This window comes from Saimiri boliviensis, chromosome 7, assembly GCF_048565385.1.
Source record: "Saimiri boliviensis isolate mSaiBol1 chromosome 7, mSaiBol1.pri, whole genome shotgun sequence".
Taxonomy (NCBI): Eukaryota; Metazoa; Chordata; class Mammalia; order Primates; family Cebidae; genus Saimiri; species Saimiri boliviensis.
Genome location: NC_133455.1, coordinates 113123503 through 113195591, shown reverse-complemented (window position 1 = coordinate 113195591; position 72089 = coordinate 113123503).

Genomic DNA, 72089 nt, shown 5'->3' with positions numbered 1-72089 from the left:
GAACCCAGTAAGTTCCAGTCAATTAGATTTAAACAGTAATAATGTACACAACTTCCAATTCATATTACCAAGTAGGAAATTTTACGCTCTCCACTACTTCTCATTTTCCTTTCTTACAGGCCAGAATAAGGATGGCATGCTGGCGAGTTTGTTTTGACCATGCAGAATAGAAAAACGTTCTAAGGATCTAGGTGCTGGATGATCTCACTGGAGAATCACTGCCTATTTGCCCTGTTTCTTTTCATCTGTCTCTTTCTCTGCTAAGCCATATGCCAGCCTCTTCTAAACTCAGGTGCCATTTACTGAAAGATGATGAAGGAAGGATGTAGAGAAATCTTGAAAAGCTGAGTATTTTCTCCAAGGAAACTACATTAAACTGGAAATGACCAGGTTTTATTGGATCTAAAATGGTAGTGTTATTCATCCACTTTCTACCAGAAATGGAGGTCCCTGATGAAATTATAGTCAGTACAAAAATATAGTTAGATAGAAGGAACAAGTTCTAATATTTGATAGTTCAGTAGGAAAATTATAACTAACAATAATCTCTGTATATTTCAAAATAGCTGGAAAAGAAGAATTATAATGTTCCTATCAACAAAAAGACAAATATTTGAATATCCCAATCACTCTGATATGATCATTACACAATATATACACGTATCAAAATATTACATTTGCCTTCCAAAATATGTACAACTATTATATCACAATGAAAACATTTAAAAATAAAGTTAGTTTGGTGAGGATTTCTGAACATCTGAAGTGGCTGTGGGCTCTAAACCATATTACCATACAATAGATAATTTACTGAATTTAAAGACTGATGTTCTAGCAATGTTTTGTTTGGTTTTGAGACAGGATCTTACTCTGCTGACTAGGCTGGAGTGCAGTGTGGTGCAATCATAGCTCATTGCAGTCTCAAAATCCTGTGCTCAAGTTATCTTCCTGCCACAGCCTCCTGAGAATCTGTGGCTATGGGGGCACACCACTGCACCTGGCTAGCTCTGTGTTTCAAACATGGGTATAGAAGACAAAGAGGCAAGACCTCTGCTCCAAAGGGAGTGCTAGTAAGAGAGAAAATAGAGCACAAATCTGTAATTGATATTCATTTTGGAAAACATTCGTAATAAAAATGTAAATTCTTATTATGGTTTAGGAGGTTTAGAAGGTTTAGGAGGCACACATAGGGAGAAATTAATTAAATTTAGAAGAATTAGAAATGTCTTTTGAATCTAATTACTTCAAGTATTTTCAACAACATTGCCATTAGTTGGGAAAATGGTGTTTAAATCCTATGTGCCATCCTTTTATTAGAGTGATGCTCAATGGGAGAAAGTTCAGAGCCTTCACTTTTGGTGGCCACCTTGGAGCTACCTGGAAGAAGTAATTTCTATGGTGACTTTGAGATTAACATGTAATTAACTGTGTTGTGTTTGTTAATGTTAAATAATTATGATTTAATAAAATACCCTAAGTATCACGTCAAATATAAATTTCCTTAGAAATGAGACTAAGCACATTTCCCTAAACAAGCTCCTCTAATTCCTGTATTTAGTGGCAGCTGTGTTAAAATGGAGGCTCCTTTGAAGGATGATCTTGACAGAGACCAGATTCTGGAATGTTAAAACATAGCATAGGAAAAAAAAAAAAAAAAAAACCAACCGAAAAACTCCCCTGCCTATCTGTGCCTGGAACTCTGATTGAGATTTTTAAGATCTTCCTGGGCGCAACAGAGGATACATCGCTTCAATGTCACGTGCCAAATTTAAACCAATAACAGCCATTCAAACATTACGGTCTCTTAGCTTTGTATAATGTTTATGAAGAATCTAGAGGTGATTATACCCACTTAATTTTTCCCCTGTTTATCTTAAATAGGAGATAGATAAAGGAGGAAAGGGAATCTGAGTGTTGCATAAATGTAACGATAAGGGAAATAACATGCACAGATTGTGACAATCCACTTGGAAAAAAATCCAAACTAATTTTGTTCTATTTCTTCTAAGCCATCTGAGAGCCTTTCTACATTTACCCATACAGACTAAATTACACTGTGATTGAGTTTATGGAAAGATAGCAGCACATATGTAGATGAAAGCACAGACAGATATTTATGAAAAACTGGGTTTCTCTAAAAAAAAAAAAAAAAAGGAAAGTTGGTGGTTATTTTGAGGTATATTAGTTAATGTTTAAAAATGGAAACTTTAAAGAATATGTCACTTATTCAAACATGCCACTTTTCCTCAAAAAGAGAGAAACAAGTTTGCCATTATAGGCCGTTGTTAAATGTTGGATTTGGCTGGTAGAGCCTTTTGTCTTCCCAGCTGTATGAATCACCTCTACAATATGTCCCTTTTGTTTGCATACTGGGATTCAGTGCCTGTCTGGGGGTGGGGGAAATGTGTGGAGAAAAACCTGTTACTTTGTTACCCTAGGACCAGATTGTTTCAAGTCTGTGTGTGCATATTTTATTTCAGAGTCTTTCCTTAAATCTTGGCTTTCTTTCTTTCTTTCTTGCATATTTCTGCCCATCCTAAAAGAATAAACCTAGTTTTGAACCAAAAATAAGTTGCATGATATTAATAAATCAAAATTTGTAAACCCCTTCTGTTTACTCTTAAAATTGTCAGCGAAAAACAGAAAATATACTGACCTTTTACGTTTCACTCGCAAGCATATCTAATCCTCTCTTTATAAAATGCACTTCCATTTGTTAGTATGTAATTATAAGTCTCCATTTTTATGGGCATGCAATCTGTGTCTATATTTACATATAGACAGTTTATGTTAATTACAATTTGTACATGTATGGTATATATACATTCACTAAGATGAATGTGTTCTAGGCATTTCTGTGAGCATTATTTTTGTTAAATTCTTTTGGGGTTGGCACTGATATCACCACTTCAGATATGGAAACTGAAACTTGGAAAAGTTAAAGGGAATTTATCCTTGCAGATAGCTATGTAACATTACTGTTCATCTGCATAAAAACAACCTGGTACATAGGGAGAGGCCAGACTGGGCTCTGGTGGGAAGTGGAGCCTTATTTGAATCAAGGACAATATGAGTCAAAATCATGATCTTTAAATTAAACCAAGACGCCAACACATTTTAAGTCTGAAATGTTCTTTTTTTGTTCACCCAAAATAGAAAAGAAATGCTTTAAAACATTATTTTATAGGACTAGTTTTGTGTCATAATAGAAATTATATTTCATTAACATTTTTTTTTTTGCCAGTTAGGAATCAAGCTATTTTCCCATTTAGATGTTACGTCTACCCATGACATGTTTTTGTTGCAAATATTGCAATTTAAACAGTCATATGTGTTTAGCAAATCTGCAAAATATCTAAATGTACAAATAACCCTGATATTAATATATAACCACTGTGAAATTCTTGCCTTATATACTTGCAATATTTTTGCAATGCATGTATGTCTGTGTGAACATTTTTTCTTTTAAAAATTATGCTCAGGAAGAGAAGGAATTTGGTTATTAACATATGAACTTCTAAAATATTATTATTGTAAAATAGTTTTCTTTGCAACACAGTATTGCATTGTAGGATTATACCTCTTTTTTTTTCTAGCCAAGCCTTTATTTTGTGAAACTATATGTTAAGTTCATTTTTTCCATTTTATGAATTTTTATCTGAATATTTCACACTCTTTCCAACACAGAAATGTTTGCAAGTGCCTGTTTGCATACTTTCAAAAGTGTTAGATGTTAGTAATTATAAAGAGTTTGGAAATTAGATAAGCAAAATATAACATTTAGTTTTAACATGTATTTCATTACCAGTATAAGTTTTTCATTTGATTCTTTTCGTCTCTTGGTGGATTCAGTCACCTACTTCCATTCACTTGGTTATGTTCATTCATTCTTTTAAAGTATGCAGATTTAGGATTTATTTGCAGACCAGGTTCTGTGCAGTGGGAAACATACTTTGTCCTAGTCCACGCAAATCTTAAAGCTTCACAAGCCTGATAAACAATGAACATAAACACAAATGTACTTTTTTAATTGCAATTTTTTTCAACGTACCTTTGAAGAAGTGAACATGGTGCTGCGATTGAAAAGAAAGGCATACTTCTTAAAACAATGTTATTTCTATTTGAATAGACAAAATATGTGTATGCACAAAATTTAATATATAAAAGCAAATTTACCCTGTTTATTTTACCCTATGAAAGTAACTCAACTCCTTTTCAAATCTTTTTTTCAAAGACAATCAATATTAAATTATTTTCTCTATATCTTTATAGAGATAACTATGTGCATCTGTGTGTTTCTCTGTATGTATGTATGATTTTTTGAAATGTGAAAATACTACTCCTGTTAATTTTTACTTGGAGACTATTCTGATCAGTATTTTTAGGGTTGCCTCGTTTTTTAAAATGGCTATATATATTCTATATATTTTTTACTATATGGATACAACTTAAATGAGGTAACTAATGCCCAATTAAAATATTTTCTTTTATTTGAGCAATGGGTTTGAATTCTGCAGTCATATCTTAAGTTATATTCTGTTTTTTTTTTTCTGTTACATTGTATCTTTTTTATTTTATTTTGTTTATTGGTAATTTATGCACCATATATTGTTTGGATAAATACATGTAAATATATAGCTAATTATATATGCTTAATATTCTATTTTTAGAATTGTATTATCTTACTAGTAAAGAGTAATGAAGTTAATATATTTTTACATAATTTCTTTTCTTTACAACTCAATTTTTACTTATTACAAGTTTTTTTAAGTGTTTACGTTTTTATAATGGAATGCATTTACACTCCTATTATTTTGTTATTCCTATATATGATTTTTTTGGCTTTAACTACAGAGTAAATTTCTTCTCAGTTATTGTTTATCATATACTTTCTTTATACTCAACTATTTTTTACCACATAATTTTTCTTGGAGTTTGTTTTTATTTTAAAATTTATTTTCAAATTGACAAGTAAAAATTGTATGTATTTATGGTAGAAAACCTAATGTTTTGATATATGTATACATTATAGAATGGCTAAATAGAGCTATTTAACATACACATTACTTCACAAACATATTTGTTTGTGTGTATGGTGAGAAAACTTAAAATCTACTCTTCTAGCAGTTTCCACGTATACAATGTATTAGCTGTATGCACCATGTTGTACAATAGATTTCTTGAACTTATTCTTCCTAATTCAAATGTTGTATTCTCTTACTAACATCTTATCAATCACCTCACCCAAGACTCTGGTAATCACCGTTTTATTGTCTGTTTCAATGAGTTACACTTTTAAGATTCCATATATAAGAGAGATCATGTGTTACAGTCATGCATTGCTTAACGATGGGCATATGTTCTGAGAAATGTGTTGTTAGGGAATTTCATCATTGTGCAAACACTATGGAGTGTATTTCCACAAGCTTAAGTTGTATAGCCTGCTTCGGAGTAAGCTATACGGTATAGCCTATTGTTCTTAAGCTACAAGTCTGTACACATTACTCTACTGAATATTGTATGCAATTGTAACATAATGGTGAGTTTTTGTGTATTTATAAACATATCTACACATAAAAAAGTTACAGTAACAATAACGTATTATAATCTTATGGGACCACCATAGTATATTTGGTTTGTCCTTGACTGAAACACCGTTATGTGGTACATGATTCTATTTGTCTTTCTATGCCTAGCTTACTTATTTCACTTAATGCCTCCAGGTTTATCCATATTGTCACAAATGACAGTACTTCCTTCTTTATATTTCTTAACACTGAACAGTGTTCCATTGTATATATATGCCACATTTCCCTCCAAATTTGGAAGTTTTCTGCTATTATTTCTTTAAACAAACTTTCTGCCTTTTGTCTTTCTCTTTTCTTACCTGAACTATCATTTGATATTTATGCTTTTGATGCTGTTCCATTAATCCCGTTACTTTTCTTCATTCATTTTCATTTTCTTTTTTTTCTTCTAACTGTATAGTTTCAAATGACTTTTTACTTCACAGATTTTTCTGCTTAATGCTGCTTTTGATATTTTCTACTTGATTTTTCATTTTATGTTACTGTATTTTTAGCTTGAGAATTTCTATTTTTTCTTTCATCTCTCTGTTACATTTTTCATTTTGGTTGGTTACTGTTTTTGAAAATCATTGAATTTTCTTTCCGTATTTGCTTGAAGGAGACTGAGCTTCCTTGAAACAATTACTACAAACTCCTTGTCAGGCAGAGTTTTTTTTTTTTCTTTTTCTTTTTCTCTCTCTCTCTTTTTTTTTTTTTTTTTTTTTTTTTTTTTGAGACAGGCTCTTGCTCTGTTGCCCTGTTTGGAGTGCAGTGAAATGATCCTGGATCACTGCAGCCTTAACCTTCTGGGCCCAAGCTATCCTCCCACCTCAGTCTCCCAAATAGCTGGGACCATGGGCACCTGCTACCACATCTGGCTAGCTTTTTAATTTTTTGTAGAGACAGAGTCTCCCTGTGTTATCCATGCTGTGTTTCCCTGTTTTTTTTTTCTTTTGTTTGTTTGTTTCCATGTTTCTTATTGCCTTATGTTGAGCAGCCTTCTCTTCCTGACTTTAGAAGCTAGTTTTGTTGTAGACATAGCCTGGTAAAGGATGTAGAAAGAGCCTTTTCTGTTGTAGAAAGAGGCTTTTCTCTAATATAATTCAAGAATTACAGAGAATAGAGCTGCCTCATTCTTTTTAATGGCTGCATATATTCTGTATATTTTTTACTATATGGATACAACTTGAATTAAATAACTAATACCCAATTACAAATATTTACTTTTATTTGACAAATGGGTTTGAATTCTGTAATCATACCTTAAGACTCTATTGTATTCAAGAATTACAATAGAGAAAGTAGTTCATACAGAGCCAGCTCTGTGGCTGATGGGGGCTTTATTAGTATTAACATCAGTCTTCCCAAAGCTTGTAGGTTAGGAGTTTTCAAAGACAGTTTGGGGTTGGTGGGGAGGAGGAATGGCAGTGGCCAGGTAACAGATGCTTGCTGTTGATTGGTTGGGGCAGAAATGAAATCATAGGAGGTCAAAACCGTCCTCCTGGGGCTGAATCACTTCTGACTGGGACCACAGGAGCAGGGTTGGCAGGTCCAGGTGGCGGCACCAGGTCCAGGTGGAGCTATGGTTGTCAAACATGCAAAAAAAAAAAAAAGATAAGAAAGAATGAAAATATATTTCAAAAGGCCAATCTGAGGTTCTTCAATAGTGATGTTATTTGCAGGAGCAATTAAAGAAGTTGCATATGGCTGGCAATGGTTTATGTCTGCACCTTAGCAGAGTTAGGGCTCCTCTGCTCCTTCTAGCCTGGCAACCTCACATTAGCTCTACACAGGTGGTTGGGTTTTGGGGAAAGGCTATTATCATTTAAACTGTGAACTACATGTCTCCCAAAGCTAGCTCAAGAGTAATCAAAAGCAGCTTGGGGGCTAAAGCCATGAGGACAGTTGCTAGATCAGGTCTTCCCCATTGTCATTACCTTCTTGCTGCTGATAATTTTGCAAAGGTGGTTTCAGCACCTATGTAGCGGACACTCATGGCATGGGTACTGGTGGCACAGGCATCCCCATTATTGCATTTGTAACAGTAAGCAAAATGTAGATGTTTGTGAAGCAGTCAGGAGCTGACAGTAGGAGAACAGATATGTGCAGAGAGACAATGACTCTGGGATTAGGGCAAAACTTAACTGTATAGTAGTTCAACAGGGGCTGCTTCTTGTAAGAGAGATGTACTGTCACATCTTTCTCTCTGGAGTTTCCTAGTGGGAATGGATGTTGATTACCTAAGTGGCAACATATGCCAGTGTTTTCTGTGAAGCCAGACACTGGGGACCACTGTGGTTTCTGCCTTGTGGCCGATAACTAGGAGCCTCTGTTTTTCTTCTTTGTTCCTAGCCATTTCCTGGCATCTCAGATGTGCTGATCTCACCAGTGATCATTTTCATTGTGGATATACTTAGTTTGTTTGTTTTTACTTTTCTGTATTGCTGTAGCTTCTTAAATTGGCCCTTGAGGTTTCTTGGGGATATTTTGTTTTTTGAGCAGCTGTCTGTCTTTTTTGTGGTGAAGACAAAGGCTGGTATCACCTATTCTGCTATCTTGATGATGCCACCATTTGACCTTTTCTTATGTAATTTTAACCATAGATTTAAATATAATCAGTAACTTCTACCAAGCTTTTATTTGTCTTTTCTCATTTTGAGCAACAAGAACAGCAACAAGACAAGAACAAAAATTTTCTTGAGATTTGAATTAAGCTTACCTTGAATCTACAGATTAGAGAATGAACAACTTAATGACATTGAGTCTTTCAGTCCATAAACACCATAATGCTCTGCATTTATTCACATAACCTTTACTTTCTTTCAGCATCATTTCATAGTTTTTAGTGTTCTAGTCTTACATATATATTATTAAATTTATCCATAAGCACTTTGTGCTTTTTACTTCAAATTTAATTTATACATAAAATTTTCAATTTCTATTTCTATTTCTTCTTTGCTAAAATGTAAAAATTTTATTTATTTATTTATTTATTTATTTATTTGAGACAGGGTCTCACTCTGTCATCAAGGGTAAAGTGCAGTGGCACTATCACGGCTCACTGCACCATTGGCCTCCTGGGCTCATTGATCCTCCTACCTCAGCCTCCCATAGATGGACAGCAGGCATATGCCACCACACTCAGCTAATTATTTGTAGAGATGAGGTTTTGCCATGTTGCCCAGGTTAGTCTTGAACACCTGGAATCAAGCAATCTGCCTGCCTTGGCCTCCCAAAGTGCTAGGATTACAGGTATGAGCCACCAGGCCTGCCCTGACTTTAAAATTGACTTGTTTCCTGTGGCCTTGATACACACAGTTATTTGTACTCATGTATTTCTTTTAATCTTTTGGAAGTGCCTGTTTAGATAATTGTGGTATGTACAAAAATAGACAATTGTATTTATTTTATTTTAATCTGTATGCTTTTCAGTTTTCTTTTCTTGTCTTATTTGTTAAGTTGGATATGATAGAAAAATTCCTTGAAAAACACACCCTATTAAACTCATTCAGAAAGAACTGGAAAATGGAAATAGTTTTATATCTATTTAAAAAAATAAACATATAGCTAAATATTTTGGCTAGGAACTCCAGGATAATGTTGATTAGAAGAAGTGAGAGCAAGCATCTTATCTTTCTTTCTGTTATTCAGAGTAATACATTGAGTCTCTTACTTTTAAATATATTAATGGTAGGTTTATTTCTGTTGTCTTTTATTAGGACAAGGGAGTTTCCTCTATTTCTTGTGCACTGAGAGATCTTCTTATCATGGGTAAATATTGAATTTTTTCAAATATGATTGCTGCATCTACCAAGGTAAGTTAAAAAAATATGTTCATATGGCTAATTGTATCAATGTATGTTTTAGTTAGTGTTTTCCAGGGTGACAGAATTGATAGAAGGTATATTTAGAGGGACACATGAGTATGGATTTATTAAGGGAATTGTCTCACTCAATTATGGAATCTGCACAATCCCATGCTAGCCCATCTGTGAGCAGGAGGACCAGGGAAGATAGTAGCATGGCTCAGTCCAAGTCTAAACCCATAGAGCCAAAGAAGCTAATAGTGCAACTCTCAGGCTGAGGCTGAAGGCCTGAGAGTCCAGGGGGCCACTGGTACAAGTCCTAGAGTCCACAGGTCAAAAAACTTAGAATGCTTTTATATAAGGACAAAAGTAGGAGGGTATCCTGGCTCCAGAAAAAATAAAAATAACAAGAAGTTGCCTTTCTCTGTCCTCTTCTTCCATTCAGGCTCCAAAGTGGAGAACTTATACTAGGTCTACTGACTCACATGCATGTTCTCCAAGAACACCCTCACAGACACACCTGGAGGAGCCCAATCATTCTGATTAAAATAAAAACCATATGGGATTCCCTTTCAGCAGAAAAAGAATGGGTTCAGTTCCTACTGAAGCATTGAGAATGAATGAGACTTTATCACCTACCTGAGTATTCCTTAATTCAGCCAAGTTTCACCCAAAATCAGTCATTACAACTTATTTTCAAATGTTGAACTAGTTTCACATTCTTTAGATTAGATCCTGTTTATTCATGATGTATTGTGTTTTTGTATAGAGCTAGATTTTATTTAAAATACTGTGAAGGTTATTTGAGCCCATGTTCGTTAGGGATATTGTTCTAATTTTTCATTCAATATCTTTGTCTGATTTGGTACCAAGTTAACACTGGCCTCATAAAATAAGGTGAGTGGCATATTCTTCTCTATATTTTGAAAAAGTTTTCGAAGGATGTATACTATTTCTTTCTTAAAGATTTGTTTAAGCTTCCCAGTTAAGCCATCTAGTTTAGAATTTTGTGTGTTTATGTGTGTTTAACACATTTTCACTATCCATTCAATGTTTTAAATAAAGAATTATTTGAATTATCTAGTACTTTTTAGGTGAATTTGGTGTACTGTGTCTCCTAGATTTTGTCTATTTCATTTAATATCAAACTTATTGGTATAAAACTTTTCATAATATATTTGTTGTTATTTGTTAATGTAATAAATCTGTGACGATGTCCCATCTTTAATTATAGACATTGGTAATTTATGTCTTTACTCTTCTTCATGACTATTCTGAAGAGAGATTTATCAACTTTATGATCTTTTAATAAAGCTAATATTTGTTTTACTAGTTTTTCTCCATTAGTTTTTTGATTTTTTTTTTTTTTACTAATTTCTGCTCTTTTTGTCCCTTTCCTTCGGTTCATTTAAAATTTAGTTTATTCCTTTTCTGACTTTCTTAAGTTGGAAGCTTTATTGCTTTGAGTCTGTGCTTATGTTTTTTTACTGATATAAATTTTTCTCTAAACATTAGTTTCACTTCACATTACAACTTTGAATTATTAAAGTTCTTTAAACATTAGCTTGCTGCATATTATAGCTTTGAATTTTAACTAACGTTATCTAATTTGTTTATTATATTTTCCTTGATTCATGGATTATATAGAAGAGTATGGTTTAATTTACAAATAAGGACTTCATATTAAATTAAAAAAAAATTCCACATCTAATTTATTTAGGTTCAGGAAATAAAGTTAGTGTTATTTAATTCTTTTAAATTCCTCATGATTTGTTTCTCAGCCCAGGATACAGTCTATAATGCTGAATGTTCATAAGCACTTGAAACGAATGTATCTTCTACTGTTGTTAGAATATAAATATCAGTTACAACAAATAGATTAAAAATATTCATCAAATTTGTTATGCACTTTCTGATTTTTATTTCTATTGTTATTTAAACTATTGAGAGAAGAGTGTTGAAATCTAACTTTTTTCAGTTCAAAGAGTTTTGCCATTTTGTATTTTGAAGCTATGATTAGATTGATACATTCATATGTTTTTATTGTTTTGATGAAATAGCTCTTTTATTATTATCTTATGTCTTCTTTTATCCCTTGTAATATGCCTTGTCTTCTTCCCCTTACATGAATATAGCCACTCAGCTATGACTAGTTTTTTTCATATTACTAATTTCATTCTTTTGTTTTATTCCTATTTATGTGTTTCCATATAAGTATTTTTTCTTGTACGTTTTTCCTTCTTTGGTAAGCGGCACATAGTTTGGTACTGCTTTTATATTTAATCTGATTATCTATTTTATATAATTTATATGTTTCATTCATTTACATTTAATGTAGTTGTTAATTGGTTGAACTATCTTGCTTTTGTTACATGTTTTTCTTTTCTTTGTTGACTTTCATTTTTTCTACTCTTCTGCCTATTTTTAGAAAAACATTTTTATGATTCTATTGTAGCCCACTATTAGTTAATCTATCATACCTCATTTATATTTTTATGTGGTTGCTTTAGGATTTACAGTATACATCTTAAAATTATTACAGTCTTTTTCAATATTATTACACTTCACATATATTATAAGAACCTTAAAACCATTTTATTGAATCTTTACCATATTCAGTGTTTTTGTTGTTATATATTCTACTGCTTGCTATATTTGTTATAAAACCAATAATCATTTTTAGAATTTTTGCTCTGTACAATTGTCTTTTAAGCAGAGAAGAAAGACTTAAATGTGCACTTTATTTATATCCTAGATTTTTAATACTTCTGGTATTCTTCACTTTTGTGTAACCATTTATTATTGTATGCCTTATTTATGAAAATCATTCTTTACTGTTCCTTGTGGTGTAGATGTTCTGGTCATTAATTCTTTGAGATCTTGCTCTTGTTGGCCTTAGAAAAAAGTTTTGTTTTGTTTTGTTTTGTTTTAATGTATCTTTGCTGGGTTCTGGGTTGATAGGGTTTTTTTCATTGTTTTTTCTTCTTCTTCTTCTTTTTTTTTTTTTTTTTTTGCCAATATTCCCAAGATATTACTATTGTCCTCTGGGCTCCATAGTTTCTGATAAGAAATTTACTGCAATTCTTATATTTTCCTTTCTGTATGTATTATTTCTTTTTAATTTGGAGGTCTTCAAGGTCTTTCCTTGCCTGTAGTTTCTATCAGTGTGACTAAAATGTCCCTTGGTGTGTTTTCTGTACATATATATTTTTTATTTTTTCTGATCTTCTTAAATTTAAGATTTGTTATATTTTAGAACTTACAGAAAATTCTCAACTAATGTATCTTTACCTTTGTTTTTGCTTGTCTTTTCTCTACTACTAAGCTTCCAGTTATATGAATGTTAGAGCATTTGACAGGTCTTTAGCTTTCGAATTTTCCTGGTTTTGTTTCTGCTATTACCTTTTATCTTTACATTTTAGTTTGTGTAGTTTTGGTTGATCTTCAAGTTCACCATTATTTTCTTACTGGGTTAATTCTGATGATTAGCCTATTAAGACATGTTTCTCTCTGATATTCTGTTTCTATATTTAAAATTTTTGGTATTTTCATTTTATACTGTATTATACTTTTCATATTTCTGCTGAAATTCTTTAAATTTATGCATGTTGTTCACTTATTCCATTGGATAGTTTAATTTATTTAAATTAAGTTTCTATGTGGTAGTCTCAGCTTCTGAGCCTTTTCTGAGCCTAATTCCATTGACTGCTTTTATCTTTTCAGAACAGATTTGGTTTCTTTCACTTGACTTTTTACTGGTCTTATAACTTTTTACTAATGCTAGATGCTTCATTGAAAGAAGAGGTAAATATAATTTATAACCAAATAATTTTATTATTTACAACACAAATGCCCATTTTTGTCAGCGTGTTCTTGCGGGGATTTGAGTCAATGCAGCCATTAGTTAAATTAGATTTTTGTGCTCTTTTACTTTTAGTGCACTCGAGACAAAATGTTCGTATTGTGGGCTAATGTTATCTTGTGTTTAGTATGAAACCTGGAATACTTGAATTTTTTTTCTTGGGGTTCCTCTTCCACCATCAGGTTTTACCAGGTGCTTCAAATCTGTGCCCTAGAATAGGGCATTCTTCAACCTTATCTCCTCCCTCAGAGAGCATCTGCTCTTGCTTGCTATTTGATTTGGGATTTTTTATCATTCGGAAAGCTGAGGATATTTTCTTGATTTTTGCTTCATTCTCTTAGGCAGATTTTGTTTACCTGTTTGGTGGGTGCAGCCTTTTCGGTTTTCCTGCCCCTTATCCATGAAAAACTGACTTTTTCTCATATTATCAGGGTAAAAATCTTTTAAAATAGTAAATTTCTTCTAACTCCGAAAATGGAAGGCATCTGCTTTGTATCAGTGCAGCATCCTTGGCTTGAGTGGTTTTCTGTCTTCCCCCTAACGTCAAGTGGGTTTGGGTTTTATCCCTCCCTGGTACAGCAGATTTTGACCTACTACCAGGACTGGCATGGTTTTCTGCTCCTCTTTCAGTTGCTTAAGGCTTTTTTTTTTTTTTTTTTTGAGGGTGATCTGGGAAGTTCATAAGGTCTTATTCCTCTGTGACACAAAAAGTGGTTCTCTCAGGTCTCCTGCTCTACCTACATTCTTTCTTGTGACCACCAGTAGAGGCTCCAAAGAACTGGTAAACACATTCAAAATTTTCTTGTGATGGGAACTCCCAGAGATTCACAACTGCCACTCTAGCATCCATTAAGATTTTCTAAACTTATTAATATTTGGGGGTTCTTAAACTTGTTTTTTATGACAATATCTCTTCCTCCTGCACTCTGAAAAACATGAAACTTCATTCTTAGGTTCTGCCTCTTCTTAGACGAACATGTTACTCTATTTATGTCAGTTTAGCTGGATTCATCTGCTGCCTCAACTCTAATGGAATCAAGAAAAATTATAACTTTGTAGATTATCTGGATTTTTTATTATGATTAGGCTAGAATCAATGTTACTGTAGCTTTGTATATTTTTTTAAAAGGTAGAAACTATAATTTACTTAATATTTATTTTCTAACTTTTATTCCTGAGCACCGCTAATTAAGGTTTTATCTCTTAATGCTGTTTTACTACTAGTGTCTCTGAAATATACCACGTTCTTGTTACATACAAATATTTGAATACTTCAGGGATTTGCATAGCCTTAATGATAAATAGTAGATAAAGTCTTCACTACTGACACATTTGTTTTCTTTCATGTCCATTTTTTTGTTTTTAAATTGTATTTTTGTATAAAGAATATATTAGTTCCTTTTTAGCATTTCTCTTATAAGGTGAAATATTCCTTGGTCATTCATGCTCATGGGAAGAACTAGGGCCATATTTTAGGCTAGACAGAATTCTGTCTATTCTTACCAAAGTTTCTTATGATGGAAGATTGTACTTATGTGAGTTAGTTTATCTTTTATTTCATCGTAATCCAGCAGAGATCAGCAACTCTTAGGCTATTCAGGACTTTCCAATTTTTTTCTTCATCTGTTATACCAAATTTAAGAGGTCAATGTGATGTATTATTTAAGCCTGGTTTTTCTAATTCTCCAGGTAGAAAAAAAAGATACCGTAGAATTTTAAATATCAGCCTGGGCAACTAGTTCTTATTGTTCAAGCTATGGGTTGTTGATTTTTTTCCCTGCTAAGTGTGTATGATGTAATTCTATGAATGACTACAAGCCTTCTGTCCTAGCCTATCTCTATGCTTTTTATTTCACTTCCGCTAAATTTGAAAGTTCTTTATAATGTGTGTTCTATACAGAACATATTAACTTTCTATTACCGTGTAACAAGTTACCATGATTTCAGCAACTTAAAGAAAAATCCATAAATCTATTATCTTACAGTTCTGTAGGTCAGAATACTAAGCACACCTACAGTGAGCTCTTAGCTAAGGTTATTATTGGGATTAAATCAAGGTACTAGCAGAGACTGTTATCTAAGACTCAGGGTTCTCCCCAAGCTTACTGGTTGTTGGTAGAATTGAGTTCCCTGCAGTTGTAAGGGAGTTCATCAGTTTGTAGGATCTATCCCCCATCCTTGTCATGTTTCTTTTCCCAAAACATGTTAGTTTTTTTTTGTTTTTGTTTTTGTTTTTTTTTAATTTTGGATTCTAGAAGGAGAATGTCTCTGATGTTTTACTCTTTTCTAAAGGCTCATCAGGTTGGCTCAAGCCCATTCAGGAAAATTTCCCTTTGACAAAGTCAGTTGATTAGTAACCTAATCATGGATGTGATGGTCTATCATATTCTCATAAGAGAATTAAAAAGAGTATATATACTGGGAGGCAAGAATTTGGCGAATGTCACAAAAGTCAGCCTGCAGTATAGATATTCCCATCTACTATAGAAGATAAAACTTAAGTTTTAGTTTCTCATTGATCAATTTATTTGGTATAATTTCTAAGTAAAGAAGCAGATAGCCTTTATTTTAAAACCAGAAATAAGAAGTACCTTTCAAACTTGAAGTTTATGAAGGATGTTTTCATAAAGTTTACATATAATTGGAGAAAGGAGAATAATAAACAGCCAGATTTTTGAAAAGAAATATATATAAAATTTAAGGAAGATTTTGCAGCACATGCTAAAAGCCTCAGATGTGAAAGAACAGAATATTTAAGCAAGGGCCAGAATTAAGTTAGGGAGTGAGTCATTTGCCATTGTGAAGGGAGAGCTTTTCGGAGACACTGAGTAAGCCTAAGATAGGAACAAGCTTGAATGTTCCATGAATGCACATAAGACTGATATTATTGGATCAGAACTTGCTCACTGGGAGAAAGGGGAGTGGCAGGGGAAGAAATCACAGTGGACTATTTAGAAACAACCTCTGTATTAGGGTTCTCTAGGGAAACAGAATTAGTAGAAGATTAGATACATGGATAGATGACAGGGCATTTATGTCATTATAGAGGCTGAGAATTCCAGTGCTATGCCATCTGTAAGCTGAAGAGTGAGGGAATCTGGTGGCATGGCTCAGCTCAAGTCTGAATGCCAGAGAAACAGCAGCCTATGGTGTAGCTCTCGGTCTGAGGTCAAAGGCTTGAGAATCTGGGCTGCTGGGGCAGGTCCTAACGTCCAAAGGCGGCAAAACCTGGAGTTCTGGTTTCCAAGGACAGGAGAACATGAATGTCCCAGCTTCAGAAGAGACAGATAAAGAGAGCAAGTCAGGGAGAGAAAGAGAATTTACGTCCTCTTTTTTTTTTTTTTTTTCATTTTATGTGTTCCCTCAGCTGATTGGATGGAGCCCACCCACAATAATTGGGGCAGACACTCCTTACTTATTCTATTGATTCAAATACCAATCTCTTCCAGAAACATTCTGATAGATATTTCCAGAAATGGGTATCTCTTAGTCCAGTCAAGTTGACAGGTAAGATTAACTATCACAACCTCATGAAGGATAAAGTAACTATTGATTGGAATTTTGAATTTGATCTAAAGGTAATGGTACACAATAAAAATTTTAAACTAGTAGAAAGAACACAATCAAATTAATGTGTTAAGATTATTTGGCTGATCCATGGATAATGAATTGATTAGAAAAGGCAAGGGTGAAGACTATTAGAAGACTGTTACAGGAGGCTATTTCATATTCTGAGAGAAAGAAAAATTACGATAATTAGAACTAAGGTAGAAACTGAGTGAAGTGGATAAATTTGATGTATGATTAAACTCTTTGGTTTTCTCTATTTTTACATTGAGTATTTTTTGATTCTTAGAATTTATTGGTTGGCTGCTTTGTGTATTAAAATGTATATATAATGTTATTGTAGCCGTTTTTGTCTGTTTGCTATTTGGCCTCATATTTTGTTCATGGTATTTTTTTAATGATGTCAAATCAAAGCTTCTTTTTTTGGTGTTAATTTTTTTATTGTTTAGAAATTGTACTACCATCTGTGCAATCTGTGATGTAAATTAAAATATGTCAAAACCCTTAAAGATACTATAATATGATTACATACCGACATAATTTACTCTGTATCTAAGTGAAATATAAACAACTAAAAATTATGCTATAGTATTATGCTGTTGTGTGGGTGTTTCAGTATAAGAAAAACAAAGAAACTTACGTTTTTCATCCTGGACATTTGACTGATACAAAATCTCACTTGAATGATTTGGGTTTTCTTTCCTTTACTTTTGTTCATAAGAATAGAAGTTAAAAATAGGGAGGATTAATTTTACTTAATTATGTACAACATACATACAGTTTCTCTGATTTAAAATACGTGTGTATTTGAAAACGTGAACTTTATTGATTAACACTAGATAACAAAATAAAGAAAAATCTCAGTTTATATTACATGGGTGTTTCTGGTGCCTTGGGACTCACAAATTAAAGGTTACTATGATCTTCAGCATGGTGACCTTTAGAAAGAACTGAAAAGACTCATCTTTTCATTTAGGGCTTCACTTTGCAAATCCGTAAAGAATGGTCTAAGGTCAGGCTGAGAATCCTCAGCCCAAGAAGGAGGCAAATATATTTCCAATATTAACTGCAGTATTCTTTAAAAAATGACAAAATAAGTCTAAGTATTATGAAAGTGACAAATGTGCCTGGATATTTTTCTCTTTTGAAAATTATTAACTTCAGATACTAACATTTGTGGCCATTATAACTAAAAAGATGCTCCTCCTTAGAGTTCTTTCTTTGAGTTCGTAGTTAAGAAGACCTCAGTTCTCTTAATTGGAGATTATTGATAGAAACATTTTCGATATCTCTGTCCTACTTCCACTTCACTGTTCTTCCTGAGGAAATAGCAGCTAATCTATTGATAGAAAGCTTTCCTTCCTTCAGAACACTGCATGTAATGGGCATAGTTATGAACCTGTCTCTGTCCTAGTATCTGTATCAATAACAGGATGAAAGGAATAGTTACCACTCACATTTATGGAGACGCTGCTTGTTGAAACAACCGTGGGAAAAAATACTCTTCTGTAGAGAGAGGGAGAAAAGTGCTCAATAGTTTTCATTTGTCCTTCCAGGTTAGTTTTTGACCCTTCCCTGTCCTGTTCACCATCCTAGATCATATTATGATTCTTGTATTCTCTAATTTTCTCACTTGGGTTTGGTGATAGGATATTCAAAGGAGTGAGGAGAGTGAAGTTAGGCATTTATAGTCCTGTTCTCCTCTCTGTTAGGTTGTATCCCCATCCTTACACTGAGCTGTACTGTTTCTCAAAGTTGCTTAACGTCTGTGATGTGTTCCTCTGGGTTTTAACAAGTTTCCCTCCTTTTGTCCTTTTGGACATGGACTGGTAATAGAAGATGCTACTGAGCCTTGGGATACTTTCCTTTTTTATATGGTACCCTTAAACCTATGTCTTACACACCTCTGCTAATAAATAATCTTTTTAAAATAAAACCTTTTTTAGTTATGTTTGAGAGTGCCACCTCATGCAGGATGGCTGCTATTTTATACAGCTTTCTAGAAGGCAAAGTAGGTGTTTGAATATAACCTCTGTCAGCATTCAGATTCTCTGTAGCTTACCAACTTGGGGAGTTTGGATTGTGTTTGATGGCAAGAGACAGCCTACTGATATGTTTAATTTAGAACAATATTTGCAATGAGGCCTCACCCTCCTGAGGCTGTCATTTAATGGTAAAGAAAGAGGGAAATGCCTTACAACTTGAGGCTCTATTTCTCAACTTTCTCCTCTTCTAATAATTCCTGCTCATCAAAGCAAGATTAAATGGACACTCTAGCACTAAAAGCCAGAAATGTAAGATTGGATACAAGTCTATACATGGTTAAGAAAACTGCTATCTCCTTAATAAAATACAACTCAGATCCTCTCTACTGGTAACTAAGAAAAATCTCCACATTCATGAGAAAGCCTGGAACTTAATCTCCTCACTCTGTTTCCCTAATGACTGGTTTTACCTTCTCACTGTCCTGGGCTTGGGACAAAGGATGCTTCTTTTGCTTAGGTCCGAGTTCATGGTCTTTCTCCTTTTTCCTAAAGTGCATTTGAGACTAGGTTAGTCTACTTTAGTTCTAAATAGTTTAAAGTTCTAGGACTATATAGATATAGATATAGATATAGATATAGATATAGGTATAAAGTAGCATGCAACTATATAAATATGACACAAAACATTTATCTCATCATTAGTTAGGGAAAATTTACAGGCGTATTTCTTGACTAATTATCAACATGTCTACACCTAGAAGAGACTTTATTTTGGAATGACTCTCAAGGATATTTAGAAATTTTAAAATTGATACACTACAGTGGAAATTTACTCTTGGACATTTCTTATCCCTAGTTTAAGGTCTATATTATGGCCAATTTAGAATCTCAAAAATAGAAACCTCTTTCCAGCTTAATTATCAGGCATTCCATTCATCACAATCCAAACAGACTTTTCTAAAACACACCAAGAATTCTATCAGTATGAGAACTTTATCTTTACTATTTCCTCAGCCCAGAAGTTTTTGTTAGAAAAGTTTCTTTGTGACCAACTCCACTTCAAAATATTGTTGATCAACTTTTGCATAATCTAATCAAGAAAACCTCCCCTGAGAAAACTTCTCCTTCTGTAAATAAACAGTCCCTTTTAGTTGTTCTTGAGTTCTTTCCTCTGCTATTTTTCCTTCATATCACTTTCTCCATATTGTTGATTGATTAATTATTTATCTTCTCCACTATGATGTATTTCTCCACATGACAGAGACTCATTTGTATTTCAAAACTAGAGTCTGGTACACAATAAATCTTTAATACATATTTGGAGAAGGTAGAGGTAATCCAAAGTTGAGATACAGGCTGTCAATAGAAAAATGGTCATTTCATAATGATAGTAAAGACTGAGAAGTAGCAGGATAGGTGTATTAATCAGAGTTCTCCAGAGAAACAGAACCAATGATGTGTGTGTGTGTGTGTGTGTGTGTGTGTGTGTGTGTGTGTATGTATGTATGTGTATTGGCTGACATGATTGTAGAGGCTTGAAAAATCTAAAATCTCACGGGGTTGGCTGGCAGGCTGAAGATTCAAGGAATGGTTGCAGTTCCAGTTCAAAGGCAGTCTGCTGGAAGAATTCCTTCCTACTAGGGGAAGCTCAGTCTTTGTTGTATTAAGGCCTTCAGGCAGCTGGATGGGGCCTCACCCACACTATGAAGGATAATCTGTTTGACTCAAAGTGCACTGATTGAAATGTTAATCTCGGCCGAAACACACCTTGACAGAAACATCCAGAATAATGTCTGACCGAATATCTGGGCATGGTGGCCCAGAAGAGTTGTCACGTAATATTTACCATCTCATTTGGCTTGGGGCATAGCCATGATTATAGAGCTGCTGAGGCAGAGCCAAGAATATGAAATCAAATTAGCTTTTAACACAGGTTTTGCAAAGCAGAAGTAGTAGGCAAATGTAGTCATCATAAGCTAAGCTGTAATAACAAAGATACTCTTAAAATATAGTGACTCAAATAAAATGAGAATGTCACTCTTTCCCATAACGTTTCAGAAAGGCTAAGCAGATTCTGCTCTAAAAGTTCATTCAGAAACCTAAGTTGGCAGGTTGAGGTTGGCATGACTCAAGTTCTGTTGTCAACATGCAGTTTCTATTTCTGTACTTAAGGTTGCTTATCTGATTATAGTCATCACAATGTGATATGATTTAGCTCTGTGTCCCCACCTAAATCTCATCTTGAATTGTAAGCCTCACAGAGGGAGATGATTGAATCGTAGGGGTGGTTTTCCTCATGCTGTTCTTATGATTTGAGTTCTCATGTGATCTGATGGCTTTGTAACTGTTTGACTGTTCCTCCGTCACATGCTGTCCCTCCTGCTGCCTTGTGAAGAAGGCAAGTGCCTCTCCTTCGCCTTCTGCCATGATTGTAAGTTTCCTGAGGCCTCCCCAGCCGTAAGGAAATGTAAGTCAATTAAACTTCTGTGGTTTATAAATTACCCAGTTCTGCTTACTATCTTTATAGCAGTGTGAAAGTGGACTAATACCTCATAATAAAAATAAGTTCACCAATGTCATGTTAATATTTCCAGCCCATGGGAAGGGAGAAAATCTAGAACAGTAAGCTTCATCTTTAAAATAAATGACCTGGAAATTGAGCATATAATTTCTATTGATATCCGTTTGTTCCTGAACTTAGTCACTTGACACCTAGCTTGACGGGAGGCTGGAAAACATTCTCTAGTTGAGTAGATGTGTGTTCAGCTAACACTAAGTGGGGACAAATAATTGAGAGAAAAATGCATCCTGAAGGGTGGTTGGCACTTTTCACATTCTGTTCCTTTTGGTGATAAAAGTGCCTTTGCTCACTCTTTTCCCATGAAATCACGTTCACCAAGGGAGAGCAGTATATGATAAATGCTAAAACAACTTTTCATCTGAGAAAGGGAAAAATGGAAGACATGACAGTTACAAGGTATTATCAATGTTGAAATCCTGCTGAACAAAAATTACAAAAATTATCCACTCTGACAATGAAATAAATTTCTTTATCAGGCACTAGTTTTGGTTTTTGGAAAGATATAATTTTGAGCATTGTTTTCTGTGACTTCTGACTTGATCCTTTAGGAAGTTCTTCCTTGTTCTGTGGCTGGGACTACAGGTGCACACCACCATACCCAGCTAATTTTTATATTTTTATAAAAGACGGGGTTTCATCATGTTGGTCAGGCAGGTCTCAAACTCCTAACCTCAGGTGATCCTCCCATCTCAACCTCCCAAAGTGCTGGAATTAAAGGCATGAGCCACTGTGCCCAGGTGACTGTAAATTTTTTTAAAAAACATACTTGCATTCATATGAATATAGTTCCATTAATTTTCATGTGGCATTAGCCTTACCACAGTTAATATTTGGACTTAATTATCTAAGCCTGTATTAAATACTGAATTCTGTTCTAGGATCCTTTCCTTTCTTCCTTGCTTTAACGGTTACTATTTGAAAAGATAGTAACCATTAATCTAATCTTTACCAGTAGGCTAGTTCCCATTTCTCTTTTTGAGAAGTCATCAAGAGAGATGCTGACAAATGTCTGGAGTTATTTTCTATTGTGTGAGTTACATAAGCAGATGAATTTCCATAACCTGCCTATTATTTATTGGACTATCCAACTGAGGCTAAAGACAGATAAAAATTTTCCTTATAGAATTCTAGTCTGTTCAATTTCTGGTATGCAATGTATCAATTTTTGGCTGGGCCCTTTCTTATAACACCTTTCCAAATGCATTAAGGAAACATCAAAACACTGCAACTTTCTGTTTTTATCTTTAAGCCTCAGGGTTGCATGTGGTCTACTTTCTTAGTTATTGCAGGGGACAGTTTAAAATATTTGGACATGATATTACAAGGCTCATAGCATTCAAGTCTGCAATATCTGTGTTCTTACTATTTCCTGAACCAATGCCTTATATTTTAGGTTGTTTTAAATGGAAATCTATTTTAATTTCCCATTTTGGTATTAGTTATTGGGTAGGCTATTGTAGCAACATGACTCCAAAATATTATGGCTTAAAAAAGTCAGATATCATATCTCTCTAAAAGTAGTCCACAATGAGTGGCTGAGATCTGGTTTAGAAGTCATCTAGGAACCTGGTTTTCCAGGGTAATTCTCCATCCTCAACATTTGATTTTCATCTCTGAATTTAAGTTCTAGTTTTTATTGTTTGCTTGGATGATGTCCTTCCCTAGAAGATCTTCTGAATTAAACCATCCTTTAATAATTCAAAAGTCCTTTAATATTGGCTGAAACTATACAAATTGATGAGTATAAATAGGACCCATTTTTCAAGAGTTGAGATTTCACTGAAGAAACACATTAAATTAAAAACCCGTATCTTGAAAATTTTTAAATATTGTTTTCCCAAAAAAGTATTTTTCTTTCCCTTCAATATGACCAATCACCAATTTCCTTTTCTTGTGCAATTGCCTCTTTATATATCCTACAACCTACAAAAAATTATCAAATGAGTGAATGGAAACTGCAAGTTATATTTCTTTTTCTACTTTCGGTTACAATTTCCTTGTTTCATATGAGCTATTCTGATGTTCTTTTCCAAGGAAAACTCTCCAAGTTGCTGTGGGATTCAGTGTAAAGAAAGGAGATCTGTAAGTGACAATATGACAAAGGAAGCAAGCAATTTATACTGAAAAATCAAACCATGATTAGCTTTGCTTTTTTGTGGCTTCCTCTCTCCCCAGGGCACCAACATATCACTTAGAAAATACTGTCATAATTACACTCAAATTACGTTAGAGCCACAAACACATCAGAGCAACATTTATCCTATCACATAGACTATTTTCAGTTCCTTTCTATTTTCCATTGACAAGAATTTTTACTTTCCATTACCTTGCAAAGGAACAAATTGCTTCCAGCTACACTGTATATAGAATCCGTGATTACTATTTATTACATGTTCTCTATAAAGTGAAAACAAAAGATGTGTGTTTTGATGTGTATGCGTGAAAAGGTTTGCAAATGCATTGAAAATATGTGACTCAGCTAAAGCAATGTTTAGAGGGAAATTTATAGCACTAAATGCCCATAGAAGAAAGCGGGAAAGGTCTAAAATTGACACTCTAACATCACAATTAAAAGAACTAGAGAAGCAAGAGGAAACAAATTAAAAAGCTAGCAGAAGATAGGAAATAACTAATATCAGAGCAGAACTGAAAAATATAGAGATATGAAAAACTCTCCAGAAAATCAGTGAATCTAGGAGCTGGGTTTGAAAAGTTTAACAAAATAGATAGACCAGTAGCCAGACTAATAAAGAATTTAAAAAGAGTCAAATAGATACCAAAAAAAAAAAAAAATGATAAAGAGGGTGTCACCACTGTTTCCACAGAAATACAAACTACTATCAGAGAATACTGTAAACACTTCTATGCAAATAAATTAGAAAATCTAGAAGAAATGGATAAATTTCTGGACACATCCACCCTCCAAAGACTAGAACAGGAAGGAGTCAAATACCTGAATAGACCAATAAAAAGTCCTGAAATTGAGGCAATAATCAATAGCTTACAAATAAAAAAAATCCCAGGACTAGATGGATTCACAGGCAAATTCTGCCAGAGGTACAAAGAGAAACTGGTGCTATTCCTTCTAAAACAGTTCCAAACAATAGAAAAAGAAAGACTGCTCCTTAACTCATTTTATGAGGCCAGAATCATCCTGATCCAAAACGTGGCAGAGGCACAACAACAAAAAAAGAAAATTTCAGGCTAATATTCCTGAAGAACATCAATGAAAAAATCCTCAATAAAATACTGGCAAACTGAATCCAGCAGCATATCAAAAAGCTTGTCCACCACAATCAAGTTGACTCCATCCCTGGGATGCAAATCTGGTTTGACATATGCAAATCAATAAACATAATCCATCACATAAACAGAACCAATGACAAAAACCACATGATAATTTCAATAGATGCGCAAAAGGCCCTCAATAGAATTCAACACCCCTTCATGCTAAAAGCTCTCACTAAACTAGGAACTGATAGAATGTGTCTCAAACTAATAAGAGCTTTTTTAGACAAACCCACAGCCAATATCATACTGAATGGGCAAATCTGGAAACATTCTCTTCAAAAACTGACAAAAGACAAGGATGCTTTCTATCACCACTCCTATTCAACAGAGTATTGGACGTTCTGGCCAGGGCAATCAGGCAAGAAAAAGAAATAAAGGGTATTCAAATAGAAAGAGAGAAAGTCAAATTGTCTGTGTTTGCAGATGACATGACTGAATATTTAGAAAATCCCATTGCCTCAGCCCAAATTCTCCTTAAGCTGTTAAGTAACTTCAGCAAAGTCTCAGCACTCAAAATCAATGTGCCAAAAATCACAAGCATCCCTACACACAAATAATATACAAACAGAGTACCAAATCATGAGTGAACCCCATTCACAAGTGCTACAAGGAGAATAAAATACCTAGGATTACAACCTACAAGGGATGTGAAAGACCTTTTCAAGGAGAACTACAAACCACTGCTCAAGGAAACAAGAGAGTAAACAAACAAATGGAAAAACATTCCATGCTCATGGATAAGAAGAATCAATATCATGAAAGCCATATTGCCCAAAGTAATTATACTAAATTCCTAACTGTCTGCTGAACTGAATTAGATTGAATGCTATCCTCATCAAACTACCATTGATTTTCTTCACAAAATTAAAAAAAAACACTACTTTAAATTTCATATGAAATCAAAAAGAGCCTGTACAGCAAAGACAAGACAATCCTAAGCAAAAAGAACAAAGTTGGAGGCATCACCCTACCTGACTTTAAACTATACTCCAAGGCTACAGTAATAAAAACAGCATGGTAATAGTACCAAAACAGAGATATAGACCAATGGAACAGAACAGAGGCCTCAGATATAAAACCACATATCTACAACCATCTGACCTTTAACAAACCTGACAAAAACAAGCAATAGGAAATGGATTTCCTATTTAATAAATGGTGTTAGGAAGACTGGCTAGCCATATGCAGAAAACTGAAACTGGATCCCTTCCTTACATCTTATACAGAAATAAATTAAAGATGGATTAAAGACTTAAATATAAGACTTAAGATCATAAAAACCCTAGAAGAAAACCTAGGCAATATCATTCAGGACATAGGCATAGACAAAGACTTCATGACTAAAACACCAAAAGCAATGGCAACAAAAGCCAAAATTGACAAATGGGATTTAATTAAACTAAAGAGCTTTTGCACAGCAAAAGAGGCTATCATCAGAGTGAACAAGCAACATAGAGAATGAGAGAAAATTTCTGAAATCTATCCATCTGACAAAGGGCTAATATCCAGAATCGACAAGGAACTTAAACAAATTTACAACAACAACAACAACAACAACAACAACAACAAAATCCATCAAAAAGTGGGTGAAGGATATGAACAGCCACATCTCAAAAGAAGAAAAAAAAAAAGAAGACATTTATGCAACCAACAAACATATGAAAAAAAGCTCATCATCACTGTTTATTAGAGAAATGTAAATCAAAACCACAATGAGAGAATATCTCATGCCATTGAGAATGGCCATCATTAAAAAGTCAGGCAACAACAGATACTGGAGAGGATGTTGAGAAACAGGAATGCTTTTACACTGTTAGTGGGAGTATAACTCAGTTCACATATTGTTGAATTGAAGACAGTGTGGTAATTCCTCAAGGTTCTAGAACTGGAAATACCATTTGACCCAGCAATCCCATTACTGGGTATATACTCAAAGGATTATAAATTATTCTACTATAGACACATACACACATATGTGTATTGCGGCTGCAGTATTCACAATAGCAAAGACTTGGAACCAACACAAATGCCTGTCAATGATCAACTGGATAAGGAAAATGTGCCACATATACACCATGGAATACTATGCAGCCATAAAAAGGATGAGTTCATGTCCTCTGCGGAGACAGATGAAGCTGGAAACCATCATTCTCAGCAAAGTAACGCAGGAGCAGAAAATCAAACACCACATGTTCTCACTCAAAAATGGGAGTCGAACAATGAGAACAAATAGACACAGGAAAGGGACCATCACACACTGGGGCTTGTTGGGAGTTGGAGGTCTAGAGGAGGCATAGCATTAGAAGAAATACCTAATATAGCTGACAGGTTTATGGGTGCAGCAAACCACCCTGGCACATGTATACCTATGTAACAAACTTGCACATTCTGCACATGTATCCCAGAACTTAATGTATAATTTTAAAAAATACAAACACTATAAACATTAGAATTTCATTACCCTTTTGTTCTATTTAAAATTTTAATCATGTACCTGGATTTCTTTATTATTATAGTTATTTAAAATACATTTAAAGATAAATAAAAATAAGGTTACAATAAAATTTGTAAAAGAAAATATGTATATTTTGTTTGACAAATAAGTCTCTTTGTGTATAAATTTATAATAAGTAAACAACTACCATATGGTAAGCTACTTTAGTTCATACTATAGCATCAGATTTCCATGTTGGTGCTACAGCACAGCAATTTGATGACTTACAAGTTTTGATAAAATAGAGCTCCTCAATGTTATTTTTATGGGAAATAGCAAATAACTAGATATTTGACTTATCTGTTTATCATTGTATAGAAAATAAATAGTATAGAGTCTCAAGATTTGAGAAATATGTCAGCTTTTATGAAAGTAATTGTAAGTTCATAAATTGATTTAGAATAATCAATATGTTCTAAGCATGGTAGCAGCTGTGGGGTACATAGAAATATGTTGGCATAGGAAAAAGAGAAGCATATTTGAAAAGGGAGACATTTAGGTTTGAGTTCCTGATGGAACTCCATCGGGGAGATGTTCAGCAGACAGGAATTTAGCATATGGACCTCTGGAGACTTCAGAATTATGCATGTATGTAGAGGAAATAAAGTCATGGAATTAGGTGAATTCTCTATGGCTAGAATGTAGAGCTGTAATTATTCAACACTTTTAACACTCTATTATGTGACAGCAAGTAAAGTAAGTGGTAAGGATACAGAGGTAAGCAAAGCAGATATGTTCTTGCCTTAGGGCAACTTATACCCTAGCTAGGCTAACAGCAGTAGTCAAAGGATTATACCAATACTGAGATACAGAGACTGTGATGTTTCATTGAATACATTCAGAGGGCTGTGCAGTAGTGTAAAACACTGTTGGAGGTTGATGGGAAGTTAAAGGGGGCTTCCTTGAAAAAACAGCCTGTGCACTTGACTTGTAGGATGGGAGAGATTAACCAAAGTGTAGTTCACCATTAAACATATGAAAATATTATGAAGTTTTCAGTATTTATTAATTTGTTAAATGTTTATTTACTTAGTTATTTTTGTTTTATTTTTATCAGAGTGATACAGTAGAAAAAGTAAAATACCACTGAAAGACATGCATTGAGGCAAATTTTTTTTTTTAACATTGTGGGTCCTTGAGTAAAAGTTTGAGCAAACAAGAGAGAAGTGAAAAAGCTTGACAGAAAAATATAGGGAAATGAGATGTCTATAGGGACTTTGAAAACCTCAAGCATGTCTCTGGGATTCTAGAGGGTGATGCACATGTTAACAGTTGTGTTCATGCTAAGGGTTATGTGTATGGTTAGCAAAGAACTGGGGCCCTGTGATTTAATATCTGTATCATCTTGCAGTTGCACCTTAAGAAGGAAATGAAGGCTAAGGCAGAGCTATAAACCAATGGGCCTGAGGGTTAAAAATGTGCCTCAAAATGCGCACAGATTACTTTGTCAATGACTGGGAAACATTGCTTTCAGGCATTTAAGGAAAACTCTGGCCAGTTATTATCTGACCACTAAGTTATATAAGCAGGGACTTCAGTAACTGCATATGGCAAAGGATACAAACTTAGAAGAAATCACTAAACCAAGAAAGAAGTTTTGTTGCTGCTTTGCTTTTTTTCCTATGTAGTACATTTTGTCAAATCTAATTTCCATTATGTTTTCTGTGCTATTTCACATTGAAGACTTTCTTCAAATGTCCTATGATCTATAGCTTTCCATTCATATTTACGATTAAAACACTGAAAAGCTGATTGTAAGGGGTGGGTGGGTGTGGGTGGGTGTGTGTGTGTGTGTGTGTGTAAGGCCTGCTGATTGGTTGGAAGGAGAATGCCCAATATTCAGAAAGGATAGAGTACTAGACAGCTGTGAGACTTTTTGCAAAGACCAGGAGAGAAGAGATCCTGGGAGAAAATGCTCTGGAATGAAAAATGCAGCAGGGAGTAAAATGAGAAAATCGAGAAAAGGTCATTGCATTTGACAAAGAATAGCCTATAGATGGCTGTTGAGAAAGAAATTTCAATAGAATGATAGGGGTGTGAACAGAATGCCAGAGAACCAGTAAGGGAAACTGTGGGTGAAGGCAGTTTTTCAGCAGACCTGATTTAAAAGGAGAGGGAGGGGATGGATCTTAGTTTGAAGGGGAGCCAGTTTTAGTGTGTTTGTTTTAGGCTGTCTCTGTTAAAATTAAGCAAACAAACCCAAATGCAATGAGGCAGTAGTCATTTTTAATTTTTCACTTACCAAAGCTCCTGCCCAGAGATATGCACAAAATGAATTTAAAGATTTTAATTTCATCTCTTAACATTTTTTTCTAGTTTTTTGATTGATGTGCTGATCTGTGAAGTTATCCAGAGACAGACGGCAAGAAAAAAGAGGAACATCCAAAGGCCTAAGTAATTCAGTTTGAAACATTAGTCCCTGAAAAATGGTATCCATGGTTTAAGAACTTTAAAAAGGAACATGGCTGTCTTTTCTTAGGAATGAAGTTTCCTAAAATAAAGTTATACAATGTTGGGTCTACACATTTGAACGTGGTAAAGATATCTTTACTCCCTCCCTCCCTCCCCTCTTCCTCTTTCTTCCTTCCTTTTTTCTGTTCTTCCTTTCTTATTCTCTCTCTTTCTATATCTGTCTATCTAAGTATATGCATCTAAATGGTGTGTGCCAGTAAATAAATGCATATATACATACATCTACATACCTATACCTGTTTTATATATATATACGCACACCATATATATATATATATATATATATATATATATATATGCATTAAAGATCTGAGAGGAGGGGATAGACTTTTGTGACAATCGTATTTTTAAGTTTGTATCCAACTGAAGACTGACAGAATAATAGTAGAAAAGTAAAAGAAGACATACAAAATTATTTTACTGAATATGTCTGCTGAAGATACCATAAAAGTGTCAATCATTCTAATGTTGCAGTTTTGCTTCTTTTTGTCATTACTTTAGATTGGAATGCCTATTTGAAATCTGGGATCAGAATAAAAATGGCAAATTATGAACGTTTATCTGAGAGAATGAAAACTTGGTGTCACCCCTTTTTTGGTGAATAGAGAAATGATTAGGCTATTTCAGGCTAATTTGTGGTTTCATAAGAGCACTTAGGACAGTGTGGAATGCAATACATTTGACATTTATTTTACTCTCTCTATATGGCATCTCTCGATTTATATTAAGATATAGTAGTGACCTAATATAATACATCAGCAATAATTTATTTGCTGTCAAATCAACATCTTTGTGGAGTGTTTTATTATTTTGTCAAAGAGGAATTGAAAGTTGTAAACTCTTAGAGAGTAGGTCTTTTAAGGTCTTTTGCTTTATGTGTCTCTGCTCCCAAATTGTCTAGAACAGGGCAAACTGTTTTGCCCATGAATCTGTATGACAGAAACTATTTTCATGATGAGTTAATGAATGGGTAAATGAGTAAAAGGAAACATTTTCTAATAAAGTCCCAAAGGTAATACATAATACAATTTAAAATCTTTAAAAAATAAAGCTAAGAATCAAACTTTCATAACTTCTTACCTCAACATCATTTTTGTCTCAAATTCATGGATTGATTGATGTTATAAATTTACTAAAAATTATTATACTGTGGAACAAATTCATTAGAAACAACATTCAACTTCATTTCTGCTCACCTACTTTCTTTTATGAAACAGTCATACAAGAGACAAAATTTTGCCTGTCACCTTATCACCTGGGTGATACTCAGAATTCTCAAGAGAAACCTTCAGTAGGTTTGATTTCTGTATTCTAAAGGTCCTTATTCTATTCAATTTTTTGTAATAGTTACCAGTTTTTCTTCAATTTACTGTGAAGCTAAACAAGAACGGGAAAATGCCTGGTTCATTTTGATATCCTTTACAGCACTTTGCATTGTTCAAAATATTTATCCACTCGTTTAGTCCATCGGTTTGATCTCACAAAGCTGTAGATGATTTACAATATCCCACTTTTTGCAAGAAGGCTGTAAAGTAATAGGATATATAATGCAGGCTCTTGAACAGGAAGTTTTGGTTCCTTATCTAGCTTGATCTCAAGACCTTCTCACCATAAAATGCAACACAAATTTTCATTTTAAATAGGTCTTAAATCTTCATTTTGAGGAGTTTTTGCAAAATGTCATTACTCCACTTGAGATAATTGGGGATACCCTTGGGTGTCCACAAAACTGTGGTGGACATTGGCTTATGTAGGACATTTCTTTTCTAGATTTTAGGGTTATTTTATTTTTATGGAGAAAGAGCTAAATTCAGGCAGTTATTTTCAGTAGGGGTGCCACTGGAAATTTTGTTGGAACAATTCATCATTTTGCTAGACAGCTTAAAATGTCCCCACTCACTTTCAAATGCTCCTAATGGATTGAATTTCCTGAGGCTGGAAACTACTCAGCTAGTTTGTTTGATTATAGGGTAATTTTGACAATGAAATGGGGATTGATGGTTTGGATATGTTTGACTGAACTACATTTTGAGCAGTTGGTGAGGATTCTGGTGTTGCTTCAAATTCTCTGTTCAACTTTTGTGGTGTAAAAATGCCTTAAGGGTAAAGAACTATAAAAGTCATAGCAAAATTTTAACATATTAAAGTTATTGCTATTACAACTTTATTTCTTTCTCACAATATCAGTGTACAGTAGGGGGTTGCAAACCTGAGTCTGGGTACTGGTTTCATAGGAGATATATTCATTTAATTGATAGAAATAAATACTTTAATAATATTCAAATCCAGAGAGTATGTCAGGAGAAATTCACATAACATGTTAGAGCACTTGAATGATTCTTAGAAAATATTGCGGAACATTCAACATGGCCCCAAGATGTCTGATAATAAATAAAATGAATATACATATTTTAAAATTATGATGTTTTCTTTACAAGCCTATTTTGGCTTACCAGATACGTCTATATATTTATTAATCCAATGTACCTGTTTGAGTACTTGTGTGTTATGGGCTTTTTCATCTGAAGTTTTCCACTTTATTTTTCCCTCAATGAAAATGAGTCGCTGTGTTTTCCCTGTCTTTTACCTCCTTTATCTGTGTCTGTAGACTGTGAAAGCCTGAGTTGACTTTTCCTTCTCTCCGAAGGGGACATCACAGGCAATAAATTTAATGTGAACATTTGATGCATTAATATTACAAATATGGAATCTAAGGAATGAAATGGTGGAAAGAGTAATAAATAGTGTAACTAAAGTGTATGGGATGTTAATGGGACTGCAGGAGCTATAGTCTAATTAAGGAAGAGAACAGCCCATGCGGAAAGTTTTTCTTTTTTTTTTTTTTTTTCTAATCGGAAAGGAAGCTTTTCAAGGACAGAGACTATGTCCTATAGAAAAAAAAGAGGAAAGTGAAGCTACTGTTTCATAAATACCTTTTTTTTTTTTTTTTGAGACGGCGTCTTAGTCTATCGCCCAGGCTGAAGTGCAATGGTGCGATCTCTGCTCACTGCAACCTCCTTCTGCCGGGTTCAAGCAATTATCCTGCCTCAGCCTCCTGAGTAGCTGGGACTACAGGCAGGTGCCACCACGCCCAGCTAATTTTTTGTATTTTTAGTAGAGACTGGGTTTCACCATGCTGGCCAGGCTGGTCTTGAACTCTTGACCTCTTGATCTGCCTGTCTCAGCCTCCCAAAGTGCTGGGATTACAGGAGTGAGCCATCGCATCCGGCCAATAAATACTCTTTGATTTGATAATTAGTATATTTGCTATGAAGATAAAAGGAACTTAAAAAAGTAATTAAAAAATAAAGAGACATCAAAAATTTAAAAATAATTATAAAATAGAAACTAGCATAAGTGTTTTACAGCTATCTTGACTGGCTTTTTAAACAATATGTAGACCAAAAAAGAAAGTAGAGCTTCCAACTGTGTTGGAACAAATTTGATACACATTTCTCCTTTAGTGAAGTACAAAATATATAAACTAATATGGGTAGACTTTCTTGGATGTAAGCCCTCTTTTACTACATTATGTGTAATGTTTTTGCACCTGTTTTTAACTGCAATTTTAGCAACAAGGAGTCTAGGGAAGCACTGCTTCATACTTGGCCTACAGCCAAACCAATAAACAAAAATGTCATTAATCACTGTCACTTGTCAATTCTCCATTTAAGAAATTGTCTTTTTTTTTCATTGTTGCTACTAAAAACACAAAGGAGATTGATAAAGTTTGTTTTGGAGAACTGAGGCTAAATTTTCAAGAGAAATATATTTTTTTTTCAGAGGGAAAACATGGCATTTAAAGGTAGATTACAGCTGCAATTGAGGGTATATCTAAGAATGCAAAACCATGAGTAATGTATGGTCAGTTATCCAAGTGATTGTGCTGAATGGAATTCATATTTAAACAGAGTGTTATACTGCAGACAGTTTTTTCTAGATGGCGTTTGAAAGGTCAGATGTGGTGTAGGACAGCCCTGCATCTGTCCTCCTTGTCTGTTCCACACAAACTCAATGAAAATGGAACACAGGCCAAGAGCAGAATGTCTATACTATCTTCACAGTCTCTACCACAGAGGTGAGATCAACGGGCCCTGCCTTTCCCTAAACAGAGTAGACAAATTGGCAGATGCAAATCTCTTAATTTTATTTAGAAAACAAAGCAAAGATCAAGCAAGGAACATTTTCTGCACATTGTCATCTTGTTAATCTGACAGAAACTGGCTGACTTCAGAAGATAATTGAAAATATTTGTCTATCTCACGTATCCTTATGTAGGATTCAAATAACTTCAAATTTCTTCTGAGCTGTGGTCCAGTCGTGATGAAAGTTAATGAAAATTGGAGATGGAAATAAGCATCCTGTGTACAGGTAGTATAGTGAAGTGGCTGAGAGCGTAGACTCTAAAATCAAACCTTTATGAGTTTGTATCTTTCTCTACCACATGAAAGCTTTGTCACCTTGGACAAATTATTAAATCTCTATGTGTTATCTACTACATAATCTCTACCTTGCAACACACACACACACACACACACACACACACACACCCATTTCATACAGTGCAATGTCTTGTCAATAGCTAGTATTCTAATAATGGTACATACATAAATACTACACACACACACATACACACACACAAACACATGCACACACAGAATCTCTTTAAGTATAGAGACCACAAGATTGAGGTTCAAATTTTTATTCTTTGCTTTATTAGCCTCTATTACTATCAGTTTTTGCAACTGTAAGACACTGATGATGACACCACACAAGTTAGGAATTTTTTAAAGAATTAAGTCAAATAATTTATGTGGCAAGACAGCATAGTACCTGGGACACTGATTTTGCTTGGTCAATGTTGAATTTGAATTTGACAGAGAATAGAAAAGCAACTTTACCACCTGTAGGAAAAGCTGCTGAGCACTGTAGGGTACAAAGTTAACATCTTGAAAATAACTTGACCAGGGATAACTTTGTCCTAGTAATTCCTAATAGAATTTCAGTGGTTAAATACTGTCAAACACTCTGTTCATCACACTTGGCATTCTTACTTGTCAGTTTGGAATCTGGAAATACTGGTGAGGGCATGACAATGTGGAAGCCAAAGGCTGAAAAGTCTCTAAAAGACTTTTCAACTGTTTCATTTAGTATGAGCCAAATACAGTACAGTCCTTACATAACTTTTCCAAGACGATACAGTTTTTGTACTTCTCAGGGTACTGGGAACCACATGAATCATGGATCTGGGACATTTTTTTTCATGGCATGCAATGAGTGACAATCATGTAGACAGCATTTTGATAGCCAGATGAGCTAATTAAGCACAGATGGGAGAGAAAGCCCATGAGGCTTTGGCAGGGATTGGTTCAGTGAAACTAGATTTTTTATTTTTAAGTAACTACTGATTAATGGCATAATAAAATTCTATATTCTAAACTGAGATCATAGTATAAACCCATAGAAAGAGAAGACAGTGGTATAAAATGCAATTTTAACATTCAAATATATTTTGAATATAAAATTTTACAAATTAAATTGTGTATTTTACACCCCTGTTTCCTAAGATGATGCTATGTGTCATAGTCCTGTATAAAGGACCTTTATAGAATGAGGTATTTGGAATCTAGTTCATTTATCTTTCAAGACTGTAAGGTAGAATTGCTAGTGGGATTTGGATTTGGAGTTCTTTCTAGGAAAATTACACACTTTAATTGTGATCATTAAGCCACCCCGAATAGCTCTTGGCTCTACTATTGCAGAACCTTTTTTTTTTTAATATTTAACTTATCAGCTAAGCTCTGCTGCTACCAGAGGTGGGGAGAATGAACACATTACTGAAGTAACAAGAATCATTTTTTAAAATATTAAACTCCTTTTTAATTGAGGTGTATACACATGACAATTTATGCTCAAGAAACCTTAATCTACTATATTTTATGGCATTTTTCTTAGGGTGAAATATTTTCTTTGAGCTGATTTTAATCTCTTTCCAGTATTTCTATTTTGGAGTCAGGATATCGATGTCCATTAACTAGTGAGGTGCCGCAGCAGTATAAATATGTTAGAGATATTCCCAAAGGCAGAATCCTGATTTTTTTTTCAGATGTTAAGATGACAATCAGTTCTTGGGAAAAACCAGCTATTAACTACCTGCTGCATTTATTTGCACATGTCCTTTTCTGTTAGATTCAGGCATCTAAAAATTAATTTGTTCCTAGATTACTTTGTACATATATGATTATATTGAACAATGTGAAATTTTGACAAAAAAGAGGGCTCTTCTAAAAAGCATTATTTTAGATCACTCAGTCTCTAATCTCTTCTGGGTTTCTTTTGCATGTAAAGTGTCTTTTTATTAAGTTATGGAAATTGGAACCTGTCTCCTGGTTTCGAAAAACAATTATTATTTTTGTCTGTGTACCAGAGGTGTTTATGCTTTTTCCTTTTTCTATTATAATGCTTTTTCTTATTATATTATTGAATGTTCTGCTCTCTGCCTGAAAATATCTATTTTTCAGTTCTTGCTTTTATTTTTATATTCTTTCATTTTCTCAGGTGCTTATGCTTTAATGAGGCCCCTCTTATTTGTGCTGCCTCAGTTAAAAGACTTTTGCTGCTTACCTCTTGAGAATGGCTCCTTTACTAAAGGTAATATATGGTACATTAACATATGTATTTTGACCTCATCATGAATATCTTTATCTTTCAACTTTTCAAATATATACATCATTTACAATTTCATATTATAAAACATCTTTTAGAAAGTGCTGAATGTTGGCAAATGCATTGAATGGCAATTGAGAATCTTTTCATCTGCCCAGTCTTGTATTTGGCTAGATTAAGAGGCAAGATCTTTTGTGTTTGACATTTCAGACTATGAAAGCCATTTTTTCTTTTTGGTGTGATAATAACAGTGGTTCTGGTAGAATTAAAGGAGGAATATGACTGAAATGTCTGCCCTTTGATTTCATTATTTCTTGCCATTACCTTTAAATAGGCACTCATCCCTTCACTACTTAACTATTGAAACAAATTTCTCAGTAATTATTCTGCTTTTTGTCTATTTCAGACTCAGATCATTCCATATACTACTATTAAGTTAATTATCTTAAAACACTCTTTTGTACAAGCTATTCCTGTGGTCGAGTTTTCATTGACTCCACATTGCTTGGGGAAAACATATTCAAAATACTTAGCTTGGCATTCAGAAGCCTGCAAAATGAAGCTTTAACTTACTTTTCCAACATTACTTTTCTCCCCTTCCCAAATGACATATGTGTCCACCTTCTGTATTTGGCATTTTGAAAAGCACTGGATCTAGAGAATATTTTGCTTCAAAACCTGCATGAACTTGGGCAAGTTATTGCTCTTTCTAAGTCTCAGTCTCTTCAGAGCTAAATTGGAGATAAGAAGAGTATCTATCTTATGGGATTGCTATTAAATGAGTTAAAATGTGCATAGTTTCTAGAATGGAAAAGGTACAAGATAAATGCTGAATATCAGTTAGTTTAACCAAAATGTTACTATTTGCTTGGCTCAAGATTTCTTCCCTGAATTATATGTCTCTCATACCCAAATTCCTAAATTTTTACCCATATTCTACCCAAATGAAAACAATGCAATTGCACAAGATAGTAATGTTTTCCTCTTGTGAACTTAAAGCAGTTATGTATTTGTGCTAGTTTAAAAATTTTTTTTTTTTTTTTTTTTTTTTTTTTTTTTTTTTGAGACGGAGTTTCGCTCTTGTTGCCCAGGCTGGAGTGCAATGGCGTGATCTCGGCTCACCGCAACCTCCGCCTCCTGGGTTCAGGCAATTCTCCTGCCTCAGCCTCCTGAGTAGCTGGGATTACAGGCACACGCCACCATGCCCAGCTAATTTTTAGTATTTTTAGTAGAGACGGGGTTTCACCATGTTGACCAGGATGGTCTCGATCTCTCGACCTCGTGATCCACCCGTCTCAGCCTCCCAAAGTGCTGGGATTACAGGCTTGAGCCACCGCGCCCGGCAGTTTTAAAAATTTTAACACCATACTCCCTTTAATTTCTAGTGCAATATCCAGATGTGTATGTTTTACTTCTACAATCCATCCTTATTTTCCCAGCATCTCCTACTGTGCCTTAAAGAAAATAGATGCTCAATAAATAGCTGTTGTGGATGATAACCATTACAAAAGTAGCCAAGAGCACCTACGGTAGAGTTATTATGTAACAAAATGTAATTTGGTCCTATTACTTTCATTCTTTCCACTATCTTTCTGTATGGCATTAAGTATCTTGAGATTACAGAATAATGAGCAAAACATGATTCAACTTTTTTTTTAAAAGTATACATGTGCGTCTGTATACTTTTAGATAAAGTCAGGAAAGATCTATAATAATTAGAAAATAATAATTAGTCCTGAGTGGAGTGAAGTGGAAAAGTCAAGAAATTCAGAAGGTAAAAAATGCTTAGTTCTTATTTTGTATAATTCGGGTAAAAGAGAGGTAGAATTATGTTTGAATTAAACGTTAATATTCTACATATGTTTAAAAGAAGTTAAGAAAGAACATATATAAATGTATATATAGGTGTTTATAGAAGCAATAGCTCTCTGTTATAAAATCACAGTATTAAAAGCAACACGTAGAAGTTCTTGTTTCAGTTCCAACATCTAACGAGTGCAAAGCTTAGAAGTCATCATTCTTACATTGACAATTAAAGAAAAAACACTGAATAAACTGATAACCAAAGACCTTTCTTAGATCCATCAGAGAACTGAGGTCACAGGACAAGCCACCATCCTAAAAACCAGTGATAGACAAATATGTAGAATCACAGCTAAAATTAGCTGACTAGGAGCAGAAGTCACTGGATTCAGTAACTGGTGAGAAAATACCTAAATGTTCCTATTACCATATGCATCAGTCATCAAGAGCTTTCAATAAAAAATTATAAGGCACACTAAGAGTCTAAAAAGACAAAGCAAATTTGGATATGATATAGGTTTGGGAATTATGTGATAGAAAATTTTAAATAACTATGATTAATATATTTAGGTGCTAATGTAAAAAGTAGATAACATGTAAGAAAAATGTATGCAGAAAGATAAAATTTCTAAGAACAAATCAAAAGGAAATGCTAGAAAAGAACTGTAACAGAAGGGAGAACAATGCTTCAATTAACATGCTGAGGATTGTAGAACCATATATTGCATTGGGGTACCTGAAAGTGAAGCTAGTAAATAAAGTAATCAACAATTGTGGTGATGTCAAAATCAGTAAGAGGCAAATTGCCTTGACAGAAAACACTAAAGCTGCTTGAAGTCTTGGTAAATATTGGCATCATCTGCATGGGGAATCTGATTCATGAGATCTATACTGTTGGAAAAAACTTCAAATAAGCAAATAACTTCTTGTGGCCCTTCAAATGATCTTCTCCATGAGGTAGAATGAAAGAAAAAAGAACACCCATTGTTGAGCTTCACAAAGGTTGCATTGATAATCTGACAAAGGAGAAGACACAATTTTATTGAACGGGAGATTCTGGCAACAGGGAAGACCAGATCAACAGACTAATTAGAGGGACAAATTAAGGGTTCTACTATGATTACTTTTGTAATCTCTCTCTCTCTCTTCTTCTCTTTCTTTTCTCTATTTCTTTTACGTTTTTATGCATTTTTTCCTGATTTGTTTTCTAAGAACTGAAATATGTGGGTTGATATGTTTCAGCAGTTTTAGAAAATTCTCCACCATGTTTTTTCCAAAACTGCTACTACCTCATCTTCTTTCTTTCTTTTTTTTTTTTTTTTTTTTTGAGATGGAGTCTTGCTCTTGTTACCCAGGCTGGAGTGCAGTGGCGCAGTCTCGGCTCACCACAACCTCCGCCTCCCAGGCTCAAGCAATTCTCCTGCCTCCGCCTCCCGAGTAGCTGGGACTACAGGTGCGTGCCACCATGACCAGCTAATTTTTTGTATTTTTAGTAGAGACGGGGTTTCACCATGTTGACCAGGATGGTCTCAATCTCTTGACCTTGTGATCCACCCGCCTCGGCCTCCCAAAGTGCTGGGATTACAGGCGTGATCCACCATGGCTGGCCTACTACCACATTTTTCTATCTTCCCTTTATTGCACTTCAATTACATAAAGGCTAAATTTTGGCTTTGTTCAACTATTCCTTAAGCTATCTTCTGTTTTACCGCTTTTTTGTTTTACTATATTTGGTTTTATTATAGTAATGGAAACTATTGTTTTAGTAAGAGAATTAAAATGGCACACTAGATAACATGTACACCAAAGAAGGCAATAATGGAGAAACAGAAGAAAAAGAAGGATATTAGGCACATAGAGATTAATTACATGATAATATGGCAGATGTAAATTCTACCTTATCAGTATAACAATAATTTATTTTTGTTATTATTTTTTAAATTTCAACTTTTGTTTTAGATACAGTGGGTACATGTGCAGGTTTTATAAGTGGGAATATTGTGTGACATTGAGATTTAGGGTACAGATATCATCACTTAGTGAGCATAGTCTCTGATAGGTAGCTTTTCCACCTATGCCCTTGCCTCCCTCTCCACTTTAGTAGCATGCAGTCTCTATTGTTGTCAGATTTATATCCGTAAGAGCTCATGTTTAGTTACCACTTATAAGTAAGAACATATGGCATTTGGTTTTTTGTTCCTGCATTCATTTGCTCAGGATTATGGTCTTCAACTGCATCCATGTCGCTGCAAAGGACATGACTTTATTTTTTATTGCTGAATAATATTCCATGGTGTCTATGTATCACATTTTAAAATCCAATCTAACATTGATGGGCACCTGACTTGATTCCATGTCTTTGCTATTGTGAAAAGCAAAGTACACTGATGAACATACGGGTGTAGGTGTCTTTTTGGTAGAATTATTTATTTTTCTTTGTGACTGAACTAAGTTACTCTCCCATCAACAATGTCTAAGCATTCCCTTTTGTGCAGAACCTTAATATCATCTATTGTTTTTTGATATTTTGATAATAGTCATTCTGACTGGTGTGAGATAGCATCTCATTCTGATTTTGATTTGCATTTCTCTAATAATTACATATGATGAACTTTTTTCATGTTTATTGGCTGCTTATATCTCTTTTTTTGAGAAGTAGCTGTTAATGCCCTTTGCCCACTTTTTTTTTAATTGGAGTTGTTTTTGCATATAGATTTAAGTTATCTGTAAATTCTGGATATTAGGTCTTAGATGCATAGTTTGTGAATACCTTATCCCATTCCATAGGTTTCTATTTACTACTTCGATAGTTTCTTTGGCTGTGTGGAAGCTTTTTAGTTTAATTAGGTTCCACTTGTCAATTTTCGTTGTTGTTGCAATTGCTTTTGGGAACTTAGCCAAAAATTCTTTACTAAGGTCAGTGATAAGGAAAGTATTTACAAAGGTCAGTGATAGGTTATCTTTTAGAAATTTTATAGTTTGAAGGCTTACATTTAAATATTTGATCTATTTTGAGTTAATTTCTGTATGTGGTGAAAGGTAGGGGTCCAGATTAACTTCTCCATATGGCTAGCCAGTTTACCAGCACCTTTTATCAAATAAGGAGTCTCTTCCCAATTATTTGTTTTTATTGGCCTTGTTGAGAATCAGTTGAGAATCAGGCTGTGTTTCTGAGTTTTATATCCTGCTCCACTGGTCTATTTGTCTGTTTTTTGTTTGTTTATTTGTTTTTTTTTTTTCCAGTACCATGCTGTTTTGGTTATTGTAGCTTTGGTGTTAAGTTTGAAGTTGGATAGTGTGATGCCTCTGGCTTTGTTCTTTTAGCTTAGGAATGCTTTGGCTATTGTGACATCAATAGTACAGAATATGGTGGCAGGGAAAAGTAAAAATGTAGAGTTTTTATATGCAATTGATGTTATCACCTTAAAATAAAATCTATAACAATAAGATATTTGATGTGAGCCCTATGGAAACTACCAAGAAGAAAACATTAGTAGAAACCCAAAGATAAAGAGAAAGGAGTCAAAACATGCCACTACAGAAAATCAACAAATCACAAATAAAAACAGCAAGAGAGGAAGAAAAATGAAAGAACTATAAAACATTCAAAAACTACTGGACAAAATGTCAATAGTAAATTTTAACTAATCAGCAATTATTTTAAATGTATGTTTAAGTTTAATAACACTGTTCTATATTATCCATACTATAATTTAACCAAAGGTTGAATTCTTTGACATCAGAGTTTGCATTTTAAAATTCTAGATTGTTCATTTGATTCTCTTATACACATTCCAGTTCTGTGTTAATATTGATCTTTTCCTGTATTTAATCCATCTATTCTTTTCTGTTTTCTGGAACATAGTAATGATAATTATTATTGTTAGGTCAAAAACATAAAAAAAAAACTGTGGATATCCATCTATTATCTGTTTTTTATGTTAATTATAAGCCATATTTTCTTGCCGGGTTGACTATCTAGTAATAGTTTACTGTGTGATGAACAGTGTTGAGATAATGTTGTTTTTCACCAAAAATATTTTTATTTTTATTCTTTTTGAACACTAGTAAGAGATTAATCATTTGAATCCAAACAGAACTTACACATGGTAGGAGCTTAGGTGTACTAAGATTCACATTTCTTTTTTTCAGTCTCTGTCTAGTGTGTGATTCTTCATGTTGTCAGTTTGAATGTATATTAGCTATCCATTTTCTCAGCCCTGAATCATTAGGATATCTCAACTTGGATAATCAGAAATTTCAGCCCATTTTCTCACCTATCTGGACTTAAAAATACATTCATGTTTGAAAAAAGTAATGGATTCAAACAATTTTTTGATTGCTGTATTTCCAAAACTGTATAAAATTTTACTCTGATTTTTTTCTACCTGAGCAAATTTGATTTTTAGTTCATGACAAGAATTTGCAAATAAGCAAATAAACTGCCTCATATTGTCAATAACTTCAGAAAGTCCTTTTTTTCCCAGAAAATTCCAGTTGATTTATTTTTTGTTGCTTCACAGTACATGGGTATCTTAAAATATGATTAATATTTTTAATCCAAGTTTTCCTAGTTGTTGAACTTTGAGCTTTGGACTATTGTGACTAATTTAACACTTTCTCAAAAGCAAAATCCTTTTCTTGAGTTTGCTGTTCAGCAAAATTCTGTGTATGTTTCTACAGTGAAAGTAGTTTTAAGCCTAATGATTTGTTACTAGTGTCATTTTGCATCTCATGTTTTGTAAAATGCAATTTTTCAAAATGGCTGTCATCAAAGAGACAATCTTATATAGATGGACAGATACATAAATAAATCGGTGATGTTTTGAAAAATATCTGGCTATTTTATATGTTTGTGCTACTTCATCATCAATTAAAATTACTGGAGCCAGTGTTTGAATATCGGTATGGTGTGAAAATTTCCTTTAATGTCATGCTAAAGTTGCTCCCCAAGCCAGTGATAGTATCATTTTTATTTTTGCAGAAATCAATAAAGAGTTGATTAATACATTTTATAAATATATTTTAGTAGGTAGAATCAGTTTATTGGCTCATTTATTTATAACAAATATAAATATTTATATTACTATGTTGTGTGTTATGTTAAAAATGATGGATTGAAGATAAAAACTCTCAACCTTCTATAATATTTGTAATAATTTAAATGCATATTTCAAAACAAGTTTTTATTTGTATATCTTGGTTTGTTGGGGCTGCTATAACAAATTACCACAGACAAGTGGCTTATGAATAACAGAAATTTGTTTCTTACAGTTCTGTAGGCTTGAAGCCCTATTCCAGGATGTCAGCACTATTGAGCTCTGGTAAAGTCCTATTTTCCGGTCAAATATGTCCAGCTACTTCCTGTACCCTCAGGTGACAGAAGGAGTGAGGGAGCTCTCCAGGGTCTCTTTCATAATAGCACTAATTCCATTCTTTTTTTTTTTTTTTTTTTTTTTTTGAGACAGAGTTTCGCTCTTGTTACCCAGGCTGGAGTGCAATGGCGCGATCTCGGCTCACCGGAACCTCCGCCTCCTGGGTTCAGGCAATTCTCCTGCCTCAGCCTCCTGAGTAGCTGGGATTACAGGCACGTGCCACTATGCCCAGCTAATTTTTTGTATTTTTAGTAGAGACGGGGTTTCACCATGTTGACCAGGATGGTCTCGATCTCTTGACCTCCTGATCCACCCGCCTCGGCCTCCCAAAGTGCTGGGATTACAGGCTTGAGCCACCTCGCCCAGCCTAATTCCATTCTTACAGGCTCCATCATCATGATCTTATCACCTGCCAAAGGCCTCACCTCCTGATACTATCACACTAAGTATTAGGATTTCAGCATACGAATTTCGGGCATGCACACAGCATTCAGTCTGTAACAATGTATAAATAAAATAATAAAACAATAACTGAGGGAGTAGCTTAGAATACACAGAGGACTTTTTGGAGTATGAATTCTGTTATTATGATGTTAAATTAGTACAATGATAAATAAAAATAGATAACTTGTGTATAGCACTTAAAACATGCCAGAAATGATACGTTTTCCATGTAAATGATGACATTTAATCCTTACAATGCTAAAATATGGTAGAAATAATCATTGTGATGATTTAAATCTGAAGAAAATTATACCTAACAAGGTTAAATCATTATTCAAATGCAGCAAATGCAGGTAAGATAGTTGAAGTCTCCTGGAACTGTTATAAAAATGTTTTTGAAATATATACTTAATTTATTTTTTTCCCATTTACTTTGGCATGGTTCAATAATCTGAAGCCTCTGATTATGTTATTCTGGTAGCCAAGGCTGCATATCACAGAGTACATTTCAGGAAGTATGAAGTGGTCTGATTTTTCTTTTCTTTGTATATGCAGATGGAATAAAAAAGTTAATAAAATTTTTAAAAAATATCAATGACTAATAGATTAGGTGTCTGGAAATATTGGGCTGGGCCAGCAGCCAAAGACCATATACCATGCAGGGTGATTTATTTTACAGAAATGGTCAAAAAGTATTGGGCATATTATAAATCTAGTTCAGTAGTTGAAACACAATTCTGTCTTTGGCAAACTATATAAATAATATTATATGCTATTTTACATATTTGTTATATAAACATTAGCACATGTAAACATTAGCATATCTAAATGTATTAGCATATTAACATGTTTATGTTAGTCATACATATAAATTATTTATTTATGCTCTTTCAAAACCAAAAGGAAGATAAGTGTTATTATCTCTCTTTTACAGAGTCACAATTGACACTTGAAAAAGCTATAAATTAACTACTTTGGGAGAAATTCTTGGGGAGTTTCTCCATATAAGTTCAAACCTTTTAAGAAACAAATCATTGAAACAATCAAAGAAATATTGATTAAATGGAACAGAGAAAAAAGCACATTGGCCACATCTATTTGATAGAACTTCAGATCCTACTCCTTTTGTCAGTCTAGCAGAAGAAAGAGTTTATCCTCTGAATTTTACTTTTTTTTTTTTTTTTTTTTTAAGATGGAGTCTTGCTCTGTGGCCCAGGCTGGAGCACAGTGGCATGATCTCGGCTCACCGCAACCTTCACCTTCTGAATTCAAATGATTCTCCTGCCTCAGCCTACTGAATAGCTGGGATTATAGGCACTCACCACCACACCCGGCTAATTTCTGTATTTATTTTATTTTATTTTTTAGTAGAAAAGGGATTTGACCATGTTGGTAAGGCTGGTCTCAAACTCCTGAACCTGTGACCCACCCACCTCAGCCTCTCAAAGTGCTGGGATTACAGGCATGAGCCACCACACCCAGCCATGAATCCTATGTGTTAATGGCAGGCCTGAAACCTCATCCAATGTGACTAGTATTTCTTCTAATTTTGAAGGAAAACCCGAGGAGACAGAGAAGAAAACAGAGACATCTTCCCACCCAGCTTTCAGTGAACAGCACTAGTCTGAGGTTTCCAAACCTCTCTGGAAATCAGGATCACCTCCTGAACCTAATACATACATATGTAATGCATCTGTATATAAATAAACAGTCAAAATTCTTTGAAAACAAATACATATATACATAAAAGATAACCAGCTGACATCCAGAAGCACAAAGTGGGGTGAAGTTTCAGAGACAGAGGAGTAAATCTGGGATTATTAGGTTTTAAAAGTTCTCCAGGTGATCCTTATAACCATACAAGTTTGAGAACGTTAGCTGATATTTCACAGGGCAATCAATAAATGGCAATAATATCTTAAATATGCAAATCATTTATATCAGAATGTTATGTCCTGTTAGCTTTCATTTCAGAACTGGCTGTCTTTTTAACTCTTCTCTCTATACAGCTCTGTTTCTCTCTCTGTCTCTTGGTTCAAGCGCTTCCCTTTCTAATGTCCATCTATTCCTTTTAGGTCTGCTACTGTCAGATTAGTCACTTATGTGACACTGACTCTTTCTGTGTAAGATAATAGTTTTCCAGAGGACTTAAGATGTTCAGAAATCATTAAAAACATTCTCAAGCCAGATGCAATAACCAAACAAAGCCTATAGGTACAAATCAATTGTGAGTCTCACATTAACTAATTCATAGTTTTTGTAACATTGTATACCTTTTCCATTTCTCTACCCTCAGATTCATCTTGCTCAGATGTTGTCCCTCCTGACTTTTGTTATATCAGTAGAACTTATTTGCAGTCTTATGAACTAAGTAAAATTCCAAGATAGGTATTTCTTTTGAGAGAAGAGAAAGACAGAGAGAGAGAAAAAGAGACAGAGTAAGTGTACGGCTAGAAAGGCATCTCTCCTATATTTTAAAGTTTTAGTGAATGATAGTATTGCAGGGGCAATAGGAATATGTTCTCTTGGTGCTGCATATATATTATTTGATCTGGTAGTAAATGTAAAATAGAGTCTTACATAAACATACATGCAAGCTAACAGTTGAAGGTGGCAAATGAATTATAGAATACAAAACAAGTCCCTAGTAGCTTGACTGCCCTGTGTGTATGAAATTGCACACTCTGTGAACATATCTTCTTTAAAAGACTTTTGCTGAATAATATTTCCAGCAGTGTAAAGAACCAGGACCTTGAAGGGAACCTTTTCATTTTTGAAAGTGCATTTACTACTTTAAGATTCTGTCTGGAATCCTCTGTGCTTCTTGCCCTGTGTACCTGAGTTCTGACACAGTGGAACATGAGAAACCAGCTTATCCTCCAAAGCTCATTTTTGGCTGCTGATAGGGTACAGGTCATGGCTAGTGTAGACTGCTGAATATTACAACTTTGTTACCTGTGTGCTGTGTACTGAAAATTTCACTCAAGTGAAATACAGTATTTTGGATCAATCAATCAACCAGTGTTGATTAAACACTCATGATGAGTTAGGCAAAGTAGAATACTAAAGTTTAGCAGGCTAGGGCCAATATTTTCAGGAAACTTAAAATGTAGTTAGCTGGTCAAATGTGTAAAAAACTACACACCAATAATACTATAAATCATGTTAAAAAGTAAGCTAAAGATTAGAAGATGACAGCTACAAAACATACAGCAGACAAATGTTTAGTATTTAGAAAACATGACTATTGCCTACATATCAATAAATAAAAGATAAACAATCCATGTCAAAATGCACATAAGATATCAATAAATAAGTTCGCCTTCAGGCAATAATTTGTAGACCTCTGAGTTAGAATGCTGTTGCAATAATCGTGCTAACACCCCATAGGGTGATAATAGCAAAAGTTATGAGATAAGATTGGATATTTTATATATATTGAAATCCAAGTCAAAGGAATTTGCTGACAAGTTTGATGTGGAATGAAGAAAAAGAGGTGTCAAAATGCCTTAAACAATTTAATCTGAGCAACTGAAGGTAAAGACGGCCACTCACTGAGCTGCAGAACACAAGGGAGGATCACATTTGAAGAAGTAAATAGGAAATTCACTTTTGAAGAAATAAATTAGAAATTCAGATTGGGATATGTTACAGTTTCTAAAATTCGAGTGAGAATGCCGAGGGAATAGTTGGGTGAACAAATCTGGAGCTCATGATCTTGGTCTGGAATGAAGATATACTTTTGATAGTCATGATTATATAGATAGTATCAAAGCCATGAGACTTGATGAGATTGCAGCAGAATGAACATGGAAAAAAAAAAAAGAGAAGAGGTTCGGCTGGGTGTGGTGGCTCACACCTATAACTCCAGCACTTTGGGAGGCCAGGGCAGGTAGATCACTTGAGGTCAGGAGTTTGAGACCAGCCTGGCCAACATGGTGAACTGCCATCTCTGCTGAAAGTACAGAAATGAGCTAAGCGTGGTAGCATGCAACTATAATCCCAGCTACTTGTGAGGCTGAGGCAGGCAGGTTGCTTGAACCTGGGAGGTGGAGGTTGCAGTGAACTGAGATCAGTGTCACTGCACTCCAGCCTGTGTGAAAGAGTGAGACTCCATCTCAAAAAAAAAAAAAAGAGAGAGAGTAGGTCCAGGGAGACATCCTGATGAAACTCCAAGTTGAGGATGCAGCAGATGGGGCAGATGGGGCAGATGAAAATAGCCTGTAAGTAGGAGTAGAACCATGAAAGAGTATATTCTGGAAGCCAAGTGAACAAATTGTTTCATGAGGTAGATGACAAACAATTGTGTTAAATGCTTTAGGTAAAGCAATAAGGCTCCTAATAAACCACTGCCTGCATAATTTATTATTTTTGACCTTGAAACAGCTGTTTTCTAGAAAGGGATGGAAGAAGGAATGATTGATGTTGGCTTAAGAGCAAGGAGAGGAACTTAAATAATACAGATGTGCATTTCTGGGAGTTTTATTTTTAAAAGGAATTTTAAAAAGGAGAATAAATGAGATAATGTGATTGGGATTAAATTACCTTTTCATTATTGAAGATGCTATTACATGTTTATATGCTGTTAAAATGATCTTTTTCTGAGGCCTCTGTTCTGTCCCATTGGTCTGTGTATCTGTTCTAGTACCAGTACCATCCTATTTTGGTTACTGTAGCCTTGTAGTATAGTTTGAAGTTAGCTAGCATCATGCCTCCAGCTTTGTTCTTTTTGCTTAGGGCTGCCATGGCTATATGGGCTCTTTTTGGTTCCATATAAAATTAGAAAATGATCTAGTAGAAAGGAAATAATTAATGATAAAGAGGGCAAAATTTTTGAAAGATAAATTTTAATCAATAAGAAGAATGAGTTAAAAAACCCACATACATAAATGTTGATATTAAATAGTAGCTTAATGGTTCACCTGTGGCTTCAGGAAATAAGCTAGAGTACAGATGTAGGTAGGTTGGTAGGGGTATAGATGAAATTATAAATGATATCTTTTCTTCTTTAAAATAAAATATATTTAATATGGAGACTTCTTTGAATAAGCTGTTTTTGTATAAATGTGACATTTTAGGAATTTGAAATGAATTTTGGGCTTACCAGTTATGCAACACTTAACTTGGATTGGTGAAGCATGGAAATGAAAATTTCTTAATGAGGCTTTCTAAATTTTAATATGATGGATAACTCAGTTTAAACTATAGTTTCTATTTTTATAGCAGCTTTATTGAGATATAATTCACATGCCATACAATTTTTAGTATACTTGCAGAATTGGTCAGCCACACTCAATTTTAGAAACTTTTGTCACCCCATCCCTGGCTCACACTAGCCACAGGCAACTGCTAGCTGTATTTTTTTTTTCCTGGATTGGCCTGTTCTGTACATTTCATGTAAATAGAATCACATAATATGTAGTCTTCTGTGTCTGCTACCTTTCATCTAGCATAAGGTTTTAATACATGTTGTGGTTTATACCGATATGTCATTTCTCTTTGTGTTCAAATAATATTCATTGTATGCATATACACGTTGAGTATCCCTTTTTGAAAATGCTTGGGACCGGAGTGTTTGGATTTTGGATTTTTTTAAGTTTTGAATATTTGCAATACTCTGCATGTTATGCAGGCCTTTGTGACATTTTTAACAATATCTTTACACCAGACAGAAGGGAATAAGCAGAAGAACCACAGTGAATGATGCACATAGGTCTTGGCCCCATGTGGAGGCATTCTGAGGAACCCGGCATTGGCATATTCCGTTGGCATATCTGCCTGCACACATGCCATTTTATTACCCTTTGTGAGATTGTTTGTGTAGGGAATTAGAATGTGCATGGAAAACATATATTCCAACTGAAGAGGGCTGGAGGGGTCTTTTTTTCCCTTGAGGACGCTGACTAAACTGTATTGTGCACCCGTGTTCTGAATGCAACTTGTTACAAGAAGTTAGTTGTGGGATTTTCCACTTGTGGAGTTATGTGGGTGCCCAAAATGGCTTGAATTTCTGGGTTAGGGATGACTAACCTATACCATATTGTATTTATCTATTTATCAGTTGAGAGAGATTTGCATAGTTTCCTTATTTGGCTGTTATTAATAATGCTGCTGTGAACGTTCATGTGGAAGTTTTTGTAGGGACATAGGCTATCTTTTTTAGATAATTATTTTGGAGTGTATAGTTAATATTTGAAAACATTAATTTTTTTATTATTATTCTTTAAGTTCTGGGGTACATGTGCAGAATGTGCAGGTTTGTTACATAGGAATACATGTACCACGGTGGTTTGCTGCATCCATCAATGCATCATCTACATTAGGTATTTCCCCTAATTCTATCCCTCCTCTAGTCCCCCAACAGGCCCTGATGTGTGATGTTCCCCCCCCCCCCCCGTGTCCATGTGATCTCATTGTTCAACTCCCACTTATGAATGAGAATACGCAGTGCTTGGTTTTCTGTTCCTGTGTTAGGTTGCTGAGAATGATGGTTTTCAGCTTTATCCATGTCCCTGCGAAGGACATGAATGCATCCTTTTCTATGGCTGCATAGTATTCTATGGTGTATATATGCCACATTTTTTATATCCAGTCTATCACTGATGGGCATTTGGGTGGGTTCCAAGTCTTCGCTATTGAGATCAGTGCTGCAATAAGCATACATGTACATGTGTCTTTATAGTAGAATAATTTATAACTTTTGGGTATATATCCAATAATGGGATTGCTGGGTCAAATGGTATTTCTGGTTCTAGATCATAGAAAATTGCCACACTGTCTTCCACAATGGTGAACTAATTTACACTCCCACCAACAGTGTACAAGTATTCCTATTTCTCCTATCCTCTCCAGCATCTGTTGTTTCCTGACATTTTAATGATTGCCATTCTAACTAGCATGAGATGGTCTCTCATTGTGGTTTTGATTTGCTTTTCTCTAATGACCAGTGATGGTGAGCATTTTTTCATACGTTTCTTGGCTACAGAAGTGTCTTCTTTAAAGAAGTGTCTGAACATATCCTTTGCCCACTTTTTGATGGGGTTGTTTTATTCTTGTACATTTGTTTAAGTTTCTTGTAGAGTCTGGATATTAGCACTTTGTCAGAGGGATAGATTACAAAAATTTTCTCCCATTCTGTAGGTTGTCTGTTCACCTTGATAATAGTTTCTTTTGCCATGCAGATGCTGTTTAGTTTAATTAGATCCCATTTGGCATTTTTGGCTTTTGTTGCCATTGCTTTTGGTGTTTTAGTCGTGAAGTCGTTGCCCATGACTATGTCATGAATGGTATTGCCTAGGATTTCTTCTAGGGTTTTTATGGTTTTAGGTCTTCTGTTTAAGTCTTTAATTCATCTTGAGTTAATTTCTGTATAAGGTGTAAGGAAGGGGGTCAGTTTCAATTTTTTTTTTGCATATGGCTAGCCAGTTTTCCCAACACCATTTATTAAACAGGAAATATATTCTCCATTGCTTGTTGTCAGGTTTGCCAAAGATCAGATAGTTGTAGATGTGTGGTGTTATTTCTGATGATTCTGTTCTGTTTCATTGGTCTATATCTCTGTTTTGGTACCAGTACGGTGCTCTTTGGGTTACTGTAGCCTTGTAGTATAGTTTGAAGTCACATAGTGTGATGCCTCCAGCTTTGTTCCTTTTGCCTAGGATTGTCTTGGCTAAATGGGCTACTTTTTGTTTGCACATGAAATTTAAAGTAGTTTTTTTCAAATTCTGTGAAGAAAGTCAAGGTGGTTTGATGAAGATTGCATTGAATCTATAAATTACTTTGGGCAGTATGGCCATTTTCACAATATTGATTCTTGCTATCCATGAGCATGGAATTTTTTTCCCATTTGTTTGTGTCCTCTCTTATTTCCTTGAGCACTGGTTTGTAGTTCTCCTTGAAGAGGTCCTTCACAACCCTTGTAAGTTGTATTTCTAGATATTTTATTCCCTTTGTAGCAATTGCGAATGGTAGTTTACTCATAATTTGGCTCTCTGTTTATCTATTGTTGGTGTACAGGAATGCTCGTGATTTTTGCACATTGATTTTTGTATCCTGAGACTTTGCTGAAGTTGCTTATCAGCTTAAGGAGATTTGGGGATGAGGTAATGGGGTTTTCTAAGTATACAATCATATCTGCAAACAGAGACAATTTGACTTTCTTTCTTCCTATTTGAATACTCTTTACTTCTTTCTGTTGCCTGACTGCCCTGGCTGGAACTTCCAATACTATGCTGAATAGGAGTGGTGAGAGGGCATCCTTGTCTTGTGCCAGTTTTCAAAGGAAATGTTTCCAGCTTTCGCCTATCATGTATGATATTGGCTGTGGGTTTGTCACAAATGGCTCTCATTATTTTGAGATACGTTCCATCAATACCTACTTTATTGAGAGATTTTAGCATGAAGGGATATTACATTTTATTGAAGGCCTTTTCTGCATCTATTAAGAGAATCATGTGGTTTTTTTTGTCATTGGTGTTGTTTATGTGATGGATTATGTTTACTGTTTTGAGTATGTTGAACCAGTCTTGCACACTAGGGATGAAGTCAACTTGATTGTGGTGGATAAGCCTTTTGATGTGCTGGATTTGGTTTGCCAGTATTTAATAAAGGATTAAAAAAGTAAACACTTAATAAAGGATTTTCACATCAATGTTCATCAGGGATATTGACCTTACATTTTCTTTTTTTGTTGTTTCTCTGCCAGGTTTTGGTATCAGGATTATGCTACCTTCATAAAATGAGTTAAAGAGGAATCCCTCTTTTTCTATTGTTTGAAATACTTTCAGAAGAACTGATACCAGATCCTTTCTGTACCTCCGGTAGAATTTATCTAGAATTCATCTGATCCTGGGCTTTTGTGGTTGGTAGGCTCTTAATTGCTGCCTTAATTTCAGAACTTGTTATTGGTCTATTCAGGGATTCCACTTCTCCTTGACTTAGTCTTGGGAGGGTGTCTGTCTCCAGGACTTTTTCCATTTTCTCTACATTTTCTAGTTTATTTGTATAAAAGTGTTTATTGTATTCTCTGATGGTAGTTTGTATTTCTGTCGGATCAGTGGTGATATCCCATTTATCATTTTTCATTGTGTCTATTTGATTCTTCTCTCTTTTCTTCTTTATTAGTCTGGCTAGCAGTCTATCTATTTTGTTAATCTTTTCAAAAAACCAGTTCCTGAATTCACTGATTTTTTTGAAGGCATTTTGGTGTCTCTGTCTCCTTCAGTTCTGCTCTGATCTTAATTATTTATTGTCTTCTACTAGCTTTTGAATGTGTTTGTTCTTGCTTTTCAGGTTCTTTCAATTCTGATATTAGGATGTCAGTTTTAGAATTTTCCTTTCTCTTGTTGGCACTCAGTGCTATAAATTTCCCTCTAAACACCGCTTTAACTGTGTCCTAGAGATTCTGGTACATTGTGTCTTTTTCTCATTGGTTTCAAATAACTTATTTATTTCTGCCTTACTTTATTTTTATTTACCAAGTGGTCATTCAGGAGCAGGTTGTTCAGTTTCCATGTAATTGTGAGGTTTTGAGTGAGTTTCTTAATCCTGAGTTCTAATTTGATTGCACTATGGTCTGAGAGACTGTTTAAATTTCTGTTCTTTTGCATTTGCTGAGGAGTGTTTTACTTTCAATTATGTGGTCAATTTTAAAATAAGTGCAATGTGATGATGTATATTCTGTTGATTTGGGGTGGAGAGTTCTATAGACGTCTATTAGATTTGCTTGGTCCAGAGCTGAGTTCAAGTCCTGAATATTCTCGTTAATTTTCTGTCTCATTGATCTGTCTAATATTGACAGTGGGGTATTAAAGTCTCCCACTATTATTGTTTGGGAGTTCAAATGTCTTTGTAGGTCTCTAAAAACTTGCTTTATGAATCTGGGTGCTCCTGTACTGGATGCATATATGTTTAGGATAGTTAGCTTTTCTAGTTACATTGATCTCTTTACCATTTTATAATGCCCCTTTTTGTCTTTTTTTTTTTATCTTTGTTGGTTTAAAGTCTGTTTTATTAGAGACTAAGATAGCAATCCCTGCTTTTTTTTTTTTTTCTTTTCATTTGCTTGGTAAATCGTTCTCCATTTCTTTATTTTGAGCCTATGTGTGTCTTTGCACATGAGATGGGTCTCTTGAATACAGCACACTGATGGGTCTTAATTTCTGTATCCAATTTGCCAGTCTGTGTCTTTCCATTGAGTCATTTAGCCTATTTACATTTAATATTGTTATGTGTGCATTGGATCCTGTCATTATGATGCTAGCTTGTTTTTTTGCCCATTGGTTGATGCAGTTTCTTCATAGTGATGATGGTCTTTACAATTTGGTATGTTTTTGCAGTGGCTGCTACTGGTTGTTCATTTCCATATTTATTACTTCCTTCAGGAGCTCTTGTAAGGCAGGCATGGTGGTGACAAAAATCTCTCAGCATTTTTGTCTATAAAGAATTTTATTTCTCCTTCACATATTAAGCTTAGTTTGGCTGGATATGAAATTCTGGGTTGAAAATTATTTCCTTTAAGAATGTTGACTGTTCCCCCCTGCAACAATCTTCTGGCTTGTAGGGTTTCTGCAGAGAGATCCGCAGTCTGATGAGCCTCCCTTTGCCGGTAACCCAACCTTGCTCTCGGGCTGCCTGTAACATTATTTTCTTCATTTCAACCTTGGTGAATCTGATGATTATGTGTCTTGGGGTTGCTCTTCTCAAGTAGTATCTTCGTAATGTTCTTGTATTTCCTGAATTTGAATGTTGGCCTGTCTTGCTAGAATGGGGAAGTTCTTCTGGATAATATCCTTAAGAGTGTCTTCCAACTTGGTTCCCTTCTCCTAGTCATTTTAGGTACATGAGACAAAGGCAGATTTGATCTTTTCACATAGTTTCATATTTTTTGTAGGTTTTGTTCATTCCTTTCCATTTTTTTTCTCCAATCTTGTCTTCACGCTTTATTTCATTAAGTTGATCTTCAGTCTCTGATATCCTTTCCTCCATTTGATTGATTCGACTATTGATACTTGTGTATACTTCACGAAATTCTTGTGCTGTGTTTTTCAGCTCCATCAGGTCATTTTTGTTCTCTCAACTGGTTAGTCTGGCTAGCAATTCCTGTAACCTTTTTTCAATGTTCTTAGCTTCCTTGCATTGGGTTGGAACATCTCCTTCAGCTCAGAGGAGTTTGTCATTATCTACCTTCTGAAGCCTATTTCTGTCAACTTGTCAAACTCATTCTCCATCCAGTTTTGTTCCCTTCCTGGCAAGGAGTTATGATCCTTCAGGAGAGAAGAAGTGTTCTGTTTTTTGGAATTTTCAGCCTTTTTGTGCTGGTTTCTCCTCATCTTTGTGGATTTATCTACCTTTGTCTTTGATGTTGGTGACATTCTGATGGGGTTTATGTGTGGAGGTTCTTTTTGCTGATGTTGATGCTATTTCTTTCTATTTGTTAGTTTTCCTTCTAACAGTCAGGCCCCTCCGCTGGAGTTTTCTGGAGGTCCACTCCAGACTATTTGCCTGGGTATTACCAGCAGAGGCTGCAGGACAGCAAAGATTGCTGCCTGTTCCTTCCTCCAGAAGCTTTGTCCCAGAGGGGCACCTGCCAGATGCCAGCCAGTGATCTCCTGTATGAGGTGTCTGTTGATCTCTGCTGAGAGGTGTCTCTCAGTCAGGAGGCACAGGGGTCAGGGACCAACTTGAGAAAGCAGTCTATCCCTTAATAGAGCTCAAGCACTATTCTGGGAGATCCAGTGCTTTCTTCCAGCAGGCAGGAATGTTTAAGTCTGTTGAAGCTGCGCCCATAGTTGCTGCCTCTTCTCCCAGGTGCTCCGTCCCAGAGAGATGGCAGTTTTATCTATCTATAAGCCCCTGACTGCGGCTGCTGCCTTTCTTTCAGAGATGCCCTGCCCAGAGCAGAGGAATCTAGAGAGATGGTCTTGCTACAGAAGCTTTGCCAAGTTGCATTCAGGTTTGCCCAGTCCAAACTTCCAGTTGGCTTTGATTACATTATGAGGGGAAAACCGCCTACTCACACCTCAGTAACTGTGACACCTCTCCCCCTGCCAAGCTCAAGTGTCTCAGGTCGACTTCAGACTGCCCTGCTGGCAGCAAGAATTTCGAGCCAGTGGATCTTAGCTTGCTGGGATCTGTGGGGTGGGATCCGCTGAGTTAGATCACTTGGTTCCCTGGCTTCAGCCCCATTCCAAGGAAGTGAACAGTTCTGTCTTGCTGGCATTCCAGGTGCCACTGGGGTATGAAAAAACAACCTTTCAGCTAGCTCAGTGTCTGCCCAAATGATAGCCCAGTTTTGTGCTTGAAACCAAGGTCCCTGGTGCTATCGGCTGCCAAGGGAATCTCCTGCTCTGTGGGTTGTGAAGTTTGTGGGAAAAGCGCAGCATCTGGGCCGGGATGCACCGTTTGTCACGGCATAGTCCCTCGTGGCTTCCCTTGGGTAAAGGCGGGAGTTCCCCAACCCCTGCGTTTCCTGGGTAAGGAGATGCCCCACCCTTCTTCTGCTCACCCTCAGAAGAAGGGCTGCACCCACTCTCTAACCAGTCCCAGTGAGATGAGCCGGGTACCTCGGTTGAAAATGCGGAAATCACCTGCCTACTGTGTTGATCTTGCTGGGAGCTGCAGACCAGAGCTGTTCCTATTTGGCCTTGTTGCCAGCCGCCTTCGATGACGATATCTCTTCTGATCGTTCTTACACTATTAGTGAAATTAAGTTTATTTTCCAAAAGTGAATTTGTTGGGACAGTTATTAGAGAAAGTTTAAAATAGCTTTTAATAAGAGAGTTTGAATAATGATAATAATAATAGCAAATGTAACATAAATGTCAAGTAGCACCTATATTTAATGGTCCGAGAACAATTAACATATCTGTGTCTTTGGGCTTAATGTGTTTCTAAACCACATTTATGTGCTTAGGTGCGAAGAACAGAAAGAGAGTTGTAGTAATCTCAGGTTGAGGTTTATCCAGGAGGTATGACCAACAGAGAAAGTGAAAGAAATGTGGGTATATATGGATATGTAAAAAGCATATCCACTTATATATGCTGTTCTAATAATAGACCATAAACTACAAAGCACAAGTAATGAGATACAAAGGTGGAAGGATATAGTAGAAAAATTATTAGATAAAAGGTTTATAGTTTTTAGATGTAAAGAAAGTTGTTAAATTAAGGTTCCAGAGAGGATGTGCTGGATAAATCAGAGATTGTCAGAGAGAAGTTATTACTATTGATGTTATGTGAGGGAGTTTTAGTGGCTGGTAATAGAAGAGGTTAACATCTAATTATGAGAGTATATGTTTAAAGTAGAGGTAGATCAGATCAGATGATCAAAGCAGAGAATGTTAAAAAACTAAGAGGCTGCATTTGAAGGATTGTTTATGGAATTATTAAAGTTAAAGTTACCAAGAATATTGACAGGAGAAGTATGAGAGAGAATGAGGAGATAAAACAAACAATAAAAAAAGATACATTTTACAGAGAATTGCAAAAAAAGAAGAGTAGAGTTTGACAAAGCTACAGGTGTGGTTTTAAATTTGTTTTCTCCCATTTCTATTTGTAAATAGAGCAGAGATGAGGAATGGTCTGGAAGGAACAATGATAAATACTCACTACACTTCCAAGCTTGGTAACTTAAAAGGTATGGACAGAGAAACAGCACCTGAGAGAACTGCCAGGAAACCAGTATGCTTAGAAAATGGTCAAGTTTCCATTAAAACTGGAAGGTGAAGGGAATGCTCAGGAAAGGTATGAATAAAGCAGATTGATACCCCAGTTTTAGGTAGAATATTGGAAGATTTTTGGAAGCTGGTGAAGAACAAAAGAAGGGATGACACTAGGGATGCATGAAACCTTAGAACGATGGGACTCCAGGTGATGAGAGATGACAGGAGGTCTTGCCCTTCCTCTGGGGACTTCAGCAAACAAAAACAAAACATATAATAGAGGTAACTGAGATAGATTCCAAGGCATCTCATGGTGATGAGGCTGTGGGCCATGAAGAAAGAGGGAGAAATGCAAGCCTTGCCTGATGCAGAGCGTTGGCATTGCCTGTATCTCCTGTGCTGGAAGCACTCACTGGGGCAGTAAAGCAAGATTATGAAATAAAAGACAATGGGAAGAGAGCAAGTCAATCTGTCCCTGTTTGCAGATGATATGATCCTATATTAGAAAATCTCATTGTCTCAACCTAAAACCTTCTTAAGCTAATAAACAACTTTAGCAACATCTCAGGATACAAAATCAGTGTGAAAAATATTACTAGCATTCCTCCACATTAACAACAGTCAAGTTAAGAGCCAAATCAGGAATGAACTTTCATTCAAAATTTCCACAAAAACAATAACATACCTATGAATACAGCTAACTAGGGAGGTGAAAGATCTCTACAGGGAGAACTATAAACCACTGCTCAAAGAAATCAGAGATGATACAAGTGGAAAAACATTCCATGCTCATGGATAGGAAGAATCAACATTGTTAAAATGGCCATACCGCCTAAAGCAATTTATAAATTTAATACTCTTTGTATTAGAGTGTATTTTTCTGAAATTTTAAAATAAAAAAAATACCTGATAAATAACAAATATGTCAACAAATTTCACAGGGCAAGAGATTATTTTTCAAATGAATGGTAAACAGCAAATTCTACTTTTCTTCTTAGAAAATAGAGATCTGTCTATAGATGTGGTGTTCAACAGTTTCAATATGAGCATGTGTTGTGGCTGAAATAATTGATGGTCATGGAAGAGAATAGCACAATCTTAAGAGAAAAAGCTAGGTTATATTCTGGGTGCAATAAATGGACTAATAAGAAAAATGAACGACCATAACCATATCAAGGGAAAGGATGGATCAAGTCAGCAGATCAATATAAGAAAGTATTATAGATGCCAAGAAAAGTACATACTCTGCTATGAGGAGCAAAGAAGAGATGGTCAGTGGAATAGGGATGGTAGGAGAGCATTCTCAGAGAAATTAATGTTCTTCATAGGGAATCAAGGTTAGGATTCAAATGCAAGATAAAAACAACAAACCAAAAATAAGGCCTGATTATGGAAAAGAGAATGCCAAATTACTTCAAAGAGAATGAGAAGAGTGGCTGCTTAATATTAATTTTTGAATTCAGGCACTACTCCTAACTGGCTAGTAGACACTCTTGTTGGCCTACACAACATCCAGGTCCAAATACTTTCTTCCTTTCCTCTCTTCTGCAGTTGGTTTTGTCCATGTGACACTTCTACATAAGAACTAAGGAGAATTTGTTGAGCGCTTCTATAGAAAATTTTACTTCATTTTTCTAGTAAGAGGGACTTTTTTTTTTTCTGATGTTGCCCCTTTCTCCTTCTTGCCTAAAATACAAATACAATTCATGTCACTGTAGCAGCTCTCTTGCAACTTAATGAAGGCTGAACATATCATAGAGAACCTAGTGCTGATGTCACTGTGCAACCTAGGCCAGAGATATATATTTCTTGCTAGGAAAGAAAAATACGCCCCAATTTGTTTAGCACATTATGATCAAGGTTTTGATCCTTGTGCCTGAAAGCATTTCTAACTGACATGCTTTTTTTATAGGCTTGGGAAAGTTATTTAAATGCCCTGAACCTCAATTTCTTCCATTTTTCCCATTGTATACATTGAGATAATTTTTTGTGTGTGTTTTATATTAAGCCCAGTGCTTAAGGTATAAGGTGTTTAATAAGTGTCATTCCTTATTGTAGTCATTGTTAAAAACAAAACTGTTAAAAAGAAGGCACGGACAAGGCACATTTGAGGGTGGCTGAAGAAGATGCTCCCCATATTGCTTCTACTTAGGAACAGAGGCTTCCTAAAAATCAGCAGCTAGACTAAGCCTAGAGGTAGGGGTTAAGTGGCTTACCCATCAAGAGTAGATGGATATAGAAACACATAAGCCAGCTAATAATTACTCATATAAATTTATTTTTGGCATGTAGTCAATACTACCATATCAGTGGGGCACGTGTGTCATAATATATACTGCATAGCATGGGTTACTCTACCTGGTCTGGATTGACCCCATACTTATACCCAGAAATGCTGGCCTTTGGCCAGTATGATGAAATCTATCAATTAAGAAAAATAGTGCTCTATGATGACAGATTTCTTAGTTGCTCAATTTGCATTAGTCCATCAGTGCTACTTAGTAATTTTAATTGAATTTATGGTTTGCAACTTGTGTGATAAAACCTCTCCTGGGAAGTGAGTTGCAGGGTAGAGGGATGCGTGGGTATGTGCTTGAGCCACCATAAGCAGGTAGATGTTGTTTTAATGGTTAAGAAATGTCACACAGTTAGAAAGTTAGAATGCGCCTATACCCACATGACCGGACCGGTTCACTACAAGAGAACTCCCCCAGAAGAAGAAAGACATTGAACTTTCTGGTAGTGATGTAGCTACAAGGTAGCAGTTTGGGACCTTGACACAATGTGTTCTGTGCAACTTGACTAGTGGAGGTAGGAAAAAGAAGACTATTCTGTAATCATGTAGACTACATTTAAAGTGAGGACACTTGGAATGCAGACTTCTCTTGCTCTCACTATATTGTACCTTTGCCTGTGATAAAGCTGTTCCATGATCATAAACCGTTTGAGGTCTGTGAACTCTTTCAACAATTGAACACTTAAGATGATTAATAGGTAAATTACATATATACGTATTCTTAAAATCTGTTATTTGGGCCAAGTGCAGTGGCTCGCACCTGTAATCCCAACACTTTGGGAGGCCAAGGCGGGTAGATCATGAGGTCAAGAGATCAGGACCATCCTGGCCAACATGGTGAAACCCCATCTCTGTTAAAAATATAAAAATCAGCTGGGCATTATGATGCATACCTGTAATCTCAGCTACTCAGAAGGCTGAAGCAGGAGTATTGCTTGAACCATGGAGTCAGAAGTTGGAGTGGCTAAGATCGCACCACTGCCCTCCAGCCTGGCAGCAGAGTGAGACTCTGTCAAATATATAGTCAAATATATATATATATATATATATATATATATATATATATATATATCTGTTATTTGAAGAATTGGGTTATACTTGTAGTTTAAATTGCTAAAATATAAATAAAATCATCACTTATTTAATCATACCACCAATACATTTTAAATACATTTTAAAGCTCAGGGCATTCTTGCCTTTTACAGGAGTAAAAGTTACTATGAGTTTTGTAGTTTTTAAAAGCTTACTTTTCTCTACAGTCTACTACATTTATATGCAACCCTAAAAATATCATTTAGATTTATCTGGTTTTGAATTTAATGAATGAAATCATGAAGTATGATTTTGTTTTCTGACTTCCTGCTTTTTTTCTACTGAATCCTATGTATTTGAGGTCCATCCATTGTGTGCAACTACTTCGTAATGTTTTATAATGAATTGTAAAAATATACTACAATTATCCATTCTCCTATTGATTGACATTAATTTATTGATAATATTTTGTCATTATAAGCAGTGCCATAATTAATATTTTTGTATACTCCTTAAAGTTAGACAGATGCAATTGTTCCTCTAAGTACATGCATAGAAGAAAGATTTCTCAGCTGTAGAGTTTGCACATGTTCAACTTGAGTTTGTGCCATTAACTAAAGTTGTTGTACCAATTTGAAATCTTAGCATACAATAGGATTTTCCATAAGTGAGGCATTTGTTGACTGTTAAAACTAATATTTGTGGCCGGGCACGATGGCTCACACCTGTAATCCCAGCATTTTGGAAGGCTAGGGCAGGCAGATCATGAGATCAAGAGATCAAAACTCTCCTGGCAAACACAGCGAAACCCCGTCTCTACTAAAAATACAAAAATTAGCTGGTGTGGTGGTGCGCTCCTGTAATTCCAGCTACTCGGGAAGCTGAGAGGCAGGAGAATCACTTAAACCTGGGAGGCAGAGGACACAGTGAGCCGAGATTGAGCCACTGTACTCCAGCCTGGCAACAGAGCGAGACTCATGTAAAAAAATAATAATAACATTTGTAGGTTCTCAAAGAAATAGTTAAATAACATATTTGTAGTATAGAGTATCTTGAATGAAATATTGAGAATTTCTAGGAAATAATATATTGGAGTACTTCTGGATTTTTATTTAAAATCACAAATTTGTATTCTAGAGGAATCAGTAAATTTTCAATTTGGGATATTTTATATTAAATATGAATTTTTGCATTTTACTATTTCTCTGCTTTTTAAAAATTAGAAAATCATACATTTTTGTTTTATAATGCATAATCGGGGATTGGAAACTGATGGAATGTTGTCAAAATGTCTGCTTTATGCAAAGCTTAATTTTATCATACTCATAATAAATGTGCTATCTGAGGGTGGCTTGTTGCTCTACATAAATGAAATTATCTTGTATGTGACATGACTTAAATATGCATTGTTCTTATTTATTAAAATGGATACCCAAGAACCCGTGTAAATGTTATGTCTGAAGAGTTATGATTTAATAATAAATACCAGATATACTTTCAGGAAAATAAAAGAATTAAGTCTGATAGTCCCCAAATGTAATACTGGGAACCTCATGTGACCTCTCTGACCACCAATCTCTTCAGTAAATTGTAATCTTTTCATTATATTACTGCAGTGACTCAGGGAAGTAATATATAAAAAAGTTCCTCAAAAACTTCAAAACTGATGCCTAAAACTGTCAGATATGCAATTCACTATTTTTATTCCAAGTTGAAGGTTCATTGGTGGAAGGAACAAGGGATGATTGGGATGATTTAGCTAGAAGGAAATAGTTATTTGAAAAGGGATTTAAAAACCCAGAGTATAACTGTAAGGAGCCAAGAAGAACCGGAAGGAAAACCCCAAAGCATGGGGGAGACTCAGTTTAGCGACAGTCCCACTTTCCTTCCTGTACACTAGATGCCCACATGGCATCGGGCGTGCGGAATGGCAACATGGGTACCAAACAGTGGACACGGTTGCCAACACTGCCTACCTCTGCCCCTAGAAAAAGAGACACAGCTGTTGCCACTTCTGTGGGGTCCACTAACTTTTGCATCACTGGCACCTAAGTCAATATTTAGGGTGACTGGTGATTGACAAATTATAGTTCAAGTGTCTGCCTCATTGCCACAAGGGAGGATTAAAAAAATAAATATAATATTGCGAATAGCAGTTTAGGATTAGGGGTGTTAGATTAGCGGCTAGGTGGCCAAAACTAATATATGATACCCATATGTTTTCTAAAAAATGCTATTAAAGGTACCAAAAAGTTAAATGACCTACCTAAAAGTCACAGAATTACCCTAAGTTCAGACAAAAGAATTGAAAGCTGTATGTGTCTTAACTTCAAAGAATACAACTATCAAACTGCACTAAGTTGTTTCAATGTCAAGTAAGCCTGATATGCCTAAGGCTTTTTTTTCCCCCTTAATATCTGGGGACCAAAAAATAAATTGAATCTCTTAAAAGTTTACTGATAGCCAAGAATAATGATAAAACTGTTAACTTAAAGCAAATATGGTATTTTTTTGTTTAGTATGAGTGAAGGTCTGTACATATTAAACTGTGCACTGCGTTATAAATATCACATTCTGTCATATATCGAAAGGGATAAAAACTGTATTATGAAGCGACTGTGCTGTTGGGATGCCAGCACAGATTTGTCCATTTAGGCAGCACTCAAGTCTGTCTACATTTCATTGACCTCTTTCCAAATATAAAGTGCTGCATAAATTCTTAATGGTAACAAGTGACCTGAGTTACTGTTGTCTAATGGGTTTCAGCTTTAAATGTTGACGGTGTAAGTTCAGTTCATGAGAGATTAGTGCCTACACCATGGAAACCTCTAACACAATCAGTGCTAATTTGCAGTCTAAACAGAAAGGCCAAGGTTTGATTAAAGAGGCTAAATTTGCTTCTTCTTTCTGTGACTATTCCTGCTAGTTTGGTATTACAAGCAAATTTTTAATATAGTCACTTCATACAAATTCATATTCAAGCATGAGATAAAGCAGGACAGATGTAATTTGCACAAAGAAGGCAGTGTTGCATGTTGGAATGAGTTAATGGTTAAAAGTCAGAAGAACTAGGTTTGATTAGTTCTGTTGCTTTTTCAGTTTTGTAGCCTTAGGCAAGTCACTTAACCTTTGGGATCTTCAGTTACTTTTATCTGTAAAACATGAATAATAATTCCTATTGCTCAAGTTTCTAATATCTCGAAAAATGAAGGAGAAACATGATGGCAAACTACTATTCAGATACAGGTTATTCTCTCTTTTTAAAAAGTGTTATTGTTAACTGTTTTGCCACACAATTCGATAGTTACTATCTACAAGGATCATGAAAATTTTAGGAAGTTAGCAAAACCTGTATTGACTCAATCAACACAGAATTTTGCTTTTTATTGGGGAAACTGCTGTGAATCTTTTTCTCTGTTATTTAGTGGGAACTTATTGTTAACAAATAGTAAATGATAGCAGGGCTTCTACCACTGGAGGGAGGGTGCTGTCTTTATTATTATGTAGAGTTTTCAAACTGGTTTATGGTTTCAGCATTGCCTAAATCATAGTTTTTCAATTTCTTAGCATATGCTGTCATGTTCACCTTGCACTATATCTCAAATCCATTAATTTTCCCCTTGCTTCTACTCTTTCTCACTTTCAATACATTTTCTACTCATCTGCTTTTGATGTTTTTTTTATAAAATAGTAATATCATGTTTCTTTCCTATGTCAAATGGTTTATTTTTTTTTTATTTTTGAGATGGAATTTTGCTCTTGTCACTCAGGCTGGAATGCAGTGGTGCTATCTCATGATCTTGGCGAACTGCAACCTCCACCTCCCGGTTCAAGAGATTCTCCTGCCCCAGCCTCCTGTGTAGCTGAGATTATGGGTACCCACCACCATACCTGGTTAGCTTCTGTATTTTTATTACAGATGGGGGTTTCACCATGTTGGCCAGGCTGATCTCGAACTCCTGACCTCAGGAGATCTGCTTGCCTCGGCCTCTCAAAGTGCTGGCATTATAGGCGTGAGCCACTGTGCCCCGTCATGGTTTCTTACTACATTTAAAGTAAAGTCCAAACTCCAAATGTACATACCCTGGCACTGGCTTCCTGCCCACATTTGTATCTTACATCATTCTTTTCTCTCTGACTTCAAACATAAAGATTTTCTTCATGTCTTTGATCTGGCCAGCTCTTTGCTATCTTCAAGACTTTTGTTGATACTGGCTCTACTGAAATACCCTTTGCTTTTCTTTGCTCAAGGTTGAGCCCTCAAATTTCAGCTCAAGTTGAATGTCGGGTCTTTGGAGAGGCCTTTCCTGACTGTCCTACATAACTCCCTCCCCATTCTAATGTAAAGTATTTATTTTTGAACTTACTTTGTGTCTGCGTTTTCCACAGAAATATGAGTTGCATGAGGGCAGGAGCCATGTCAAATAAGATCACCAATGTATCTCATGCTCTTAGAAAAAGGCTTCGCATGTCATTGCTGCTCAATATTTATTTACAAACGAGTGAATAAATGGCTGTCTGAGTGGATGGCTGTATTAAAACCTTGCCCCTCTCCCCGCAAAATTTAAAAAAAAAAACTACTTGTCAATAAAAACACTGATATCATTCCTGAGAATCTGCATGTAAATTGGAATTTCATTTTTAAAACCTGATTTGCCATTATAATTATATAAATTATCATTTCTTTTAATTGATTTTATAAGTTTCTGTTTTTAGTTTCTCTAAAGTTTTATTTTTAATTGACAAATAATTGTAAATATTCATGGAGTAAAACATGATGTTTTGATATATCTATTCATTGTGTGGTGATCAAATCAGTGTAATTAGCATATCTATTGCCTCAAATATTTATCATTTCTTTGTGGTGAGAACATTTAAAAATCCCCTCTTCTAAATAATTTGAAATATGCAATATATTATTATTAACTATAGTCACTGAAGCATCTGTTTTTGTTTTAGGGGGTGGGAAGGCATACAAATTTATTTAACATGTATATATATGTGGGAGCAAATAGAGTGAAAACTCAAAAATAAAGAGATTTTTCATTTTTATGCCTAGTTTCAACAATGTACAGACAGCTATGTGGAAATACGATTGCACAAAAAGTTCTGATCTAATGCTAATATCCTGAGTGGGGGGATCCAGCAAGGCCTGTCTGTCTAGGCTCTTCTTGGCCTCCCTGAGCAACATTCCTTTCTTCTGGTTATGGGACAGGGCCCTCTGTAGAAGGAGGGTCTTATTACCTACAGTCAAACAGGCTAGGTGAGATAATTTCTTTATGGCCACGTTTTACATGGAAAGGTAAAGGGAAAATTGGAGTAACAGTTTTAGGTTTTATGGCTGGCTTTTGTGGAAAAAGCATTCTGATTTCTGTAACCTGCTCTGGAGAAGAGGGATTCTAGTTTCTGTAGCTAGCCTCGGAGGGTGAGACAGGAGGTCCAAAGAAGGTCAGTCAAAAACTTTTACTTCTGAGACTATTTCTGAAGCCTTCATTTTGGGGTATTGTTTTCTAAGCCCCATGGAAGAAAGGTGCATTTGTTTATGGACTTGGGCTTGATGTTAAAGCTGGGCCTGAGCTGCTGTAGAAAATGACCCACTGTCCCTAGTGTCCCTAGGCTGTGCCGGAGCCAGACCAGAGCCAAGGATTAGGAGAGGGCAGTGGTTCCAAGCTGTTGCTTTTATTTTTGACCCTACCACGGCATTTCACATTTAGCAATGAGGGGGACGGACAGCCACGATTTTGATGCTGATGTCAAGCATTCAAAATTCTCCAGAGAAAGGAAGACCAGTCAAGTGGGGGTGATAGTAGGAAAGAAATATTTTTTTTTAAATTCAATTTTGTTTCTAGTTCCAAAATACAGGTGCAGCATGTTCAGGTTAGTTACGTAGGTAAACGTGTGCCATGGTGGTTTGCTATATCTATCAAATCGTCACCTAAGTATTAAGCCCCGCATGCATTAGCTTAGATGCTTTCCAAGCATTTTTTTTTAACAGTTTAAAAGTATCTATCTCTAGACTCTTGATAAAAGAATTAGTAGCATCATGGAGTCATGAGATTTGAAGGACACTGATCTCATCCATAGCCTAATATTCTCTCGAAAACATGTGAATCATTTAATTTTGTCATGCCTAATTACATTGACAAGGAATTCCCTATTTCCTAAGTGCTTGCCTTCCAAAATATGAAACGATGGATTTTAAAAGAATAAATAACCTGGTGGCATTCTTTGAACCACTGGATCTGAAAGTGCTTTAATTTACCAGATAGAGGACCATACATTTGTTTTCATATTTCTGCTAGTATGTCTGTTTGCTTTTTGCCAATTGCACAGAAGTAGGCCTGACTTATGCCCACATTATATTAAGTATATATTTCAACTTTTTGGGTAACATAAAAGACTGTAAAAACCCCCTGCCTCATTTTGATCTCATTTTGTAGACTGAGTATGCTTAACTCAGTCAGAAAAAAAGCTATTTATACAGAAAAAAAGTTATTTATTTATTGTTTAAATTATGTAACCAAATATTATCAAGTGCTCTCTTATACCATGAGATTTGATTTAAAATTCAGTATCTTTTGAAACTGCTATGTATTTTCCAAGATTTCTGCCACTTCTTTATAATTTATGTCCTGGAGGTCTTTATTCTTTCTGTTAATCTTTTAGTCTCCTTTATCACACCTTACTTGACTCTTTGGCCATTCATGCCTACTCAGACTTGTCACTCTGAGTTTTTATTTCAGTTTCCCTCAACCCTCTCACACAAAGCATATTGCATATAAAGTTTTTCATCATGTTGAGTGACAGAGAGTGACACACATTGCAACCAAGACATCATCATTATCACTGGTTATATAACCAACCAACCAACTTTTGAAACAACTTCTTTGCCCACATGTTGCATTTTAAAAAGATGTTCAAATAATAAATGTGTGGCTCTCTTTTTGTTCTATACATATTTGCCTGTCATTTCTCATCCCAAACTAAGTATTTGCAGTAAAATAGTTTAAGAGACAAGGCAATTTCTGCTAACCGGTAAAAAGAAGAGATGTAATATCAAGGCAGCTTCCCCACAAGTGGCCCCATGGATAGAATTACCACTGGGCAAGCCGAATTACAACTGATGGCAAGAGAAGCACATGTCTCGTCAATATTTGAGTCACACACCAATTCTCTCCTAAGTGAGGGCAGTCATGGAAACGTGCACTGATTAAGATGTAAAGTGGAAACTTGTTTTGGGAAAGAGAGACAGTTCATCTGTGTGACAGAATAAAAATCTTGTTCAATCTTCCTAGATTCTTTACTCAAAAACCAGACTGCTTTCCAAGAAAAAAATTTGGCCTGAATAGATAATATAGGAAATTAAGCAAATCTCTCAATGAACTGATGTTGCCATGGCAGAACCAAAACTGAGTTCATTTTGAAACCCATAGACATACACTGCTTCAGTAATGTTTTCAGGTGACCTTTGTCAATGTATACCAGCAGGATTGTTCTCAAAGTTACAGACCCACATGGGTTAGATGATAGTGCTGTCAGGCATTTGCAGCAACCTTGTGCTGCCAGAGCTACTTTTGTAAGACACATTCCTCTCACCTAGAGCAGTGTATAATGCCAATACATTTCCTTTTCTAATCTTTAAGAAACAGTAAGATGTTATCTGGAAGATAAGATAGAATTTCGTGGAACATGAATCTATGCTAACTGAGACCTCCTTGAGATTTAGTCACAAAGTATATTAAATTGTTGCCTCTGAGCTGAGTTTGATTTTAATTAAAAAAAATATTTTTAAATTTTACAGATCAGCTTTAAAGTCTCCTATAGACACTAAACTATAAACATTGCAGATCATTGATGAGAAAATGATTTGATAGCATGTCTTTAGAAATCTCCTTTATTTGGACAATGGAAAAAATGAAAGGAATTGCTTCAGCCTTGAATAGCATTCCAAGATAATAATCATGTAAGAAGAAATTTCCTTTGAGTTTAAAACCAAACAGGTGGAAGCTGTCAGGACACACTAGCAAAGAATCTGAGAAACTAATTCTAGCTCAATCTTTTCTATTAATGCCCCTTTGCCCACACAATCTTATTTCTGCCTGATCCACTGTTGCGTAAGATACTGAACACAGCTGTGGATCAATGAAGTCATTTACAGATCCACCTCGTGGGTAAGATAAATGATGGATTAATCTAAGTTCCCTGGGGCCTTTATTTTTGGAACATATCCTAATGGCAACTGAAATCCCTTACTGGAGTTTTCTCAAATTGTTGTCTTCTCTTTTTCTCCTTTCTAAATTTAATGTTTTTTTTCATGTTGTTGCTGTTAATATTCTATTATTGTTTCAAAGTTACCAAATTCAATAAGAGTTATAAATATTGGTTACTCTGCCAAGCTATGGGTCTTTCCAATCACAAAGATAAAAGGTGCAGAACTTTATTACACAGGTGCTGAATGCTAAAATCATCCCACAGCAAGTAATTTATCGTTTTCAAAATTATGGAGTATACAACTCAATTCTAGCACTTCATGTCAGTTTATATCAATGCTGAAGAACAAGAGAGAAATAAACGAAGGGCAGACAAATCTGAGAGAGAGAAAATGCTATTTTTTTTTCCAGGAAACCAAACTCTGAGATAGTCATAACAAAGCTGCAATTATAACAATAAGGTATGACTACTAAAAGAGTTTCCTCACTTCTCCACTATGCTATAATTATGAATCATCATTTTAATGGTGAGGATGGTGGTATATCCCTACAAAAATAATCTAATCACAAAGGAAAATCACAAGAGTGGAATAGAGAAATAAAATGACTATTAAATAGATAAAATCACAAATAAAGTATCAATAATAAGTTCTTACCTAACAATAACCAGTTTAAATGTAAATAGATTGATTCATCTGGGAAAAATGGTAGACAGAAGGCAGGACCAAATTGCAGCTCCCACTCAGATGGACAGAGCAGACAGAGTGTAGACATTCACATTGTGACTTTTGCTCCAAGAACTACAACAGGAGCATTCCAGGGAAGTTGAGAGAATCCACAGACCCTTTGAAGAAAGTAGATTGCTCTTGCAGGCTCCAGGAGACAGATGAAAAACAGAATTCCCAAAGTGTGAAAGAAAGTATGAGAGGAGAATTGTCAGCTCCCAGTCAGACTCACGTTGGGGAACCTGCAGGTCCAGATCACAGGAGAAGGATTGACCTTACCTAGAACTGAGACAAATTTAGTAATCTCAGTGAAATATGGGGGTAGAAGAGGCAGTGGGAAGAACCCTGTGGGCTCTTGTGGTTCCCAGGGAAGCCATTTCTGACTTTGTCTCTCAGAGGTCTTTGGGGAGGGCTGCAGGGGGAAAAAGGAAAGGACCACAGGGAGAAGGAAACTTCCAGCTGAACTTTGTAACAATTTTGACTGACAGTGAAGTTTCCTGGACAGAACTCAGGGAAGGGGATGAAGCAGGAGTGCAGACACAGCATAGAAGCCACAGCAGGCAGCGTGAAACCTGAAAACCCTGCTTGCTGTCTCAGCTAGGAGGCAGTTAGCCGGGATCAGATTCTCAGCCCTGCTCACCCACTGCGTGGAAATAAACTCAGTGCTGTTGGGGGGCGGTGGGGTGCACGGTGAGAGTGAGACTGGACTTTTTGGCTGTGTGGGAGCTGGGTGAGGTCTGCAACTGTTGACTTTTCCCCACTTCCTTGTCGAACTGCATAACACAACAGAGGCAGCCATAATCCTTCTGGGAATATAACTCAATTGGCCTGAAAACACCATCTCCATTCCCTACAGCAGCTGCAACAAGCTCCGCCCCAGAAGAGTCTGAGCTCAGACATGCCTGACACTACCCCCACCTGATGACCTTTCTCTACCCACCCTGGTAGCCAAAGACAAAGGACATAATTTCTTAGGTGCTCTAGGAGCCTGTCCACCACCTGATCCTCCCTATGCTCTCTTGAAAGTGGCATCTCCTGGCTGGAGGCCAACCAACACAAAACCAGTGCAATAAATACAACTATAATTACGAACTTTCACAGAGTCCATTTCGCTCCCCTGTCACCTCCACTGCAGCTGGTGCTGGTATCCATGGCTGAGAGACCTGAAGACCGTTCATATCACCGGACTCTGTGTGGACACTTCCCAGTACCTGCCTAGAGCCTTGTAGCTCTAGTGGGTGACTAGATACAGAAGGCAAAAACAATCATTGCAGCTAGGCTCTCAGGAAGTTACATCCCTAGAGAAAGAGGGAGAGTCCCACATCAAGGGAGCACATTGTGGGTCAAAAGAATGTGAAAAGCAGCCTGTGAGCCCCAGATCTTCCCTTTGAAATAGTCTACCCAAATGAGAAGGAATCAGAAAAATAATTGTGGTAATATAACAAAACAAGATTCTTTAACACCCCCACCATCAAAAAAAAAAATCATACTAGCTCAGCAGCAATGGATCGAAACCAAGAAACAATCCCTGAATATCTAGAAAAAGATTTTGGAAGGTTGATTATTATGCTAATCGAGGAGGTACTAGAGAAAGCTAACATCCAACTTAATGAAATTTTTAAAAAGTAATAAAGATATAAAGGGAAAAATCTTCAGTGAAATAGATAGCATAAATAAAAAAAACAATAACTTCTAGAAATAAAGGATACACTTAGAGAAATGTAAGACACACTGGAAAGTCTCAGCAATAGAATCAGATAAGCAGAAGAAAAATTCAGAGTTTGAAGACAAGGTTTTGGAATTAACCCAACCCCACAAAGACAAAGAAAATTAAAAAAAAAAAAAAAAAAAAAAAAGAGGCCAAGTGCAGTGGCTAACACCTGTAATCCCAGCACTTTGGAGGCAGAGGCAGAGAGATCATTAGGTCAAGAGCTCAAGACCATCTTGACCAACATGGTGAAACCCCATTTCTACTAAAAATATGAAAAAATTAGCCAGGCATGGTGGCAGGTGCCTGTAATCCCAGCTACTCAGCAGGTTGAGGCAGGAGAATTGCTTGAGCCCAGGAGGTGGAATAAGTTGCAGTGAGCCAAGATTGTACCACTGCATTCCAGCCTGGGTGACAGAGCAAGACTGTCTCAAAAAAAAAAAAAAAAAAAAAAAGCCTGTAAGAAGTTTGTGATTATGTTAAATGACCAAATGACCAAATCTAGGAATAATTGATCTTCCTGAGGAAAAAGATAATTCTAAAA